The 54,640-nt window shown below is 35.4% G+C and overlaps 3 protein-coding genes and 2 long non-coding RNA genes across 5 annotated transcripts; 3 read left to right on the top strand and 2 right to left on the bottom strand.

The window, feature by feature from the left end:
* Positions 1 to 2,855: 2,855 nt before the first annotated feature.
* On the bottom strand, positions 2,856 to 6,577 carry LOC116002639 (protein YABBY 4-like). The gene is made up of 7 exons (XM_031242807.1): positions 6,147 to 6,577; positions 5,892 to 6,059; positions 5,571 to 5,715; positions 5,407 to 5,455; positions 4,193 to 4,268; positions 3,944 to 4,024; positions 2,856 to 3,125 (listed from the first exon to the last, which is right to left on the bottom strand). The coding sequence occupies exons 1-7, from the start codon at positions 6,255 to 6,257 to the stop codon at positions 3,060 to 3,062; spliced, it is 696 nt and encodes a 231-aa protein (XP_031098667.1). The 5' UTR covers positions 6,258 to 6,577; the 3' UTR covers positions 2,856 to 3,059.
* A 10,684-nt stretch (positions 6,578 to 17,261) lies between these two features.
* Positions 17,262 to 17,621, top strand: LOC116001677. Its single transcript, XR_004094267.1, has 3 exons — positions 17,262 to 17,323; positions 17,406 to 17,475; positions 17,574 to 17,621. It is a non-coding gene; the product is annotated as an uncharacterized LOC116001677 (long non-coding RNA).
* A 347-nt stretch (positions 17,622 to 17,968) lies between these two features.
* On the top strand, positions 17,969 to 18,328 carry LOC116001897. Its single transcript, XR_004094324.1, has 3 exons — positions 17,969 to 18,030; positions 18,113 to 18,182; positions 18,281 to 18,328. It is a non-coding gene; the product is annotated as an uncharacterized LOC116001897 (long non-coding RNA).
* Positions 18,329 to 23,685: 5,357 nt separating this feature from the next.
* LOC116001139 lies at positions 23,686 to 24,919 on the top strand. The gene is made up of 3 exons (XM_031241030.1): positions 23,686 to 23,847; positions 23,896 to 24,420; positions 24,470 to 24,919. Exons 1-3 carry the CDS (start codon positions 23,686 to 23,688, stop codon positions 24,917 to 24,919), a joined length of 1,137 nt encoding a protein of 378 aa, XP_031096890.1.
* A 15,860-nt stretch (positions 24,920 to 40,779) lies between these two features.
* Positions 40,780 to 45,252, bottom strand: LOC116001138. The gene is made up of 7 exons (XM_031241029.1): positions 45,158 to 45,252; positions 42,723 to 42,853; positions 42,367 to 42,502; positions 42,033 to 42,159; positions 41,135 to 41,437; positions 40,914 to 41,015; positions 40,780 to 40,836 (listed from the first exon to the last, which is right to left on the bottom strand). The coding sequence occupies exons 1-7, from the start codon at positions 45,250 to 45,252 to the stop codon at positions 40,780 to 40,782; spliced, it is 951 nt and encodes a 316-aa protein (XP_031096889.1).
* Between the last annotated feature and the right edge of the window lie 9,388 nt (positions 45,253 to 54,640).

Raw genomic sequence — 54,640 nt, 5'->3', positions numbered from 1 at the left:
ATATATATATATATATATATATATATATATATATATATATATATATATATATATAGAGTTTATTACCGAAATGGTCCATCGACTATTGCGAAATTACCAATTTGGTCCTCGACATTTTTTCGTGCTCAATTAAGTCCCTCGACTTTGAAACTTTTAACCAATTTGGTCCTCCGTTTATTTTGCCGTTAAAATCGAGACTAAATTGGTAATTTTGCTATAGTCAAGGGACCAAATTGGTAATTAATTTTTCACTAAAATGGTCCCTTGACTATAGCAAAATTACCAATTTGGTCTCCGATTTTAACGGCAAAATAAACGGAGGTCTAAATTGGTTAAAATTTTCAAAGTCAAGGGACTTAATTGGGCACGAAAAATTGTTGAGGACCAAATTGGTAATTTCACAATAGTCGAGGGACCATTTCGGTAATAAACTCTATATATATATATATATATATGACATACAGCCACACACATGCATTATTTTTTTGTTTTTATAGGTCGCCGCCTAAGAACAGTCTAGACGCTGCCTAGACCGCTAGGCACTAGTCTACCGTCCGACTAGCGCATACTGCAACCATGCATTTTAATGACAAGATGTAGATTCGATTCTCTAAGTTCCAGCCCACCATGGCACAAGAACAAAGTGCACATAGACATAGATGTGAATGTATGTATGTACTTGTTCATTTTGTTAGTTTGGAAGAAAGAGAGAAATCGGATGTGGCTTTGGGTGGTAGGAAACAGGATCCTATGACCACATATGCCGACTTTTACAAGTCACGCTTGTCGTCCCAAAATCAACACCACCAAATCAGTAATCCTGTACTCAAATAGAATCCTCACCTTTTCACTCTTTTCCTCATTTTTGGGAATCTTAATTATGCCCTTTATTTTGTGACATTATTTATTTTTTACCTTAATTATAAGGATGAGATCATACATTTAAATCGAAATCTAGTAATTAAAATTGATGAATATATTATAAACGGACTCAGAAGAAATTAAATGATGGAGTGGACCTGATCAACCTCTGAGCCTCGGGGCCAAGCCCAGTGCTCAAACCCAATGGTCGAGGTTGAGCCCAATGCTGGCCCTCAGCCACCTAGGCCAAGCCCAGCGATTGGCCACCGAGGTCAAGTCGGGTGCTCGGACTCGGCCGGTGAGGTGCTGGGCATAGCCAATTTCGGTTATAACCTCCCGGCCTTTTCTCGCAGGGTAGTTAGGAGCAAGTTTGGTATAAATTATTGCTAATTGTCTCGTTAAGACATTATTCATTCTCTTGTAATAGCATTATACAAGTCTTGATAAAAACACTCTTGTCTACTTATAATATCTTTGTCTTTATTTCTTATTATTTTCTTTTAATTATCGGATTGTTAATTCGGAGTATCTGAATTAATTAAATTCATAAAAAATATAGTGTAAGTTATTATCGTAAATATATTTTGGGTTCGATGAATGCTTCCTTTCCCAATAGGATAATTATTTGTGTTGCGGTAAGACTAGATTCCTTAATTTTAGCTAGGGTTTTGGAGTCTCTATAAAAAATTGAATCAAGCTCATAAATTTAATCAAGAAATTCTTTGCCCACCAGGAATAAGGATAGCTAGGGCCAATTTGAAACTTAATTTAGGCTATATGCTATTTGCAGTGGGGCATAGTTGTGTTGAAAAGGGAAATTCAGTTGTGTTGAAAGGGAACTACAATTGCGCGGAACGGATCGGAGGCCATTTAAGTTGTTTGTTTTCATTAATCAAAACGACGTCGTTTTGATGCGCGGTCTATAATCCATTGTGGACCGTGGTCTACAATAAAATTTGCGGCATTATAGAATTAAAATAAGAATCATACTCCTGTCAAACAATCATTATTTTATGGATCATGATCCAAGTGAGTAACTGAGTGGACAACACATAAAAAATATATTATTTGTGTACAAAAAGTACATTATTTGAGTACTGAAAGTATATTATTTTGTATATTATCAAATAATATACATTCAGCACATAAATAATGTACTTTTATTATATTAAAAATATACTTTGTATTCATGGAAAGTACATTATTAATTTGAGTACTAAAAGTACATTATTTATTACATTTAATACACAAATAATGTACTTTTACTATATTGCAAATGTACCTTGTATTCATGAAAAGTACATTATATTTGAGTACTGAAAGTACATTATTTTGTATACTATCAAATAATGTACATTCATTATACAAATAATGTGTTTTTAGAATATTAAAAGTGTACATTGTATTCATTGTAAAGAAAAATTTGCCCTTATCAAAACCATCATAGTCTAACCCATTGTACAGGTTTTTCCTAGTGCGATTTATCTCTCCTATTTGGTTTGTGGATTATTACATAGGAGTAGGATTTACCAAATGGTGCCTATTAGGTAATGGCTACAAATTTTTTTGGTCACGCACCCACCCCACCCTCCTCCACAAAAAAAAGAGGAGAGAGAGAGAGATAGAAAAGAATCACGCTACTCTCTAATTCCGTACAAAAATCACTATCTAATAGTCAGTACTTGATGTAGTGTCATTGATTAAAAAAAAGTAAAATATTTATTTTTGAGTACTATTGACGCTGTTACATATAGTATATGTCCATGCAAATAACTCAATCAATTAATTGGAATAATATTTTAAAATATATACTGGTTTAGGAAAGGATAAATTAATGGAAAATAAAATAATTGGAGCTAAACCTACTTAGGGTTTCAAGATAACTAATTTCGAATTAATTGGAGTGCAATGTGATTATTGAATAGTCGAGTCTTCAAAGAAACTTAAAAAAAAAAAAAGAAAAGAGAAGCAAATGCAAGCCAAGAAGAACATGATATAGGAAGAACTAATTAATATCCACATATGAAGTTCTTCATTGATAGTAATTAAAGGGTATCTTAACCCTATTTAATTAAGCCTACAGATTACATTAAGAAACTAAACATACACTTGGCTACCTAGTTAGAGAGAGAGAGAGAGAGAGAGAGAGATTGTGGATAGCATTCTGGTTGATGTCTATTCTAGTAAGGGGAGATACCTTAAGGGCTGATACCAACATCAGCTGAAGCAAACAATCCATCTTTTATCAGCACATCTTCCCCATCCTAACACCCAAAAATATTTAATTAATAAATAAAACAAAAAATATATGTATAAACAAGTCATTTATTTAATCATAGAATTCAAGAAAAATGGTTTTTACTATACACTATAAACTTTTCTTATTAAAAACTTTCTCAGTTTTAAGATTTTCTAGGAATAGTACAACTCTTTACACCAAGTATTTATAGTTATGATTTTAAGCCAATAATATTAAGTCATGTATAATAAAAGTAAAACCACACTTTTAAATCTCCCGTAATTCTTTCAATTTTTATAAATATACCCCTTTAATTGTTAAACGCCTTGCAAATTTAGTTACATACACCTCAATTTGTATATATATAGGGTTTTATGATGAGAAAATAAAAAATAGATTTGAAGTTACATATATACCATCATAAAACCTAAATATATACAAACAAAGTTTGATATATCTCAATTAGTCAATATACTAAATTTACAATTCGTTTAACAATTTAAAAATTAAATTTGCAAAATTTAAAAAAAGAAGATGGAATTAAACTAAATTTATAAACGATAAAATGTGTTTTTTTTTTCGGACCACGAGGTGTCTTGAACAGACCTTACTGTAAACCATACTCAAACTAATCCAAGGTGCAAGTAAATTAGTTTCTCTAGAAAAAAGGTTTGATCTCGCGACCCCTCTTAAAGAGAGAATGAACAACCACGGACACCAATTTACTTGCAATTGCCTCTTGGTAATTTATTGTCAAGAAAGGAGGTTTGATCTCCCGTTCCCTCTTAAGAAAAATGTGATTTTATAAATAAAATTACCAGAAATTGGACTACAGTAATCTACCTGTGGTCGCACATTAGACTTCTTGACAGTAGCCTGATGATCAGGCATGATCCCCAATTGGATGTGCGGAAAATGGGCCCACTGAAAGAACAAGAACAAGCTAGAATTTAGCAAGAAACACAAATACAATGTAACCCTAGGCTATACGTACAGTATATATAATATATATGAAGATAATACACACACATATATATATATGTATATAAATTAGAAAATAAAATGTAAGTAACTTAGCAGTAAATAACAGACATTTTTAGCAGCAGCACTGAAGGCCTCTCTATGAGTGATGTCAGGATTTCCAGCTTTAATGCGTTGTATTTCTTCCCTGTACATTCAACGTAGCATCAAACCGCACACCCAATCACCATTTACAAAAGTATATCATCAGTCATGTCATCCACAACCTTTTTGAATCAACGGCTCGTATGTAATCCCAGTGGAACAAATAAATTATTTAATTTTGCTACTTTTAAAATTAAAAATTCATATTCCAATCAGCTCATAAATTGAACAACAATATATATAATTACCAAAAAATAAAAAAGTTCATTCTTTTAGAATTTATCAGTACGTATATCAACTTTAAATTAAGAGTTAATACCACAAATAGTAATCCGGCTATTGAAGTAGTACTCGTTTTACTTCTAGACTTATAATTCGACCAAAACACATACATTAACTTTCATTTTTGACCACAAATAGTAATTAAGATTTTATGTTAGATGAGTATTAAATCTAAAGGTATTACCGTGAAATCAAAGCCTATGACTCCAAGAGAACAGTTTATGCCCTAATTATATTACTTCAAAATTGATAAGGTGGAAAGGTGAGTTGTCCGCGGGTATAGTTACAGTTTCTCCGATCGCCCATTGGAACAGATTTCTTGGATAATTGCCGATAGGAAACATTATCCTTGATGCTCCGATCCTCTCACCACTAACATCGATGTAGAATGCATGTCGAATGTTTGAAAATTGGACTACAAGAGAATTCTTAATCACTGGAAGCGCCCAATAGGTAATCAATAGTAATCGAACATGCAATTATAAACTGTACTACTACTAAGTACTAACAATCAAACTGGTTTCTAGCTCTAATCTTTAAGATAAATGTGGTTATTGAGCTACAGAACTGGGTAGCTGGTAATCCCTAATTGGCAAGCAAGTTGACACAAAAAAGATAATGGGACATTTTGATTTTAGTTAAACAAATATATTAATAACTCTTAGATTTAACACCCATTTAACTGATGACTATCTGTGGTAAAAATGAAAGTAAAGGTATGTGGTTTTATCGAATTGAAAGTTAAGCACTAAAAGAAATACTATACATCCTAATAGTCAGATGACTATTTGTGGTATTAACTCTTAAATTCATCAAATCCATGTAAGAACTAAATATGATTTGAGATTGGTTAATGAATATCAAGAGTCTTAGCTTCTACCAGATAGTGGGTTACTTACTTGATGAATCGATTGTATGCCGAGGGAACTCTTTGTCTCTTTTCGGGAGCTGAAACCATTAGAATTATCCATAATAAAGTATGTACGTATGATTTGGGTTTAATCTTAAATTGTAATGGTAGATGAAAAAAGGAATGAAATTAAATTAATTAGCATATATATACGTCTGTTAATGAGAGGTGGTGGGCGTGGAAGCTCATCAAATCCTTCAGCTCGAGGAGGCAACACAAACTCAGCTGATGAAGCTGCTGCAGCTTGATGATGAACATTCATCATCAAGAAATTGGGGTTGGAGTTGGAAATTTCATCCTGCAATTAATTAATTAATAATATAATGTTAGTTTCCACTCTCACAAAAAAAAAAGATAAAACACAGTACAGATCTGATCTATCAGGAAATTAAATGGTACAAGTGGTAACCTAGCTAATTGCAACAACTAACGACAAAAACAAATTACAAAAAAAAACGTTTTATATTATATTACCAGAATGGTGTTATGGGAAGGAGAGAAGAAAGAGTGAGCAAAGTGAAGGTTGTGATGATTAGGCGGTGAGGGGAGAATCAAACCCCGCATGTTGACAGGCAAGAGATTGGTGCAATGGCCGCATCGGACGGTGACTGTCTTGAACAAACTCGTGCATGGAACACTAACCTAAAACCATACGATTAAGGAGTGAATGAAGGAAATTAGATTATAGAATATAACGATGGTGGTCATATATATACACTACGTATGTACCGCAAGGACAGTGTCGCAGATGTTGCAATGAACATAACAGAGCTGGTCGGAGGAGGGAGGGAGATGAGAACGGTGGTCCAATGAAGAAGACGATGAGGAAGAGAATGACATTATAATAATAATAATAATGTTTGGTTCTTTTGAAATTCAATGTTGTGTATGATTGATTGATTGATTGATGGATTGGGTTGACAGAGAGAGAAATTAATTAAGCAGCAGAACATACATATATTATACATACACCCCAGGCCACCTTGGATCTCTGATCTGATCTGATCTGATGATTTTAGGTGGCCGGTGTGGGATTGGGGGTGAAATAAAGGTACTGAAAACAGTGCCTAAGAGAGAAGAATTGAAAGGAGAGATCGCCGCAGCAGAGGTCAGCTAGCTAGCTAGGCACCAAAACCCTTTTCTTTTTCTTCTCTATCTCATTCATGGCCATGTTCAAGGTGTCGGTCATGCGTGGATGGGTCATAATGCATGTCTATATATGATGATTGCATATATACAACATAAATATTAATACCAAAAACTAGCTTATTCCTGAGCTAGCATGACCATCACAACATTTTTGGGATTTTCTATAGCATAGATTAATACTGCTATTTTTATTTTTTTAATTTTTTCCAAAGGTATCCCTCCAGAGCCCGACAGTCTGAAGACTAATTCTCCGTCCTAACGGTTAGCACACTAAGTGGTAGGGATTAATACTACTTTTGATAATGGTCCTGTTTGGTAAATAATCAGCCTATCAGCTAATTTTGGCATATTTGATCACTATTAGTTGTTTGGTTAATAAGCTTTTTGTAACTCTAAAATATTAAAATTCAAAAGGCTACCCAAAGCAGTCTTTTCAATTAGCTTTTTGAGAAAAAAAAATTATATTAAAAAGCTATCAGCTAACAGCTAATCTATAATACAACTTTTTACAATCAGCTAATAGTATTAACAAATTATACATTCTAACCCAAACAGTCAACCCAATCAGCCAACCGCCATTTACCAAACAGGGTCAATATCTTATACAGCTTAATTGTATGTATTCAATACTCTTATAAAAAATTTCAAGATTTTTATTTAATTATGATCAGTCCAAGCTTATTTAATTTGTGCATGTAGCCATGTATATACACACACTAAATGTTTAATTTTTATAATTGAGTTGGTAAGCAAAATGTTAATGCAGCTTTAATATTTGAAAAGCATGTATGTGTCATGTTAAGGGCTATTTGGTTAGACTTTTTTGAATAAGAGAAAACTATAAAAGCGTAATTTGAACTAAATTCGAACAGATGGCCGCCATAGACACCAAAATGTTATTGTAATGAAATCATTCAACAATGAGTTATCACAATCTACTTTTCATCCAAATTTGTTAAAATATTGTTGTTTTAGTGCATGAATTGTTACCGATTGAAACATGAATGGTTATCGATTGTTAGATCAAACACTTATCCCTACATTAAAAATACGTTATAGATAGTAGTGAAAACAGAACTTTAATTTCTTATACTTGCATAACAAATAAAATTGCACTTTTATCGCCAAAAATCATAATTACGATTTTATCGTCAGATGATAGACTCAATTCTCCAAGTAACTATTCAATAAAATAATATGCAAATAGTACATTAAATATTCCACTTTTTTTTAAAAAAAAAAAAAAACTAATTAACTTTGAATTATAGTTTGTTAGTAGTGTTAAAATCAAACACTTACTACTACGCCAAAAGTTATAGATAGTAACAAAGACGCAACGTTAGCACTTAGAAGTACATTAATTTTTTTTGCTAATACCAGGCCATTTGTTAGAATCAAACGCTTACCACTATGCCAAAAGTTATGAGTTATAACTAGTAGTGAATATACATGGGTATCAGTCAACGCTACGTTTCGATGGTAAGATGTTTGACTTCCTCTCTGAGCTACAACCCAACGTTTATCATTGATTTATTAATTAATATAATTAACAAGAGTTTGTGTCAAAGAACTTGTGCTCAAGCGGCATAACTGTATTGTAGATCTTCCAAATGAGAGGTCACATGTTTCAACATCAGTGTGTACATGCATTGACTCTTTGTGTAGAGTTAGTAGTACAAAGTAAAATTACTCGCACTTTTAACACATGTTACTTACACCAAAGTTTGCCTTATTTACAAAAATGTCACAACGCCTTTTCTTTAAAATTACATATGATTACAAAAATGTCACGTCTTTTCTACAAAAATGTCACAACATCTTTTCTTTAAAATTACATATGATTACAAAAATGTTACAACGTTTTTTCTTTAAAATTACATATGATTACAAAAATGTCACAACGTTTTTTCTTTAAAATTACATATGATCCGTTAGATTTGGACACGTGGACGGCTACGATTGATTCTCAGTTCTCACCTGGGCATATATATATATATATATATATATATATATATATATATATAGTTCAGATCAAATGAGGACCCCGTCCTTAGGTGAGGACGTGGGGATTAATTTTGCGCTTGTTTGTTTTTTAGATGACCCAGATTTGATTTTTTTAAGATGACATGGATTGATTTTTTATTTATTTATTTATTTTGTTAAAATGGGGATAGTAGTGTCTTTTTCTATTTTTTTTAAAGTGTGAACGAATGGGTAATTCTTGGCCAAATTGGTTTTCTATTTTCTTGGATCATCACCGTTGTGATTTGGAGTCGGAATTTCTTCATCATCGATCCAGTATTCGTCCATGAAAAGCGATCTAATTTTTTTTCTCACTCGTTCTTGAGTATAATATTGCCTATATTTGGATGTTGGTGTATATGTACACATGTCTGGGTAGTACGATTTTGCATTCTGGTGTACTGGTTGCACAACCTAGTGTTGTGAGTTATGCATCGTAGGCTGATGAGATGTGCATTAATTCACTTAGTGCGGTGCATTGTAGGACATTGGGGTGTGTATTGTAGAATTTTTTTTACGGTGTTTGAATGCACAATCAGAGAGTTATCAATGCACATCATTCGATATAAGAATGCACGATATTCTGTATAGGAATGTACAACTTCGAAAAGTTTTTGAAGGCATGAGTTTTAATTTTTTCCAATATATAAAAATTCTAAAACTTTGTTTATAAAAATCGATTTTTATAAAACTAGACGCTTATATGAAGTTTAATTATTACTCGCTATAAAGTTTTTCATTGTTCTCCCATACACTTGTAATTTTATGGAATTACAATTCCTCAAATTTGACGAATTGCAAATTCCATTCTTTCCCTAAGAATTGTAATTCCATAATAAATTAGAAGAAAGTTTGGAGTATGAGTTCCAAATTGTCCTCCCTAATAATCGTACATCTTTTCTTATGAATTGCAATTATACAGGCACTTTGTTTTTTTATACTACGTATTCTCTTTCAATTCTTATATATACCAAATATTATAATTAGAATTATCAATATTTTTATTATTGACAAGCAAAGAACATAATTTGAATTCCTCTTTAATTTCACTTTATTCATTTTCCACAGAATTACAACTATCCTTTCTCCTTTAGTTCTATCCTTGCAACTAAACAGTCTAAGGGAATAGAGTAGATGAAACATGGTTATATATGGAAAGTAGTGTCGAAAATGTTTCTATAAACTACTTATCAATTCTTATATTAGGGAACTACGGTGTGGGTACTTTTGTACCGTGTATAATTGTGCAAGGTAGGACTAATTATATTGAGTATTATGAAGACAAGTGTTGGAGTAAAATGCATGATTATACATGGAATAAAATGTACATGTATTGATTGATATCTTTCTTTTTTCTTTTTTTTTTTTCTTCAATAGAAATGACCAATAATTTTTTGACGTATGGACAATTGTACATGAATGCGCGTGCATGTTTGAAATGATATTTGCATGTTAAAAGGGAATTATAGTAAATGTCTACTTGATGTTTCATGGTTTCATTTTTTAATGTTTAGTCTTTTCATTGTATAGCCAAATACCTTGTGGTTAAGCGGTATGATGTGATTCTGTTAAATGGAGATTATAAGTTTGAGCGTTAGTGGGAATCATATATATAGACAGATACTACATGTTACAGTGTCTATACACTAGTACATAATAGACTATAAATTTAGGACCAGCTGCGTCCGAAGTTGAAACTCCGAACGCGCGAAGTGGCGCGGTGGCATTTTTGTAATTAAATTGTCCTCATATTAATTTATTATTTTTTTTAAATGGCCAGCTGCGTCCGAAGTGGAAACTTCAGACGCAACTGATTCGACTATATCAAGCAGCTGCGTCCGAAGTGGGAACTTCGGACGCAGCTACTTGAAGCGTGACACGTAGCTGCGTCCGAAGTTCGAACTTCGGACGTAGCTACCATTTATTTATTTATTTTTTTATAAAATATAAAATTAGATCTGGATCTGGCCTTATTCTTCACAGACCGTTCGAACACATTGCTGACACCACCACACCCTTCTTCTTCACAGCCACCGCCTCCGGTCGACACAGCCACCGCCGGCGCCGCTGCTCTCCACAACCACCGCCGCCGCTCAAAGCACCGTCGCCACTGCCGTCCAAAGCCTCCGCGCCGCTGCACTTCGCCGACCAACGCAACCCCGCACTCCCTCGCTGCCGGACGCTGCCCCTCGCCGCCGGACTCTTCCTCTCGCCGCCGCACTCCCTCGCCGCCTCCCTCGGTACGCACGTTATTTTTTTAAATTTATTTTATTTATTTGTTTTATACATAATAAATATTTATTATTCTTAAATTTAATTTTGATTAATTATTATGTATTATTGTATATGTTTGGTATTAATATTGTGATATAGTTGAATTAATAAAATTGTGTATTATTTATATCCATATACTTGCTATTATGTGTTTGAATGTTCAATAATATATTTTAAATTATTTAGTTAGTTTTAATTAGCATTTTAACAAAGTATATAAGTAAATAGTTAATTTTAATTAGTATTTTAAATTTTAAATTATTTAGTTAATTTTAGTTGGTAGTATTTTAAATTTTACAATAAAGTGGCGAATAAATAATAAGAAGCTAAGTAATTATAAAAAATTCAAGTAAATCAAATAATTATCAATAAAGTATATAATCAAAATTAACAAAGTTTCCAATAAATAAGAAATAATTATCACATTCAAGTATATAAGTAATACTCAATAAAGTATATAACCAAAATTAACAAAGTGTCCAATAAATTTTTAATTAGTTTTTGGCAGTATTTTAAATTTTACAATAAAGTGTCCAATAAATAATTAGAAGCTAAGTAATTATAAAAAAATCAAGTAAATCAAATAATTATCAATAAAGTATATAACCAAAATTAACAAAGTGTCCAATAAATAAGAAATAATTATCACATTCAAGTATATTAGTAAATACTCAATAAAGTATATAACCATGTTTAGCAAAGTGTCCAATAAATTTTTAATTAGTTTTTGGTAGTATTTTAAATTTTCAATTATTGAACTTGAGCCTTTAAGTTGTAGCTCAAATAAACTAATTCATTTATCATATTATAAATGTTTGTGTGACAATAGGAGATATGGATCGGAGTTGGATGTATAAGAAACGTAATACATTTGAATATGTCAATGGGGTTCTAGACTTTGTACAAATTGCCGAGGAATATGCAAGTAAAATTGGTGAAAAATATATAGTGTGTCCTTGTTGTGATTGTAGAAGTCTAAAAAAGTTTCGTAGGATTGACGAAATTAAGAGTCATTTGATACGTCGTGGTTTTAAAGAAGGATATGACCCGTGGATATGGCATGGTGAGAATGTACCTTTTAGTACAGATGATGTCGAATTAGATGTAGAGAAAGATAAACGTAAAGAAGATACTGTTAGAACTGATGAAGACAATGACCGGCTAGATGAATTGATGCGTGATATGCAAGGGGATTTGAATGAACTGCCTCAAGAGTTTGAAACTTTTTTTGAAAATTCTGGAAAACCTTTGAGCATGTTTACTAACAGAAAACTGTTTTCTGTTTTCTGTTTTTCAATTTTTCAGTTTTCATTCTCTGTTTTCTGTTTAGAAAACTTGTTTACTAACACTTATTTTTTCAAATTTTTTTTTAAAGATTAATGTTATAAAATTAACAATAAGTTTAATTTCAAGTGGTTTTTAGACCTTATATTTAAAATATTTTAAAATATATTTGGTTTAAATAGAATAAATATAATTTTTAATTTTAAGGCCAATATGTAAAAATTTTACATTTGATATCCAAACCAAATTTATATATGTATATAACATAAATAAAAATATATCTGAACCAATAACCTATTAAGTTCACATAAAATTTAGTTTAGATAATATTAATATTTTTGAACTAATATTTAAAATATGTTTGGATATATTCATTTGAATGACATATATATAATATATAATTTTTATTTTGAATTCTAATATTATATATGTGAAATTTCAATATCCGATATCTGGACCAAACTTGTATCTGATATAACATAATTAAAAATATCCGAACCAATAAACAATTGAGTTCAAACAAAATATAAAACATGGTATAGATTTCAATTTTTAATTTTAATAATGTGAATGATGTATAATTTTAAGCATAAACAAATAAGTTATGTTTAAATAAGTAATGCAAGTGGAAAAAATAGAACACGATGATAAGTAAAAGAAGATGATAATGAATGTAATCATAGTAATGAATAAATATGTAAGTAGATAATCGTGAGAATGCGATTATAGTGACATATAGTCTAATAGATAAAAGCTGATTCTGTTTTCCATTTAGAAAACAACTTTTAATAGTGTTTCAGTTTTCCAGAAAATTGGAAAATTATTTCCTGTTTTCAAAATGAAAAACTGTGTTAGTAAACGTGTTTTCTGTTTTCTGTTTTCCAGTTTTCTAAATTTTCAGAAAACTGGAGAAAATTTCCAGTTAGTAAACGTGCTCTTTGTTTTCTAGATGTAGTAAATTTACAAAGTTATCATCAATGCTTAAATTGTATAACTTAAAAGCAAAGAATAGGTGGAGTGATAAGAGTTTCACGGAGTTATTGAAACTTTTAAAGGACATGCTTCCTGATGATAACGAACTTCCTTGTTCAACTTATGAGGCAAAGAAAATGTTATGTCCGTTGAGTATGGACATTGAAAGGATCCATGCATGTCCAAACGATTGTATTTTGTATTGGAAACAATACAAAGACTTGCATGTGTGTCCGAAGTGTGGAGCATCGCGTTATAAACAGAAAGGATACGATGATGCATGTGAGAAGAAGAAAGGTGCTCCTGCGAAGGTGTTGTGGTATCTACCGGTGATTCCAAGGTTCAAGCGTTTGTTTGCAAATCCAAATGATGCAAACAATTTGCAATGGCATGCTGTTGGTAGAAAAAAAGATGGAAAGTTGAGACATCCCGCCAATTCTCCTCAATGGAAGAACATTAATATGAAGTTTCCTGAATTCGGTTCCGAAAACCGAAATCTTACGCTTGGACTATGCACAGATTGAATGAATCCTCATGGTAACATGAGCAGTCGCCATAGCACTTGGCCGGTTCTTTTAACAGTTTACAATCTTCCTCCTTGGTTATGCATGAAGCGTAAATACATCATGTTATCTTTGTTAATATCTGGGCCTAAACAACCAGGAAACGACATAGATGTGTACTTGACACCGCTTATTGAAGATTTAAAGATATTGTGGAATGAAGGTGTGGCGGTGTTTGATGCTCATAGCCAAACCAACTTCACCTTGCGAGCCATGCTGGTCTGCATAATCAATGACTTCCCAGCATATGGTAACTTGTCAGGATACACTACTAAAGGGGCTAAGGCATGCCCTATTTGTGATGATGAAACAGATGATCTTTGGCTAAACAATAGTAAGAAAAATGTGTTCATGAGTCATCGAACCTTTCTACCCATTGACCATCCTTATAGAAAGAAGAAAAAAGTTTTCAATGGAAAATCTGAGACTAAAGTGGCTCGCTCACCATTATCAGGGAATGCCGTTTATGAAAGAGTCAAAAACATTGATATTGTGTTTGGAAAAACTTCAAAAACAAGTCAGAAGGGTATTTGGAAAAAGAGGTCTATATTCTGGGATTTACCATATTGGAGCACTTATCTGTTAGACATTGTCTTGATGTAATGCATGTAGAGAAAAATATTTGTGATAGCATTATCGGGACATTGTTGAATATTCCTGGTAAGACGAAAGATGGTATAAAAGCTTGAAAAGATATGGTTGAAATGGGGATAAGGGATCAGTTAGCACCACAACACTCGGGAAAGAGGGCATACTTACCTCCAGCTTGTTATACTTTGTTTAAAAAGGAGAAAACAAGTTTTTGTAGCTGTCTGAATGGTATTAAGGTTCCTTCCGGCTATTCATCTAATATTAAAAAACTTGTTTCAATGAAGGACCTTAAATTGGTTAGTATGAAATCTTATGATTGCCATGTGTTAATGCAACATATGTTACCTGTTGCTAATAGAGGCATATTACCAAACCATGTTAGACAAACAATTACCAAGCTTTGTTACTTTTTTAATGCCATTAGTAGTAAAGTTGTTGATCCAGATGTGTTAGATTCGTTGCAAGCTAATGTGATAGTAACTTTATGCCAATTTGAAATGTATTTCCCCCATCATTTTTTGATGTTAAGGTGCATTTAACAGTTCACTTGGTGTGGGAAATTAAAATGTGTGGTCCTATATTTTTAAGGTATATGTATCCATTTGAGAGATACATGGGAATTTTGAAAGGATAAGTGAGAAATCGATACCGGCCAGAAGGGAGTATAATTGAAGCTTATGGCGCTGAAGAAGTCATTGATTTTTGTACTGATTATGTGTCTAATGTTGAGTCGATTGGTGTTTCTAAATCACGCCATGAAGGAAGACTCACAGGAAAAGGTACCATTGGGTATAAAGCTATTCTACCAAATGCAAAAATGCGAAATCAGGCTCATCATCTCGTACTACAGCACCTTTCTGAGGTTCATCCATACTTGGATCAACACATGTCTATTCTGAGGAAACAAAATCCTTCTAAGGGTGAAAGATGGATAACAAATAAACACAATAACACTTTTATCAGCTGGTTCAAAGATACAGTGTTCCAAGATTTATCTCAAGTGTCCATTAATATCAGTGAAACCATTCTATGGTTAGCATGGGGCCCTGGTGTTCTTGTGGACTCTTATGAAGGATATGATATTAATGGATATACGTTTTACACAAAATGTCGAGATGAAAAAAGTGTGGTGCAAAACAGTGGAGTGACATTAGTAGCACTATCAAGAGACTATTCTAGTGCTAATGATACTAACCCGGTAGATGCTGCTTTGCCATACTATGGAGTGATTGAAGAAATTTGGGAACTTGATTATCAGGTGTTTAAGATTCCTCTATTCCGATGTTCTTGGGTTGATAACAGACTGGGTGTCCGAGTAGATGATATGAGTTTTACCTTAGTTGATCTTGGTCGACTGGGATATCGTGATGAACTGTTTATACTTGCATCTCAAGCTAAACAAGTCTTCTATGTTTCTGATCCAATTGATAGTAAGTGGTCAATTGTCTTGCAAGGGAAAAGAAGTATTGTTGGTGTTGGTGATGTTGAGGATGAAGAAGAATATGACCACTTTGATGAAATCCCACCATTTTCTATTGGTATTCAATCTGTGGCTTTAGGTGAAGATAACATTGATACCAGTTACATGCGTACTGATCATGGAGAAGGATTGTGGGTTGACCATCCTATAGTATAATTTCTAAAATGTATGTTAATCTTATTGGTTTTATATTTATAGATGTTTTTATAACAATATAATTTCTAATAATTTTGTTATCTTATGAATGTGCAGGTATATAAATATCCATGGCCGACCCTACAGAGCCCACAGAGCCCACACAGCCCACAAAGCCTGTTAGAACAAGAGGACCTACTGTTGGTGCGAAAATGAGAAAGAAAAAGCCAGTTGATGGGCTTTTAGAGATTGAGTTTGATAAAAACGGTAGGCCTACTGGCCCAAATGCAAAGGATTTCTCAAACTACCTGGGCAGTGTAGTTCGTCATCATGTGGATATTAATATATATCACAGATTGGCCTCACGTCCCCCATAGAGTCAAAGAACAAATTTGGCATGAACTTAAGGTAATAAGCATTAACTTTATTTAATTGATATATCGATAATTACTTTTATATATATATATATATATATATATGAAAAATCTAATTGCTTGTTTTTTTGTTGTCTCTAAATTCACAGAAAGATTTTAATCTCCCAGATGAAGAGCTAAAGAAAAATATTATGAGGATTGCGGGGTTGCGTTGGAAAGATTTCAAGACAAGGTTGGTGCGGGACTTCATCAACAGCAAGCATCATAAGTATAACTCTCCCATTGAGTTATATGCTTTCTTGGATGAAGAAAAATGGAACATATTTCTAGAAAATCATCAAACTGAGGAGTTCCATGTAAACTTAATAATCATGTTTTATTAGTTTTAATGCTTTATTACTATTAACATGCTATTATTTAAAACCAAATTGTATTTTAGGCCATAAGTCAGAAGTATAGGGAGTTGCAAGCTCGAAATGAGCATCCCCACTACTTAGGGTCCAGAGGTTATATTGGAAAGCAGTCTGAGTGGATGCTGTTTGACCCATTGTCTTCACAATCTTCTTGCGCTTCTATTACATCGAAAATAGGAGCAAATGATCGTAGCTTGGATTGGGTTCGAGCGAGGTCTAAAAAATCCGAAGATGGAAGTTATTACATTCCCAACGAAAAAACAATTGAAGTGTTTGGTAAAATTGTAAGTAATACAAATACTTTAAATATAAATAAATAAATAAATAAATAAATAAATAAATAAATAAATATATATATATATATATTATTAATGAGAATGCTAACAATCTTCTTGTGTTGCAATAGATCGAGAAGGGTGAAGAGATGTCTCAAGGATCATTCCAACCAGCCCGTCAAAATGATATATTATCAGCAGCTCTGGCACCAATGAGCACGGTGGCTATTTGTGAATTGCGTTAACATATTTTTTTTTAAATAATGTAGAAGTCATTGGTTACTTTTGGTCATTTGCTTGAAATCATATGTGGTCTATGTATTAGACCCACTGCCATGTAACCGCGATCTAGAGATTAAGGCCCCATTGAGTGTGTAAGTAACTCCTAATAATATTTATTTATTATTATTAACTATTATTATTCTTTTGAATTCACCTTATGAGAGTATATTATAGGGCATTTCGGTCGGCAACAAATTTGAAAGGACAAAGAGCTAAAAATTTGTTAAAATGGAGGGAAATTAAGGTATATATCAAAATTGTTTTATATATTTTATAAGGTTATTAGTAATGTTTTATTGTTTAACTTTCTAATATATATACATCAAAATTTATAATTTGTAGTGTCCTACACAACCCGGTAGTGTGGAGTGCGGATATTATGTCTTGCGATATATATATGTTTGAGATATGCACTCAATACTATGAGTATGAAGATTTAGCATCGGTAAGTAAAATTTAATAAACTAAAGAATTTTAAATTATATTTTATTAATGTTAAAACTAATAATTTGATAATTTCTAAATTTTTGTAGGCATTTGCGGGTCAAAGTCCTACACGGAGAATCAAATCAATGAAATTGGTGAAATTTGGGCCATCAAGAGTAAGAAAACTAAATTTATATTCTTTGTTATTTATATAAATTAATTGACTTATTTGTGAATTGCGTTAACATTTTGTTTTTAAATAATGTAGAAGTCATTGGTTGCTTTTGGTCATTTGCTTGAAATCATATGTGGTCTATGTATTAGACCCACTGCCATGTAACCGCGATCTAGAGATTAAGGCCCCATTGAGTGTGTAAGTAACTCCTAATAATATTTATTTATTATTATTAACTATTATTATTCTTTTGAATTCACCTTATGAGAGTATATTATAGGGCATTTCGGTCGGCAACAAATTTGAAAGGACAAAGAGCTAAAAATTTGTTAAAATGGAGGGAAATTAAGGTATATATCAAAATTGTTTTATATATTTTATAAGGTTATTAGTAATGTTTTATTTTTTAACTTTCTAATATATATACATCAAAATTTATAATTTGTAGTGTCCTACACAACCCGGTAGTGTGGAGTGCGGATATTATGTCTTGCGATATATATATGTTTGAGATATGCACTCAATACTATGAGTATGAAGATTTAGCATCGGTAAGTAAAATTTAATAAAACTAAAGAATTTTAAATTATATTTTATTAATGTTAAAACTAATAATTTGATAATTTCTAAATTTTTGTAGGCATTTGCAGGGTCAAAGTCCTACACGGAGAATCAAATCAATGAAATTGGTGAAATTTGGGCTAAATACTTTTGTGAAGAATGCTTATGACATTTGTGTAGGTAAAGTGTTGTAATGATGTAATGACTTATGTTTTATAATATTGTAATTATGTATGTGTTAAGTATTTGGTATGTGTTAAAATTATGTGTTTACTATTAACATTATATGTTTACTTATTATGTTTTATTTGGTATGCGTTAAGTATTTTGGTAACTTAGTTTTACTTTGAATTGGTGAGAAATATTTAGATTTGGAGTAGCTAGTGTTGAAGTTGATTTATTTATTGTTGAAGTTTTGAAAACTTTGAAGTAGCTTTGAAGTGTTGAAGTGTTGGATAACTGTGGTCTGATGTTTGGTGTATGGTTTTGATGTATGTGGTGTGGTTTGATGTTGAACTTGTTGGATAGAGAGATGTTGAAATTGGTATGTTTTGATGTGTATGTGATGAGAACTGGACAGGAATTATATTGTAAATGCTACAGAAAATTGTTGGGGGTGCACAACAAATAAATAGCATATTAAAAAAATTTAAAAAAAAAATGTCAGCTGTGTCCGGAACTGCCTAGTTCCGGACGCAGCTGATATTTAATAAAAAAAAAAACAAAAATCAGCTGCGTTCGGAACTGGGCAGTTCTGGACGCAGCTGGTATATAATAAAAAAATAAAAAAATATAGCTACGTCCGGAACTGGGCAGTTCCGAACGCAGCTAATAGCTATCTGCGTCCGGGGCAACTCTAGACGCAGATAGTCGATGACAACTGCGTCTCCGGAATATGCGTCCGGAGTACTCTGGACGCAGATAGTCCATAACTCCGGACGCAGATGCCTGTTTCTGTACTAGTGATAGTACTAAAAAAATAGTCATTTCTTTATATAATGCATTTCACATTTCTTTGTGTTAAATTTAACCGTAATTACTAAGTATTTAAATACTTTGAATTATTATTGCATGGTATATTCTTTCTATATATGTTGTCATGGTGATATTATCAGACTTTGGTTATGGAGTTGAGAGATAGAGAGAAGATGAGAAAGATTGGTTCATTATCATTGAAGGTGGAAAACTAATCCAAAGCAACATTGCAGAAGGTATATATCACAAGGAAGAAGACGCGTCAAAAGCCGTTACAACAAACTTAATCAAGCATAAAGACACTATAGCCCTTGGCAGCTGCCTTCCACTTGCCCCTGCTTCGCTGCATGCTCTAATACCCCCCGTAAGCTGGAGCGTGCATGTCATGGATGCCCGGCTTAGACACAAACTGTCGGAATGGAATAGAAGGTAAAGGTTTTGTGAAACCATCAGCAATCTGATTTTCGGAGGAGACGGATAACAGCTTGATTACACCCTCGTTCAATTTTTCCCGAACCACATGACAATCTATGTTGATGTGCTTTGTACGTTCATGAAACACGTGATTTTCAGTAATCACCACAGCCGATTTGCTGTCACAATACATATTGGCCTGTCTGTCTAGAGCAATCTACAAATCCCAAAGAAGGTAGTTGAGCCACTGCACCTCACAAACAGTGGCTGCTAAAGCTCTATATTCGGCTTCCAACGAGGACCTTGAGACCGTGGCCTACTTCTTAGCCCTCCAAGAAACAAGAGCATCACCAAGGAATACGCAATATCCCGTGATAGATCTACGGGTTGTAGGGCAAGCAGCCTAGTCAGAATATGAGAAAACCTTTAGCTGTAAATAAGGTTTAGTAGGGTAGAATAAGCATTGCCCCGGTGAGTTCTTGATATACACTCAAATCGGAGTGTTGTAAGGAGATCAAGGCTCCTAGGTCCTCTAACCTAGGCCTTCCAAGGATCATAAAATGGGAGCAGGCGATATTGACTACCATGGACTCCATTTCCATCTTTCTACTATTTAGGTGGGTGCCCAACTCGACTTGTAGCTTCACTGAGCCTTCTAGATCAATAGAATTGCCTGTGAACCCGGAAAATGGGGATTTGACCAGTTTGAGAACATCTCGTGACAGTCCCAGCTTGTTGAAGGCTTCCAAGTATAATGTGTTGACACTACTTCGAATGTCAATTACCACACCTTCGATCGATTGTGTCATTTATATCCATAGCAATCACAAGTACATCTCGTTATTGGCCGACTCCCACTAGCAAGTTTTCATTAGTAAAAGAGATTGGCTCTTGGCGCACATTCTTTGAACTACATTCCCTTCCATAAATTGTTCCTACCTATAACTTTCAGCCCATGCTTTTCGAGAACTGGATGAATCTCCGCCCTCCGGCCCTCCAACAATCATGTTGATAATAGGCTTATGCTTCCAATTAGCCTCTTCCACCTCGGTGGTGGGTCATTTTGCTTTATCATGACTCCCTTCACCTGGTCGGGCTACATCTCCACGTTGCCACAGTCGAATAGGTGTTCGACTGGTGTAATCGACTGTATTTACCTATTCCACTTCCTTGTGTTACTAAATTTAGCTAGTTTCCCAGCTGTAGCACGGGCGGTGGTGGTAGAGCCTTTACTTCTTGAATTACTGGAGGCACGAGTAGTTGAAAGGCAGGAGAGACACCCAACCTTTCATGGTTCCGACCTACGTCGGATCAACCCAGTCGAGTTTTTTCAAACCTACCGATCCTCGTCTCTTCTACTCATGGCTTTTTAGGTCCAGATGACCCCTCTTGTAGTCGTTTCTACTTGACTACATCTTCTATATCCGTGTGCCTATTATCTCTTCGGATGTCCTGGGCGTATGAAGTTGACCAGTCGGTGTGAAAGTTAGTGTAAAGCTTTCTTATCCTTAACGATTCTATAAACAAGATCAGAAGAGTATTGTCGTCCAGATCATCTACTGACTTGGCTTCCTTTTGCCATTTTGCTAAGAAAGACCTGAAAGGCTCATTCTGATCTTACCTGATGCTTGAAAAGTAGAGAAAGTTCTTTTTGGGGATGATGTTAGCCGCATAGTTCATCGGGAAAAGCTCAGCCAGTTTCTTGAAGTTGCTGACCGACCGAGCTGGCAGAGTCAGGAATCACATCTAAGCGGACCTAGTGAGTGTAGTGAGGAATGCTCTACACATTAGGGGCTCTTTAGCACTGCCTACTCTCATTCTGGCTTGGAAGCTTATCAATTGTTCCTTAGGGTATCCTATTCCATTGTAAGTTAAGTGTTTGGGGATCTTGAACTTTGTTGGAGCCTTGTACACTAGTATTTCAGGCATAAAAGGCGAGGCAGTCAGCAAGGCACACGTAGTAGTTGTCTCCCCCTTTCCCTCTAGTTTCTCTTGTAAGTCTTTGACCTTTTTTGCTAAGACAACGACTCATCCTAAACTCGGCCCTGCCCCGCTGGGGATTCATTAGTATTCTCCAAATTGCCTGTTCAAAATCTATTCCCACAATCGAAGCGACACAACCTTTTATATCGATCCCCACAGGTGGCATCGATGTTGATTTTATTAACCACCGGAGTAACCAAACTACGGTCCAACACAACCGAAAAAATAAAAGACTTGGTTGTTAGAAAAAATAGAGTTTATTGGCTGGTTTTTTGTGTACAAAGTTTAACTTTTTCCAAGGTATAATGTCCCTATTTATATAAGGGATAAGAGGCTACAAATTTGGTAACTCTAATCTACCATATATACATTTGATTCGCCCATGATCTCTCTAATTGTCTAAGGTGCTCCACTGATTTGCCCGAGTCGGCCTTGGAGTCATCCCTTTATTCCTCTACAATACGGAGTGCGCCTCCACCCTCCGTTCGGTCTATTCCTCTATCCCTGCACGAGTCTGCCCCTTTTTGGTCTTCTACCCGAGTGGGACCTTTGCCCACTCGACCATCTTATAGACTGCTCACAAATATCACATAACTCTTGCTTGATATGCAATAATCCTGCCTACCGCCCATGGATTCCGCGCTGCCCCTGCAGGTTGTCTCCCCTTCCCGATTGGCTACCAGGCCGACAAGGCTTCTCGGACGGCTACTAGGCTACTTAGACATCTCAGTAGGCTATTGGGCTGCTTAGACCTCTTATTCAGCTTCTGGGTTGCTTAGACCTCTCGGTTGGCTTCTAGGCTGCTTAGACCTCTCGATCGGCTTGTTAGTGTCTTTGTTCTGCCCTTCTTTAGAGTAATTGCCATCCTCTTCTCACCAATTGGCCAATTGACGCCCTCGTTTTACTCGTCGGCACTCATCTGACTGGTTGTACCTCATGTGCACTTAATCCGACCACTGACTCGTCTCACCGTACTTATTTGACTGGTGGGGTGTACCCTTATCCCATCAATAATGTTTATAAAATTTTTATAAAATAAAATAAAACACAGTAATAAAAATTAAAGGAATTGTAGTAAATTGTTTTGTTTCTAAATGTTTAATTCCTTAAATAAAATTTTAAAGTGCATTAATGAAAATGGGTTATGGTTGAGTGGTTAAAGTTTCAAGTTAGATAAACTAGTTATTTAAAAAAATAATAATAGATTTTGAGAATGGTGTAAAGTTATACTTTATGTATTATAAATTCTAAAACTTGTGCATATGTTATTTTCATATAATTTAAGGAAACATGACATATTTTTTACCAGAATTATACGTATATAACAATTTTTACTTCATCAATTGTACCATCACCATTTTTCATCTTTCAGTTGTCTAAAAAAAGTGGCAATAAGTATAATTGAGAGACAAAAAGTGTTATGTGACTTATTTCTCAATGACTCCATTTAAAAAGGAAGTATAACGCATTATATATATTTGGATAGGAAACATTTTTTTATTACAAGACTATTTGTTTGGGCTATGGTATGCTAATGAGGGTGGTTTTTGATCTAATTGGTTATTCTAATGCAAATTTTGTAGGTTACAAAATAGGCAAGAAAATCTCTTTTGGAACATGCTAGTTCCTATGGGGAAAGCTGGTGTCTTGATTCAGCAAGAATAAAAAATCCATAGCAACCTCAACAACAGAAGCTAAATAAATTGTAGCCCAAAGTTGTTACTTGTTGGATCCCAATGGCCAATGTTTTTTATCTAATGTGGAACAAGTTGATTTGATTGGGTATTCTAGACCCCAAGGACAGGGCCAAGGCTTTGGGAATTATGGGCAACAATGGAGGAATTAGTATGGTTCTTCATGGAACAATCAAGGTAATCAAGTGTGAAATCCCCCCCAGGTTTTCAAAGAAATCAAGGGATTATGGGAGGAAACCAAGGGAATAAATGGAGAGGCAATCTGAATCAGAACCAAGGGCAGTACCAGCCAGGAAATCAAGGCTTTGGGGGAAATCAAAATCAAGGATCCTCTAATTCTTCTCAAGATGTGGACATGGCCAATATCATGAACCAATTGTTGACTCAAGTGAGTAAGTTACAAACTGAAGTGGAGAGTCTGAAATCTCAACGTTAGAGAGAAGGCACTCAAGGTTCAAATCAAGCCTCAACTTCTAGTGGCAGACTTCTAGCTAGTACAGAGAATCCAAGAAATCAAGTGAATGTCATTACCACTAATAGTAGAAAAGCTTTGAAGGATCTACCTTTCCCGTCTAATGACCCAGTGCCTGAGAGGAATGATGAGAGAGATGATGGCCAAGAGGAAGTTGAAGTGGAGATTGAAAGTGACAAAGAAGAGGAGCCTTTGATTCAGAGAGATAAATCAAAAGGAAAGGCTCCTATGCTAGAAGAGAGTGCCCCAGGCAAGAAGAGAGTGAACAAGGGTAAGGAGATAGATGACTCAGTGATTCCTTGCAACTTATTGCTATTTCCACAGAGATTGTGGAAATCAAAAGAGTCCGAGAGAGAGAATAAATTTCATAAGATGCTTGACAAGTTGGAGATCTCTATACCCTTTGTTGAAGCTGTGACTCAGATTCCTTCATACAAACAATTCTTGAAGAACATATTGAGTAACAAGAAGAAACCAGAGAAAAGTGTTGTAATGGACCTAAGTGAGGGGGTTTTTAACTTGTGCTGTGCTTCAGCAGAAATTGCCCCCTAAGTTGAAGGATCCCGGAAGTTTTGCCATTCCTTGTATAATTGGTGGGTTTTTAGTGGGTGGTGCTTTGTGTGATCTAGGGGCAAGTGTTAGCCTTATGCCCTATTCTCTTTGTAAGAGGCTCAACCTTGGTGAGCCCAAGCCTACTACCATGACTATACAGATGGCAAACCGTTCCATTAAGTGCCCAGTGGGAGTTCTTGAAGATATCCCGGTGATGATTGATCAATACTTTATATCGGGAAATTTTGTTGTTTTTGATATAGAGGAGGATGCCAATGTTCCCATAATCCTTGGCAGGCCTTTTCTAGTTACTGCTGGGGCAATCATTGATGTGAAGAGAGGAAAACTTGTGATGGAAGTGGCTGAGAAAAAGATTGAGTTTGACATATTCAAGATAGCCAACCACCAACCCTCCTATGTTGATGGTGTCACATGATAGATGATATGGTGGAAAGTAGTGATGAGGCTCGGAAGAATGCTCCAAGAGGTGTGAGAATTTTCTTTGGCCATGATGGTTTCTATAGAAGATAGATGAAGGAGTTTTCTAAGTTTAAAAGGCCACAAGACCGGTTGGATCCCAACCACACTTGATGCTACTAAGGTTGAGTCGAGCTAGCAACGTTAAACTTAGCGCTTCATGGGAGGCGCCACATGTTATCCTTTACTTTTTTGCATTTTATTTTATTCCATTTATTTTTTGAGTCTTTACTTACTTTAGTTAGATTTTAGAGTTAGGATGTGTCCCTAAGTGTTTTGATTTTCAAGAGGTTTGTTTGGGGAATAATTGAGTGAGAATTGTTCTAATTTGCTTTGGAGAGTGTGGGGGATGGTTGGAAATTCTGTGTTTATGATGTGGTTTAGTGTTGGACTGATTTGGGGTTACCTTGGATTGATTTGCAAGTGGAAACAAGCCTTCTCATGAAAATAGTGAAAGTGGCAGAACAAGGTGTCGCCCTCACGGCCAGGCTCACGGTCGTGAGGGAGGCCGTGAATTTTTCTCCGATTTACAGTGCATTTTTGGGTTTTGAGGGCTTAGGTACACGGTCAAGCTCACGGCCATGTACCTGGCCCTGAGTTTTCGATGGAATTACAGTGAAGTTTGAAGATTTGAGAGCCCTGGTACATGGCCAGGCTCACGACCGTGTACAAGGCCATGTATGGCGTGTATATAAATTAACAACTTCCTTTTTTCCCCAAACTTTAACCCTAGCCTCCCAATCCCCAAAACCTTTCTCTCCCATTTCTTCCCCATTTCCTTGTGTGCACCATTGTTGTCTTCTTCAAGGTTCTCTCCGTAAAATCAAGCATTCAAGGTTTGGGTTTCTCAATTTTTGAATATCTCTTTTTATTTTTCTTAGATTTGTGCTTCATTGTTCATATTATTCTTTGAATCTTGAACTAATGTGCGAGATAGGATTGCTTAAGCATATTTTTGCCTTATTCTTGTTCTATTCATATATATATATGCTTGAAGATGGCTTCAATGGTGATTCTTACATGCTTTGTGGGTGAATCTTGAATACCCAAGTTGTTTTTCATGTTCTTCATCATATATTGTTGTTTTTAGAGTGGGTTTTGTTAGTTTTAACCTTAGGAAATAGACGAGGGGGTTTGTGTATGGATTGTTGAGCAATTTTATGAAATGTTTGGGCCCAAATTGCGACCAAGCGCAAAAGATACAGGGAACTGTAGGCTCACGGCCGTGAGCTTGCCCTTGAGATTTCTCCCTATTTACCGTGCGTTCTGATGTTTAAAGATTGGGGGCTCACAACCTAGTACACAGCCGTGAGGCTCCTGTTCCCATTTCCCATTTTTGTTTTGTTTTGTGTTTTGTTTCTCTTCCTTGTCCTCTTCTCTTATTCTTTACTTCTACTCCTCTTTGGTTTGAAATTGTGGGCATAATTTCCTAACCACTCACCCCACCCATGTGTTCTTGCTTTGAGTTGTGTTTTTCAGATGTCGAGGTTAAAATCTGTTGCCAAAAAACCTGCCCCTCCTGTTAAATCCCGCCAAGGGTCGGGGAATTCGAAGTTTACCGCCAACAATGTCCAAGAGCGGTTTGACTAGTTTGTGACTTAAAAGAGCTTCAGGCCTTTCATAATCAACATGGAGGTGGAGCGGCATTTTGGTATTTATGATGAAGTGGGCGCAATGCTTGAACTCCTGGAGTGGAAGTATCTATTGATGGATTTTAGGGAGGATATTCATGCAGACCTGCTACTGGAGGTAAAGGCTACTCTTCAAGTCCCATCAAGTTTTTAGCTCGCCTCCACAAAGTGCATCTCTTTTTCAATGGGGCGTACCCTTTTCTAGTACAGTGTGAATGATCTTAGTGAGTTGATGGGGTTTGATGAGGTGCAAGACCTGACCGAGGAGCAAATGGGTCTGAGATTTATGGTTGTTCCAGATGAGCAAGCCTTTTGGAGGGAAACCACAAGTGGGGGGACACGGTTCAGGAGCTCTGTCAGAAAGTCTACTTTGTTCCTCAAGCAGGAACATAAGTTCATACATTACATCCTGTCCCACTCCATTTGTGGGCGATATGAGCTGAGTGGCACAATTTCTCACGCCGATCTTTTGTTCCTGTATGGGATGGTGAAGCGCCAACGCATCCACATGGGGGTTGTGGTAGGGAACCTCTTCCCAAATAGACACCTGATGAATGGACGAGCTATCTTCCTGGGCCCGTATGTCACTCGTATCATCAAGAAGTCCTAGTTGTTCCAGATCACAGAGAAGAAACATGGCAATATGCAATTAATCACAAAGGAAATGGTCAGAAGGATTTTCCCATCTAAGAAATCGGAGAAGAAAGCAAGGTTGACAGAGGGGTACGATGATGTGAAGTTGGAGGAAAAAAATGAAGGAATGAGCCCACTGAAGTCGTGGTGGGCGAGGGATCATCTAGTGGAGGTAGCTTTCAGCAGCATAACCTACTCTCTAATTTTCCTATCACGAAGGTAGTCACAAGTATGATAGTTTTTGTGACAAAGAGGATCATAATTTGGTTTCTGCTATCATGTGAAGTCTCATGCTCGTGACTTAGCACGTGATAGTAGAACAGTACTCTCTTATTCTTTTCTCACGAGACCAATCATGAACATGATAGCTTGCGTGGGAGGAGTAATCTGAGAACATTTTCTACATTCTCGCATGGTGTCACATACGTGATGCACTGCATGAAAGGGGTAAAAACAAAACTTACATTTTCCTTGATCGTCACAAGTAATCCCGATCTTGACAAGCAACCATTTAATCATTGTTCCTCCTTCATAATGATTCACAACGAACAAAAGATTATGAAACTAATTCAAACTTAAACAAACAACAAAAAAATAACTAAATTTAAAGTAACACTTAGGGCTTCATCCCAAGAAGTTTTATGTTTAACGTTGCTAGCTCGACACAACCCTTAACCTTCAAGTCTTTGTAGTTTTGAGGATTTAAACCTCCTTTTTTTTTCACTTTCCCTTTTCATGTGCTTCCTCAACTTCAGGTACTAAGGGGTTCTTTCTATTTCAAACCTAGTATGTTCTTCCTAAATGTTTTGCATTCATTTACTTGGAGGCAAATGCATTCGCTCTCTTCAACTTTATTTTCAATAACCTAACCCGACAAGGGCTCTTTCTAAATCACCTCAACTAGACACATGTCCATTCCATTCACTTCATTTTTCTCTTCCATTTCCTTTCCCCCACTTTGATCATTTGATCATTCCTATATGTCATTCATCATCATCACCATATTACATGGACTCAAGTAGTTAGAAGTAAAACAAGGATCCATGCCAACAATCAAAGAGTCATCACCAATTGACTCGTAATCTCTCAACTTGTTCATAGCAATGCCAACTCTATCACTTTCATCAACACACAAATTCCCTTTAAATATCATATGTGAAGGACAAGAATTGATAGGTTCATGGAAAATATCAAGAAAGTAGCAATTGTTATCATTTGCCATTGGTTGCTTTGCAATTTTAGATATGTTAAAGGAAGCTTCATCATTCCCAAATCGAATGACTAACTTCATTATTACTCGTGCAGTGGCCAAGAATATCAAGGGAACCTTAATGTCTTGGTCCATATCCAAGACCACAAAGTTTACCAGAAATATGAACTTATCCACCCTCACAAGCACATCATTCGCAATACACTTAAGGTATTTTATTGACCTATCAGCCAATTGGATGCACATCCTATTTGGTGTGAGGGGAGGTAAATTCAATTACACAAAAGGATAAAAAAGTCATAAAGTCGAATATCACCAATGAAACATGAGATGTTGAAACTCTTAAGGTCCTTCAACTTCTTTGGCATTTCGTTGTGAACAACGATGGAGCACTCTTCATTGAAGATCACTGTGGACACATCCACAAAATTCCTTTTCGTGGTGATCAAATCCTTATGATACTTGGCATACTTTGGCATTTGTGCAAGAATGATGATGCGTGTTTGCGCGGTGTGCAAACAAGAACTCAAAAGTTTGTGTGTTTGGGGTTACCCCCGACTTGTATTGTCTCTCACGGAGGCAAAGTGGAAGCCTTGCTTAGCTTTTATTGAAGAGAATGCATTGTGCTCATTAGAGTATCCCATCACGAACGCACATTAAAAATAATCGTTGTTGAGGTTTTATCAAATAAGTGCAAACAAGCAAATGAATCAAATCAATTAAAAGAAACTAGGGAACGAATTGTGTTCGATCATGATGCTTCCTTGTGTGACAATTGGATGGGAGGATTGGCTTGTTAGGTTGGTTATTCTCGGGTGATTAGCTTAGTACTTTTCCCCATTTGGTCTACTAAGAACTCTCTAGCATTGGAGTGCTTTCAAGTAACCAAGAGGCCTAGAGGCATTTTCACAAACACATTGCCTACATCACCTAACTACTAATCCTATTCAAGATCTATATAGGAAATCACATTTGAGAGGAGCTTGCAATAAGACTAGCAACATCTTGCCTAGTTTATTGCCTTAGATCATTCAAGAGTTGGCCAATATTCAAAGAATACAAACAATTCAACAATCATGAACAAGAATAATCAATCCAACTCAAACAATTCAATCTCCTCAATAAGAACTATAGATCCACACTTAACATCATAATCTTGCACAATTTAGTCCCTATTAGAGATTTACCTACTCACAATTGCAATTGAAATCAACAAGATCTAAAATCATAGAATGAACGGAAATAGAAATCTATAATTGAAACAATATCTAAAGATAGAAATGTAGATTACCTAATTGAGATCAAAGTAGAATCCAAAAGCAACCTTGAAAGTAGATTGTGTTCACAAATTGAAATCAAATATGAACTTCTACTAGCTAGGATTTGCTCTCTCTTCTCTCTACAATGTTCTAGTTGATAAAATGTAATCTAAAAACTAAAACTAATCTCCTCCAAAATTTCCTAACCTAAGCCTTAAATAGCTTCCCCAAAATTGCCCTTGACATTTAATTTTTCGGAATGTCTCGTCCACGCATGGACAGAGGCGTGGATCGTCTCTCGACTTTTCCCACGCCTTTTCCACGCGTGGAGCAGTCTGTCCACTCCTTTGGTCTTTTCTCCTTTGCTTCATTTCACTTGCCACGTTTACATGCTTTGCATTTATATCTCTGAAACCTACAAAATCATTCGAAGTGTGCTAAGAATAACATTTGCACTAGATTTACACATTAGAGCTTAGAAATGACGTAAATAGTTCACAAAAGGACATCATTCCTAAATTACCCCAACTTAGACCCTTAATCTAGTTATCTTTGGCGCTTATCAAAGAACATCTACAAAAGGAATATTAACATGCAATTGGTTATCATTTTCAAGAATTTAAAATATTTTCCTTCATCTTTAGGATTTTTCAATTTACTAGGAATGGGAATATTAGAAGAATAAGTATTGTATAGATTTCCTTCCTTCTTTCTTTGCTATTTTCCTTTGGTAATGAAGGTTTCACCACTTCTTCCTCTTCATACACCTCTCATTTTTCTTCATGCGCCACTTCTTCTTCTTGAGGCTTAGAAACCTATCCACCATTGGATTGGATTTCTAACTTCTCCTTCTCGGGGACTTTGACTTCTTCCAATTGCTTGCCACTCCTTAAGGTGATAACTTTCACCTTCTCCTTTAGATTGTTCTTGGCTGTGCTTGGGAGGGTACCTAGAGTTCTTTTGGTCAAAGTATTTTGCATTTAGCCCAACTAAATCTCAAAACTCCTCATAGTAGCATTATTGTATTTCAACATTGCTTTCGTGCCTTGAAGTGGGTATCGCTATCAATCATCCACTCTATCAAAAAGTTTTTCCATAGTAGGCTTAGGAGGCTCTAGGTTTCGACTAGGTTGAACTCCTTGGGGTCTCCATTGATTGTTGGAATTTCCATCTCTATATTTCCTTGTTGACTAGAGAACTTGAGGTATCTATAGGCAAAGGATTTATCCCTTGAGCATTTCAATTTGGTTGGGTATCCCAATTTCCTTTAGTGTTGGTAAAGTGCTAATTAGAACCTCTACCATATCCTAGGTAGCTTCCTTGGTTGGGATAGTAGGAATTCCCATATTGATTACTTTGTGGCCTATGAAACCCTTGATAATTTGCTCCCAAAGTATCCACTTATCCTACCACTTGTTTTAGATAACCACCATTGTGCTCCATGAAAGGTAGCCACTTCTCCTCCCCATGAGGTCTTCCACAATTGTTACAATACAAAGACAAGGACATATATGGTGACGATGTGGAGGCTTTGTTAGATTTTTTCAACACTAGCTCCTCTATCTTGGAAGAGAGCTTTTGAAACATGGCTTCTATCTGAGCATCCATAGCTTTTGCACACTCACTTGATGCATACCGGGTTGTACTTGTCTAGAAGATTCCCTTGTGTAACACCAATAGGAAGTATTTTTGGGAATATTCTCTACTTGAGCTTCAACCTTCGTGAAATCTAAATTAAGGAACCCTCCATTTGAAGAGGAATCAAGCAACATCTTTAACTCATCCCCCAACCTCCATAGAAAGAATTAACCATTTCCCATTGAGTTGTCACGTGGTTTGGGATTTGACGGAGAACCACCTTAAATTTCTTTCATGCTTCCCTCAATGACTCCATTAGAGCTTGATGAAAGTCTTGAAGTTTCTTCTTGAGCTTGATAGCTCTAGTGAGGGGGGAAGTACTCTTGAAGACATTTTTGCTTCAATTGATCATAAGTATGAAAATGATGATGGGGTAATGAATCAAGCCACTTGAAAGCTTGTCCCGATAATGATGATGGGAACAATCTAAGTTTTCTAACATACTCCGACACACCATTGGTTTTGAAAATATCACAAAAATGCACAATGCGTGCTAGATGAGCCATGGGTTCCTCGATCGATAATCCACGAAATTGATTGGATGATAGTAGTTGATTATCATTGGCATCATGTCAAAATTATTTGCCTCAATCTCCGAAGGCTGAATGCTATTGTAGACATCATATGTTGGAGTCATGTAATCCGTGGTCATCCTTCCTCTCGGTGGTTGCTTTTCATAGTAGTGGTGGCCACCATGCCCTTGATGACAATATTGCATCTAGCTTGTAATTGTGCCTAACTGCCATATTCTCCTCTTATTCATAGTGGAAAGCTGGTGGAGCTTGAAAATTTGTTGGTTGGTTTCTTTGTAGATAGTTTGGAGGTTGATAAATTGGAGGTGGTGGTTGATATTGATGTGGTGTGTTTTGAGATAGTTGTTAAGGTGGTGGTTCATATGGTGGGGTGTAATGGTGAAAAGGTGTTCCACGTGGTGAGATGTGTGGTAGTTGTTGGTCATTTGGTTGTAAGTTGGTGTTTGATGGTCTAAAGACATCAATCGTGATGGTTGGTTTTCTGATGTCCTTGGTCGATGGTATGGAAGCGGATCCCATTGCTTAGGATGATGTCTCCTTCGTAGTCTTTTTTTTTTCCTTATCAATCGGTTGTAATCATGTGAAACAAGTCATTGATTTCCTTTGCTCCTAAGTTACACGCAAGATAAGAAAAAGAAACCAAGTTAGAGAATAGAAATCACAATTGCAAAAGTAAAGAATTGAAAGAAAAATGGATAAGGCTATCTTATAAGAAAGTTCCCTTATGTTGAGAGTGCAAACAAAAGCAAAACACCGCTACCAATCCTCGATAACGGTGCCATTTGATGAAGAGTTTTTGGGTGAAGGTGAGTAATTGTCGTTCTCTTGAATATTGGCGATATATGTAAGTTTTTGTTCTCTCAATCACAAAGTACTAAATCTTTAATTCTTATGAAAATCTAACCCTAGTAAAGATCATTTTGGACAAGATAAGTAATAGACTAATACAAGCAACACTTCAAGGAATAACAAATGAAATAAAAGGCGGAGGAGAAGGAATTCAGACTAGGCTAAGGTAATTAACGTAACGTGACCAAATTGGGAACAAGAATGAGAGTCAATCGACACGACAACATATGTCATTAAACGGGAGGAAACCTTTCTCAATGTCATTCCATACTCTTAGGACACAAGGACAGTCTCATAATCGACTCATGCGTGTCTAAGTCTCTAAGAGACATTTTATCAAACATCTTGTTCTTGACATCCCATACTCTCATTTTCTCAAAGGTAAAGTATGGTTAATTAACACCTCGGGTCTAGATTGGTTAATCACATCCCGGCCAATTAGAATCCAATCACGTTAATTAACATCATCAATTCAAGTCTCATCACTCCTATTCAACCAATTCAATGCCACATTGACATACATATGAACCTAATCTTCATCCCTATCGATATCCTTCCTAAGGAGACTATTCACACATGATCATAATGAAAACAAGTTTAGATTCAAGAGAAAATAAAGTAATGAATTAAAGCAACAATGTAAACAAGTAAAAAGAACATCAAAGCAACAAAGTAACAGATAATTGAAGAAACAAAAGTGCATATTTTTCCCTTAAAAATTCATGCATGCATATTTTCAAGTATGTTTCTATGTATATGTATGTATGTATGTATATACACATCCCCATATACAGATAAGAAGATATAGTGTAGATGCAATGATGCATATATAAATTAAGAAGGAAAAGGGCATGTGTGGTGGGCATTCCCGATGTATGTATGAGAGGGCAGGAGTAGCAGGCGGCAGATGTGGGGGAGAGGAGCTGGAGAGGGACGTTTCCATGCCCTCTTTTAAAGCTTTCCTCCATTCATCTGTTCTTTTCATACTTATTACTCCTACTACTATACACACGTATAAAATATATATTATTCATTATTTAAACAATAAATATAAATATAAATATAAAAAGGTACTCAGATACATCAAAAACCCTAAAAAGCTTTCTTCTCAAAGCTGCAGTCTTGTGTCCACAGGTCAATTTGATGCACTCCTATCAAATGACCAAAACATTCCAAAACGTTACCTTAATAGAGACCTCCGCTTCCTTCTCCGCCTCCTAAGGGTTCCAAAATATTTATACACATGTTTTTTTTTTTTTTTTTAAATATTATTATGTTTTTTTTTTTAATATTATTCATCTATTGTGCAGATGTATTGTTCTCTTTTATTTATTTTCAATTTAGAGTTAATGTCATATGGGGTCCTCTGAGTATAGTGAATAAGTCACATTTAATCTTAAACTTTCAAATTGATAACTCGTGGTCTTTCGACTTTCAAATTGTTACCATCTGCATGCCATCCAAGTAACCATTCATGGTTCTTCAACTTTTAAAATTTAACCAACCCTGGTCTTCCTAGAAGGACTACGGCTTGTTAAAATTTGATAGTTGAAGTGCCATGAATGGTTAACTTGAACCACAGATGGTAACGATTTAAAAGTCGAAGAATCATGGGTGGTCAATTTGAAAGTTAAATATTAAATTTGGTAAAATCATAATGCTCGGAGGACCCCAAATGGTAATTGATTTTTCAATTTATGTAAGCGAATGTTTGAGTTATAAAATCATATATTTTGCAAAGTTGTATTATAAATTTTGCTAGAAGTATAGAGGGTAAAACAGAACTTACAAAACATGCAGCATTATGATTTATGACCTCTACTTTTGTCTGTGATGATAGATTTTTAAAGATAATGAATAATGTACTTAAACTTGGATTTCTCTACAAGAAAAATGTTATTTAATTTCATCTTCTAAATTGAGTAATATGATAAGCATATTTTATACCATGATTTAAATAAGATTTTATAGATTAATTTTATTATTTATATTTTATATTTAATTATATTTAGTATATTTTAGCTATATTAGGATTAGAGTACTTAGTTAATTAAATTTAAGTATAATTAAGCTTATTATTATATCTTTAATAATTTAGTTAGGTGGGTCCAACATGGTAATTAACATAATCCTATTCAAATTGAATTTGCTCTTTGCCAGTTTGCCGTATGTGAGTATATTTTTATTCTGTTTTCTTTTTACAGGTTACAGACGCGCAACAACGAAATAAAAGGCGCAAGCGGAGCTTCGGACGGCGACTTCGAATGGTTCTCATTCGCGGAAGATCAAAAATCAAACAAACTTTTGAATTTGAAGTTGAAATTGGGAGAGAAATCAGCCTTTGATTTGGTAAGAGCAATAATTTTAGGGAAAATTGTTGGTTCAGAACCCTATAAAAGGAGAGCTATTCTGATGTATTTTAGCAGATTGTTCCTTTCATATTCTTAGAATTTTAGAATAGCTTTTCTCCATGTCTGGCTAGATTTTATTTATTTTGATTCAAGGAATTGAAATTTCAGTTGTGAATTTAGGGAGGTTCGATTTCAATTAATTTGTTGAATTCATGTACTTCCTGTTCTTTTAAAGTTAATTTTCCAGGAAGACTGATAATGAATTAAATTGACAACTTAGTTTATTATTATTGTTTTCCTATTGCTATCTATGAGTTTATGATCCGTAATTGGCATAAACAATTAGACCGAGTAGTCTGTATTAATTATATTATTATGATCAATACATAAAGAACAGGAAGACTAAGTTGCAGGTTGTAGCTATCTCAATCTGTGATTTAGGCTTAGCTACTTTTCATTTAAGTGTAATGATGTTATTGAGTGAATATAGAACGCTATCGTCCCCAGTTTATTCAATAACAATTGTTGGTTTGAATGCTTAGTTTGAACCAATTAATTCAGGGAGATCAAAGGCTAGTTATGGCTATCTTGATTAGTCTTTGGCTAAGTACTTGAATTAACAATTTATTTGTAAGAGCCAATGATCTAAGTCACATCTTTAATATTTCTTTTTCCTTGAATCAAATATCATCATACCTGAACTTGTTTACAATTATAGTTTACTTTATTTACTTATTTCAAATTATTTCTTCCACTCTAAGTTCTTTTAATTTAAGAAACGATCCTCATTAGTTCTCTTGGGATTCGACCTGGTCTTGCCACTACTACAAATTAGTGGAGTGAGCCAGTATTAATTTTGTAGGGCTTCGACAACCCTGCCATAATAGTAGACTAGATTCACTTTCTCTTGTTTAATAGCATCCAAGGCTGCAAATCACACAAAAGAGATAAAGCGTATTAAAAGTATTATGCAACAGGCTCGCCCAAAAAAGTGGTGGCTCTCTTGTATAATAGCTCGCAAATCACACATGAGATGTAAATTGCATTAAGAAGACTCTGTGTGATGAGCTTGACCAAGAATGTATTAGAAAGAATCGAACTTGAGACCCTCATGTACAATAATTATACTACACCTATTTAATAAACATAACAAAATTTTTAGCGAGCGAAAGCTAAGAGTAAGTATGAGGAGTGAAAAATAGCATGTTTCAATTCCCTCCATTTCATAATGTGCGTGGCATTACATCTATATTTATTTTCTAATTGAAAATCAATTAATCCGATCACAAGGTAATCATATAAATAGATATTATTTTTTAAAAAATAAAGAATAATGAAATATTAAAAACAAAAGTCTAACACAATAATGGTATACATGTTACGGAGTGACTATTTGAAAGTAATTAATTTTAAGAAAGAAACATTATATTGTTGATTCTTTCTACAGTGTTTTATTATAAATTTACCTGGTCAAGGATTAAACAGTAAAAAGAGAATTTAGTAATCATATAAAACTGCAGGCCAGGAAGACATTGCATTAAATTCTAACTGAATATATATATTATATATATATATATATATATATATATATATATATATATATATATATATATATATATATATATATATATATATGTTGTATGCTAGGGTTAGGATGTTAATTACCCATTTAAGCTACAATCTCCTCCTCTAATTATTTTTATATTTATAAATTTGTCCAGTCTCCTCTAATTATATATGAGTGGAGGACAAACTTTTTGTTTTCTTTAATTAAAAAAATTCAAAAACATAAGAATTTTCTAATATACAATAATAATAATAATAATAATAATAATAATAATAATAATAATAATAATAATATCTTACTTTCAAAGAAAATTTTCTTAGTTAGGGTTAGGCGGAGGTATAGAGAGGGCAGCCCAAAATTATGCTATTTAAATGTTGAGTATAAGAAAATAGAGTTGTTTATTTTGTCAGAATCAAATGCATACTACTAGCCAAAAGTTATAGTAGCTTTTCAAGCCTCTGCTAAACAATCAATCCCCTCACAACACCTATCAGCCTCAAATGTTCTTAGGATTAAGTCTGCTTACCACTATACCAAAAGTTATACTATCTCCGTCCCAAAATGGTTGTCTAGTTCGTTTAACGAGGCTTGACTGAAGTAATTTTTAATCCAATTTTTCATAATATTAAGTTTAGCATTAATATATAAAATTTATATATTTAGAAACTACATTAAAAATACTATTGAACACAAAAAATTAAATTTAAAAATTAAAAAAAATTACTAAAGAAAATAAGCAAAGAAGAAAGAGTTGGTTTGACCAATGAATAGTAAATAGGACAGGTAAAATGGGACAGATGGAGTAACTAATAACAAAGATACAACTTATTTCCTTATACTTGAGTTGCAATCATTTCAATGTTTCGATGCTAAGATGTTGGACTTGTCTCTCCAAGTCTTTGCCCAATACCTTCACTACGAGCTATAACTTTTGACATACAGGTAAATGCTTGATCCCAGCATTTAGCTTGAAGTTATTATATCTCTCCCGTCTATGTATTTTCTTCTTTTTTATTTAAGTAAACATCATATGAATTATTTTATTTAAATAATGAACTTTTAATTTGGTGGCTACGCTTACTATGATGTTATGTTTCAATGTTATGAAGTTGGGCATGACCTTACATATCTCTACCCTACAAAACTCCAATTAAATATATAACCAAAAGTTGCTTATTGTAACTCAGAAACAATTAATAATATTTACACTAAATTTTAATAACTTTACTATTAATTAATCTATGATTTATTCATAATGAGATTACACATGCACACACAACATATCAAGCTATACAAAATTTGATATGTGCAACACTTCTTGCATATCTTATTCCACAAAGTTTAAATTTGTAAATCAGGCGGTCTACCACACAACAACTACATCATAATCATTATAATTTAAATAATTTTATTAAATGTGTTGAATATAAATTTTTATTTTTTTAAATGTAGCACAGAACTAAATGCTTACTTTTAATGATTTGACCTCTCCTTCGTCCTTCCGCCAATTTCTTACAGAGAAATCAGATGCTAATTTAAGTCAGTGAAAACATATTTAGCAGTGTGTAGGCAGCTCTTACTGACTTTACCACCTTTGTCCTTTCCCAAAATTCCATTTCTGTACTCTTCGCTTTTATTTGCCCATTCCTCTACTACTTACACTATCAATCTATCATCCATCCTTTTCCTCTACCCTCCCACTTTTTTTTTTTTTTTTTTATTTTGTTGCAACCTTTAATATCACTGTCATATATGCCTAATATATATCCTAAAAGTTAAAAAAAAATGCAGTGTCATTTTCGTAATTATCATCAATTTCACTTTGTAAATTTGAACACTTAAATATACAATATGTAACAATTAAATATGCAAATGTGGATAAATTTTTAAAAATATCAATAAAAAAGGTAAAATTTAAATCTAGCTAATCCGTAAATGCTAGACGTTAAGCAATAAAAAGTGAAGCACCAAATCAAATAAAACCTAAAAATTAGTCATAAACTCTAAAGTCGAAACCCTAAATGCAATGCACTTTCGAATTTCTACAGGTGCAATCTTTTAATACTAAATATGCAAAATGTTTAATACTAATTTTGCAAGTCGGAAATTTCTCCGAAGTACAGATTTTAATGCTCATGTTTGCATAGTAAAGTTGGTGATAATTACAAAAATGTCACCGAGTTTTTTTAAATCTGATCCAATTTTTTCAGATGTAAGGATAAGATTGCTTTTTAGTTTTCTCATAAAGATTTGTTCTCATATGATCCAATACACACACATATATATGTATGTATTGCTATTGTTAACTATAGAACACATCTCAATTGATCTATTAACCCAAAATAATTTTATAAACTTTATTTTGTTAACCGCTATAGTGTGTAGAGTTTGAATTTTACCACAAACCAAAAAAGAGCAATGAAAGCACCTTAGGTTGTATTTTGGATTCAAACTTATTTAATTATTGCCAAATTAAATAGTTTCCAATAAAATAGGTCAATTATGCCATTTAGTTTATTTTCAAAATCGCAGAATAACGTTATTATTTTATTCATTTTTTATTTCATTCCTTCATAATCACAATTTTCTTAAAATTGATTCGCTACCTCCCGATAGTATTACTAGAATTTCCTTAAAATTGATACGCTACCTCCCAATTCAATGATGTTAGGAATGTTGTAGCGTCACTATTTTTTAGCACTCAACACCACTAAAGTGTAGAATTTCTTTAAAATTGATAAGCTACCTCCTGATGATGCTAGGAGTGTTGTAGCATCACTATTTTTGAGCACTCAAACCCACAAAATTTTAGGTTAAGTGCACATTAGTCAAGTCTTTTCAAAATCATTTAAATTTTATTTGCACCCTCGACCAACCCCCCCCCACCCCCGCATTCCCCTTGTTTACGCGCGAGAGAGATTATCTAAGCTATACAATTCAAAGTTTCAACCACTCTTAAAAAATAAATTGTACAGATCAATACTCACTACAAAAAAACGCCTGAATAGCGACGGACGAATTCCGTCGCTAAATGAGGAAATTCCGTCGCTAAAGCGTTTAGCGATGGATTTCATCCGTCACAAAAACCTTCCTCGCTAGAATTTTGCGACACAATTTTTTTCCGTTGCTAAAATTTGCGACGGATATTCCCCTCGCTAAACGAAAAGAATCCGTCGCTAAAGTTCGTCCAGCGACCAATTCGTCGATGACATTTGTGAGGGACTAGCGACGACAATTTCCGTCGGTAAACCTCGCGACGGAAATTCCGTCGCTATACTAACTCTTTGTCCGTCGCTAATTTCGTTCTACGACGATATTTGGTCAAAATTTGTTAGGGATTAACGACGAATTCTTCCGTCGCTATTATTAGTGTCAGAACTTTCCGTCGCTATTTTCCGTCGTTATATGTAGCAACGAATACTATGGTCGCTAATTTATTTGAATTGAATTTCATTTGGCTTGAACTTAATGACGGAATTATCCGTCGCTAAAATTTTAAAAAAAAAATAAAATTACCCACAATTAATATCATGTACCTGCATTAAATCTATTATATTAAAAAACATAATATGAGCTTGCCAAATATATTAAGCAAACATAATATTAAGAAACTTCCAAAACAACATCAACATCCAAAAACATAATCTGAGTTTGCCAAAATACTAAGAAACAGTGTCAAACAACATCAACAACATCCAAAAACATAATTGAACTTGCCAAATATATTAAGAAAACATAATCTAATCATCTCCCAAGTCTTCGTCATTTGAATTAACAGAATGTCCTTCAGTAGTTGGAGGTTGTGGCGTAGAAGTGTTGGGTATGATGCCGTTGCGGCGCAACTCATCCATCAAACTTGCAATCTGAGCTTGCATTTGAACTTCCACTTGAGTCTACATTTGAATTCTTTCAGCTTGTAATGTAGCCTGCATTTGTGTTCTTTCAGCTTGTAATTTAGCCTCCATCTCAACCCGCATGGTATCTAACATCTCCTTCATTGTATCTTGATGAAATTGTGAAGTAGCAGATGAACTACAACTATTATCATTGATAAATGAGGATGCCTTGGTTCCTAAGCCATAAATACGCTGTTTTTTTATCCCACCAACAACATCCACATCCAGCTGTGACATGTTTATAACTGGTGGCTAAGTTGACCCTTCCACCTCTTGCGTTGCAGCATCATGTCGTGCTTGTATTTCTTCCTACAATTACAAATTTATACAAAATAAAAGAAGTATACAAAGACATAATAATTTGATCTATTTTACATTATACTTACAACAATTTTCTTTGACCTTTCATCAACAAATGCATCATTCTTCTTTTTGTGCATATGCTCAAAGCACTCAAATAAATTAGGCTCCTTTTGAAGTTCATCTCGCTATTAAACAAACAAAAACAATAAATTGATGCTTAATTTGTAAACAATATATATATATATATATATATATATATATATATATATATATATAAAATAAATTTTTAAGTTAAGTGTATTACCAATTTGTGATAGTGCTCAATAGCAGATCTAGATCCTCCGGTATGTCGGGAACATCCAGTACCGGGTCTTGCCACCTCACTCATCCTATTCTTCCGATGTTGCTCATATTTAGCTTTAACGTCAGGCCTATCCCAATATGCCTCCCAAATGCGCCATGTATCTTCATGTATACAAGCTGGCTTCCAAGTTGAAGTTCGGTTTGACTTAAATTTTGAGACCATATCTGTATACCGTATGCCTGCTTGTGCTAAAAAAGCTTTATGAACATGTCGGTCAATAGACGCATCCCACTTGTAAAATTTCTGTAACATTACAAATTCATTAAATATAAGATTACAACATAAGAAGTGATCTAATGACTACATGTCATATCGTATTACAGTATAACCAGTCATATTTAACAAATAAGAACCCACAAGTAAGAATCCACATGTGAAAGATTTACAAATATTATTAATAGTTTTTGAAAATCTGAATAAATGACTACAAACTAAAACAAAAATTAGTGAGGCCAACTAGAGTAAGATAAGAAATATAAACAACAGAAAGAACCACAGCAGAAAGTTTCCCTTAACTCCATTCACAACTAAATTTATCCTCAATTCCTCTTTCAAGTGTAACTCTTTCCTCCAAAATTTGGTCTATAAACTAACAAAAAGATCACAATTTATATATATATATATATACACATTTGATAACACATGCAAGCATTGAAAGAAATGCAAAGGCCAAACAAAGNACATTTGATAACACATGCAAGCACTGAAAGAAATGCAAAGGCCAAACAAAGATTCACCTCAAACAAAGAAATGCAAAGGCAAAGTTATTGACAGAAATTTAATAACAGTCTAACTTCAAGAATTAACCACAATTTTCAAAATCATATCGTGAATTTACCTTAAATTCCTCAAAGTATAATTCATTGTACTCATTAGGTATATTCTTCCAAGTATACCCTTCAGGATAGATCCTTTGCATGAATATGTTTTTCATTGTAGTTGAACATTTATGAGATGGTATCAACCTGTACATATATAAGAAATGAATAAAGATAAACTAATATACACATAAATGTAAACATAATAAAACATTTCTACATTAATATACACATAAATGTAAACATAATAAAACATTTCTACATTTTTACCTCCCATCCTCTAAACATAATAAAACATTTCTACATTTTTACCTCCCATCCTCTACATGAACAAAAACATTTCTACATTTTTACCTCCCATCCTCTACATGAACAATAGGCAAATTAGGACCAATAGATGATCCTTCAACTGATGAGGATGTGGGTGGAATAGTAGAGTCTGATGGTGATGAAATTGGCAAGTCAGTTGGTGAACCAGTAGAAACAGGTGCTACAATAGGTGGAGACACCACAGTAGGAGGAGGTGCCACAGGAGAAGGTAGTGCAGACGAGGATGGGCTAGAACTCGAAGGTGTAACCGATATACCTCGTCCGCGTCCTCTTATGCGTCCGTTGTACTACCACCTCGTGTCATCTAAAATAAAATATAATAAAGTTAAATAACATATATAAATATAACATACCATTTACTATTTAAGCTAAGCACTAACTATCAGTACCATTATCACTATCTCCTATTACTGAACCTCTACTTGAGTCATTTGTTTCTTCCTCTAACTCAAGTTCATCTTCATCGTCACCATGTTTGCCATCAAGTTCTATCACCCAACGGTCAGTGCAGCTGCACCACTATGTATACAGATATACACCACTCAATGTTAGAAAATGCACCACACAGATATGCACCGTTAGGTACGCATCACCAAAATATACACCACTAGGTATGCAAATATACATAACACAGTGTTAGGAAATGCACCATTAGGGGCAGGTGAATTATGATGCATTATTTTGGGGGTGTGGTGTATTTTTGGTGTTTTTGTGTTTTATTGTGGTGCATTTTCTAACATTGACTGGTATATATTTGTGTACATAGTGGTGTATTCCGCACCGACAGCGCGGGAAGACGCGATCACATTTGAATAGAATACATACATACATACATATATATATATATACATACATATATATATATATACATACATACATACATACATATATATATATACATACATACATATATATAGAATACATACATACATACATATATATATATATACATACATATATATATATACATACATACATACATACATATATATATATACATACATACATATATATATATATATATATATATATATATATATATATATATATATATATATATATATATATGAGTAATGCGATCCACCCCTCCTAATCTTCTTTTTGACATGACACTTTCCATTTGAATATATAATAATGAACAAATGTGAAATATGTTTCTCGTGATAAGTTTGAACTAATTTGATATATCTATCTAGGATGATCAATGGCTAAAAAACTAATGGGTCAATTTTATATATATTAGTATAAGGAAATCAATCTAAGAATTCCATACATCTACTTGTGAATCCTCAAGAATAAAATCAATGAGCCTGAAAGGTTTACCACGCACTAATGAGTTTGTCTTGTGAAGAGTGTTTTTACTCCTGTAATGCACAAAATTTTTGGGTGGGAGAAATATTAGCAATTTATTTTCTAAAAGTGTCTTGACTTTTTTTTTATAATAGAGGATTTTATTTGTAAAGAACTAAACTCCTTTATTTTGTCATAGCTCGTTGGGCTTTGAGGTTCATTACGTTTCAATTCCATAAAGACCCATGAAATACTAATAAACGTGTTGACAACATGCAATATATTATATACATATATCGACACACATGCTCACACACATACAGTAAACAGAAATCAAAGATATTTTAATTTTTAGTAGCTATGAATTAATAATGGATACATCTAGTACTTCCAGGACCACAACGTAACATTGTGAGCATTTAAATAAATAAATATACACACATAATTATAAAATGATAATTTAGTAGGTCTATCGATCGTGTCCAATAACGCCGGCCATGTATATGTCCATGACCTAGCTAAATGTCGCATTCATATATATATATATATATATATATATATATATATATAAATTCACCCAATCTGGTAAGCATTCAATAGGTCATCTATGCCTGTATATGCTTAGCCAATGGAAAAATTCCATCTCTTCTTAAAGCCTGCAAACAGCTATTTGTTGTTGCAATACTAATTGGCATATAGCAGATGCATATATGGTAAACTCACTTTCTTTGTGTCTATACAAATCTATGTTTCACAATTACTATATATTGACTTTTGTGTTAATTATTATTGTGTGCACATGGATATGATGGTACGCTATTAATTTTACTTTGTGGAGGAAAGCCATAATGTAAGTGTTCTACAATGAGGTATGAGAGAAGTCAGAAATAAAAATAGAAAAATGAGCCAAGGACCTTGTAGTCCAGTGGCATCAAACCCTTCTTTTTATACGGGAGATGGTGGGTTCGAGCCTCAGTGGAGGCAATATTAACTCTTAAAAACTGTGGTTCATTTTTGTTTGAATGGATCAAAACACGTCATATAAGTGTAGAGTAGAAAATGGAGTAAAAAGTGAAAATATGTGTAGTATTACTTTTAAAAATATATGTTCTAATTTTTTTTAAAGGATATATGTTCTATCTTAACTAAAATGTTAAATAATTTAATGAGTTAATACCAATTAGGATCCTCTGAGTACTGTGGTACCCCCACGTTTAGTCCTAAACTTTCAATTTAATCACTCATGATCCTTAAACTTTCAAGTTACCAACCTACATGTCTTCAACATTCAAATTTTAACCAGTCATGTTCCTAACTTTGCCCTTAAACTAATGAAAAGATAATGACTGGATAATTGAATTTGAAAGTTGAAAGACCACAGGTGATTAAATTAAAAGTTTAAGACTAAATGCAATAGTGTCACTATACTCAGAGGACCCCAGCTAGTATTAACTCTTAATTTAAAAGTAAGATTGTACATATTATTTTATAACAGGAGATGTTGCCAGGGTAATTGGATAAATACCCAACCCGAAACCACAAGTAAGCAGGCGGACGCATGTAAGTCAAACAGTCACCAGCACATTTAAGAGGGGAATTACTCCATCGGTTCCCCGCCATTACTCCAACGGCTCCCAACATTATTACCAGGCACATTATGAGTCTGTTACACTCAGAAAAAGAGTCGTTGAATATAGTATAAAATAGTAGACCCTGTTGTAATAAGGGGGGCACGCAAAACATTTTGTACTAAAATTATAATCAGATAAACGATTCATTTTCCTAAACATATTCCGGTAGCATTATTACCGTTATTGGTGCTTTCATTGAGAGTCTGGGTTAAACTCTCAAGCAAGCTTACACACGTCTTTCTCTCTCATATACGGGCTTGAAGCGATGGCATGATCTAGATTAAGTGGTTCCCATGGTTCAAATGGTCTGACCATCAATAGCAATGGTAATATTAACATGGACGCTTGGCAAACAAACTCAGGTGACTTCCGTAACCAGCTCAACAACAATCGTGGTGGAGGACAACAAGAGCCCAAGGCATAGGCACCGCCTATAGATCCCCAAGTGACAGCCCGAGTCATTCAGCAGGCAACGGTAACTCTAACCCAATTGGTAGCAGGGATTCAAGGTCAAGTTCCCCAAGCATTCGCGCAGGAGGTTGAAGTGATAAGAAAGAGGACCCAACGTCTATGCCGCGGTGCAACCCGTGCTACTAGCGATCGCCCTAAAACTCAACCTCGCTCCAGGGAAAGAGAGATGAAGGGTCGAGGTGAAGGAGTTCAGGTAAGCTGCTCTATCAGACGTCGAGCAGTCGTTTCTATGCCCACCTTAGGACCGTGGAGAGAGAGGTTACTATCCAACAGAGGTGATGGCCACAGCCAAGGGCCAAGGGGTCATCCACCATGGGACCACACCAGGATGAGTGATCACAACAGTTAGAAGGGGTGGGTGATTCTAGAGGGTCGATTCCACGTCGGTTCACTACGCACAAGCGAACCCCGAGCGTGCAAGAGGAAGTGGGTAAATACCGACCCGGAACAACAAGTAAGCAGGCGGACGCATGGAAGTTAAACGGTCACTAGCACATTGAACAAGAGAACTACTCCAGCAACTCCCCACCATTACTCCAACGGCCCGCACCATTGTTACCCGGCACATTATGAGTCTGTTACACTTAGCAGAAGAGCCTTTTTATAGTATAAAATAGTAGACCATGTTGTAATAAGGGGGACACACAAAATATTCTGTACTAAAACTATAGTGAGATAAACGATTCATTTTTCTAAACATATTCCGATAGCATTATTACCGTCAAATATGTAGTCCAAAAAAAGTTTAAATTAATATTATACATTTATTATATTATAACACTCCATGTATCGAATCTCAATTACAAATTTAAAATGATAATAAGATTCTTCATTTATTATTTGGTATATTTATATATGTTCGACAATTGGAAAAGTAAGTATGGCTTGGTTGATTTTTGAGAGCACAAAAACAAGTTGAAAAAATTATGCTGGTTTTTTCAGTCTCATAATTAATTATGAACTATATTGATTGATTAAAAAAAAATCTTGTAATTTGAGTAAATAATTACTGAATTAATTAAAGCACCAAAAAGCATTTGCTCAAGTTGGATGGGTCTAAGTCACTAATTAAACATGAGTTTAGTTTGATTAATTTTATCTCACGAAATATTAATATAGTATATAATTCAAAAAACATTAGAATTTTCGAGTCAGTAAATGTAATAGTCAGAACTTATTTCAAAAAAAAAAATAGTCAGAAACTGATTTATCAAAATATTTTTATTGATAAGTAACTTTTTTTTATCAAAACAATAATATTATACTAATAATATAATATTAGAAACCTGGAGGGTGTGGTTGAGTGGAAGTAACTCATACATCCTTAACCAAAGGTCAATGGTTCGATCGACACCCAATAGAGGTGCCTACAATCCAGCGAAACCTATAAGGCTATAACTTCCCAAAGACCCCTAGAAATACTACTTTCCGTTGGAAATTTCACATTTGAGTAGCTATTTTGTGGTAAAAATATATATATAGTCCACTTTTAATTTGAATCGGATTAAAGTGAATTTAACCGAAATTTCACATTTGAGTTGCTATTTTGTGGTAAAAATATATATATAGTCCACTTTTAATTTGAATCGGATTAAAGTGAATTCAAATTCTTCATAATGAGATGAAAAAATTGATATATTTTATGCTCAAAATGAATAACAAGTGAATGATAAATTTATTCTAGAAATACACATATTTAAGAGAAGTCACTGCGCCTATGCGATCCTAAAGAGACAGAGCTTCAGATTGACGAAGAGAATGGGGATGATACCATGATCGACACCCCGTTCATTCTTTCCGGTAAGCTTGTCATTGAGAAACCCATGATGTTCAACTTCTTGAGGGATACTATGGCTTCCATATGGAGACCCGGTAGGGGCATGATGGCAAGAGAAGTGACACACAACTTGTTCATCTTCTACTTTTTTCATGAGATTGACCTTCACCGTGTTCTTGAGGATGGGCCATCGTCATTTGAACAAAACTTGCTGCTCCTTCAACGCATTGAACCTAACGAATCACCCTATGATGCATGTCTCAAGTATGCTGACTTCTTGTTGCAGGTGATGTAGTGTGTAGTGGTGATATGAAAATGGGTTATGAATGTTGTTCCACCGAGGATTGGGGTGTATGGCACGTAGAAAGCCGTTACCTAGACTCTAGGCACTAAGGTCTTGGAATCCATAAGGATCCAAGCAAACCATAATTGACTTTTGGATTAAAACTAAAGTATTTTTTGTGTTTTGGATATTAAAGGGAAAACAAGATTAATTCTAGGATTAAATTTAATCGGAAGAGATTGGTTAGACTAGGTGTATTACTCTATTGATGCTTTTAACACTTAGATTGGGGGATGAACAATAACCCTAGGTTCTTGAGGCAAGCAGTAAAGAATCCAAGTTCCCACAAGGATTAGAACAAAGGTTGCCCCATTTCCATGGTGTATCAACCTAAATTCTTTAAGAACAAAAGCTTTGTAAGTCCCAATCTACCCCTATATCCATAGAAGGGAAATTGGGTTTGAAATTGGGAAGGCTCAAATCTTCCATCCAATTCCCATTGAGATGGAAGACTTTCTAAAGACAAACAACAATCATTGCGCATTAATCATTGAAAGATAGAACAAATAACCCAACTCAAACTCAAGAACTCTAAATGGGTGTTCATCCCCATTATGCAATAATCACATAAATAGCTTCAATAAGAGTAATAAACACCAAATCTAACCCATACAAGGGACTACTCAATCATTTCTAGAGTAGACATAGCAATATCAAGCAAAGAAGGCATTAAATAACAATAAATGTAAAGGAGGGAAGAGATGAAGAAATAGACCACTTTTGTATTAAATGGAAGAGAAATGATGTTGAGATCCACGTCAAATCCTTGTATTCAATGCTCTCAAGAGTTTCTAAGAGTAAATCTGAGCTAATCTACGCTAATAAGTGCTAAGGAAATGAGGAAAAATCGTTCTAAGCTAGCTAGGGTTCCGACTCCTCCACAAAATGCAGAAAAATAGCTTTTATGCTATGCAGGGACTGCGACATCCAACCTAGCATCCGGCAGTATGCTAGGCCGGATGGTTGGACGAAATCTGCGGCGGGGCATGCGGCCGCACATCCCGCCGTATGCTAGGCCGCATGTGTTCAATTTTTAGCTTTCCTCCCGCTTCGCGTTCCGCAGCTCCGATCCTCTTTGAGTGAAATCTAGGCCTCCAAAGTTCTTCCATTATGCTCAAAGAAGCCTCATATTGACTCGGAGTGACCTATTTTATCTAGAAACACCAACCACACAAACAAATCATAGATTCCACTCAAACTAATGCACTTTGTTATCAAAAATGGTTAAAGTATGGGGTAAAAAGGGGTTAAGAATCAAAGTTATCATCAGGCCTATAATTTACCCATGAATCTCTAGAACATGAGAATGGCGGAGGCTATTGGTGCGTTCGTCGGGGAGTTCATTAAGGAACAGACAGTGAACATGAACGGCCTCTGGAAACCTTTTATGAGGGTTAGAGTTCGCCTAGATGTCACAATGCCCCTTCACAGGAAAATGAAAGTCAAACCTACCAAGGGAGTGGCATTTTACATTGATTTCCAAAATTAGTTCGAAGGGATAATTGAGGAGATTATCCGACCCTACGGACCGGAGCTCAGAGCCACTGATTGGCGGAGCGATGTTGTGAGTTCTAGTGTGAGTGGATGTGAAGGGTGTTAAAACGAAGAGTCAAGACTCCCCGAGTGTCGTGTCTCTCAAGGATGGCAAATGGGAACCGAATACGTGTTGGCATTTATGAGATCGAAAGAAAAGAGTTGCAAGAATCGTAGGGAGAGGTTTTGTTCATGGTTGGTTTGAAGGTAAAATGAGATAGAAAATACAAAAGGTAAAAGAAGGGGATGCATGCCGATGCTAAGCCAAAGGATTGATTATCGTAGGTAGCTTGGAATTGCGTTTCGGGATTGAACTAGGGAGTCACAGTATTAGTATCGAGTGGCGTCACACTCAGACTCTCAATCCTCATTCGGTTGAGGCATTTTATCGAACACCTTGCCTACCACTCCTCTTGGATCTCGTCCTTTTGGACTAAGAGCGGAGATATAGATGAGTTGGGCTCGTGAGAAGCCGCTATCGCGCACTCTCTCACTTCCACTCGGTTCACTAACTATCCCGGCCGGAAATAGAAGCAAAGTTTGAACAACATCATCCATACAAACATCAATCATACTCCCACAATACTCAAGATCATAAGATAAAATCTAAGCATCAACCAATAGGTTAACAAGGGCACACACACCCAAACTACACTACTCTAGCATATAAAACATTACTAACAACAAAATAAACAAGGCAGGAATATAAAAGATCAAGCTTTATAATAAAAGAAGTATGTTACCTAAAGGAAGCTTTAAATCTACATCATCTTCTTCATATCCTAATCTACTCTAATCTAAGGAGGAGTATTTGTCTTCCTCCCCAAAGGGGAAGAATTTGGAAAAGAAAACTAAGATCTAAAATTATTGGGTGCCTCCTCTTCCTCCTAGGTCTTGGGATAATGAGCCTTATATAGTGGGAGCAAAATAGGGGCAAGATAGTCAATTTCTGCAGCAGAATTTTAGGGCTGCCCGCGATCACTTCACACGCGTGGTGGAGGGCGTGGGGAGCTACTGGAAATATTCCACGCCCCTCCACACGCATGTGAGGCTGCGTGGGAGGCTCCTGCTTCATGGTTTCTTCATTTCCTGCTCAGTTTTGGCCTTAAGTCTTCTGGGCTGTAAAATAACTTAAAAACATCTTCCATGCTCACGTTAGAATGTTGACCAAAAGTGGCTGCTGCCTGAACCACCGAGGAGGAGGACTAAAGAGGAAAACCATGACACATCTTTCACACACACCAGTTAAGAACACATGCAAGGGGATATATCCGCCAAAGTGGAGGGCTCTACGCATTACCAAGTAGGTTGTAAGGGTCAGCTAATGACAAACCATACTGCAAGGGCAATTAAAGAGGAGCACGCAGAAGAAGGTAATTTAATGCAGCTTACCGCTACTTTGAATTCAAGCATTCCTTATACCAATATTGGGTCGATCCTTGCTGACTTAAGGAAAAGGAAAATGGATCGTTCTAGCGAGGAACGAGCCCATGAGGACCAGTTCTTGGGAAATATTGGCTCTTGGGTCAAAAAACTTGCTATAGGCGGGTTCTGGTTCCCAAACCGGCCTAGATCAATGAGTTTCTTATCTTGGAACTGTCGGGGATTGGGCAACCCCGCAACAGTTCAAGTGTTAGTGCACCTCGTCCACAAGAGGAAGCCCGTTTTAATTTATCTCAAGGAAACCTTAGAAAACAGAAATAAGCTGTAAAGTATTAGGAGTATATTGGGTTGGCATGGGTGCTTCACAATTGATCCAGTGGGCCGTGGGGGTGGATTAGCCCTCTTATGGAAAGAAGAATTGATGACCTCTGTTACTAGTTTTTCCCAAAACCACATTGATACCGAACTCCAACTCCAATGTAGCGATATAAAGTAGCACTTTACTTGCTTTTACGGCATGCCTGAGAGGTCAAGAAGAATTTAATCGTGGAATCTCCTCACTTATCTTGCGGCGAGAAGCGAGCTCCCATGGTTGCTTATGTGAGGTTTTAATGACCTAATACATCAACATGAGAAGAAAGGTACGCACCCCCATCTTGACTGGTTACTTAGAGGCTTCAGTCATGCGGTCGAGAGCAATGGCCTCCGCGAACTACCCTTTCGTGGTTACCAGTTCACTTGGAAGAGGGGAAGGGGGACTTCTATCTGGGTTGAGGAAAAGCTAGATAAAATTTTGGTTTTTGATCCCTGGTTCAAGAAATTTGATAGGGCTCGTGCTTTTTCTAAAGTGGTTCCCTCGAGTAACTATATTTCTCTTATCGTCTTGCCCTTACCCACTGTTAGAGGACACAAGATAAGGAGATTCCACTTCGAGAATATATGGATTAAGGAGAGCAGCTACAAAGAATTGATTTGGGCTATGTGGAACTGTGGAAGGAATGGGGGATGATCTTTTAGCCAGACTGGACAGATGCAATAAGGCTTTATGGAGATGGGGGAAAGATCTCACCAAGGATCTTAATTAAAAAATTGAAGGATATAGGAAAGTAAGGAAACAGATGGATATCTTGAAAGGGAAATATGATCAGCATAGTATTTTGGCTTTCCGAGAAACACAACAAAAATTTTTTGCCACCTTGAAACAAAAGAGAAATTACTGGAGGCAAAGAGCAAAAGTTTCTTGGTACATGGAAGGGGATGCAAATACAAAGTTTTTTCATAATGTTGTGAGAGGGAAAAGACGGAATAATAGCATCTAGAAATCCAAGATGATAGTAGACAATAGAGGTATAAGGGCCTGGATTTGCATAGCCTCATCTCTTCATATTTCCAGAATCTCTTTGCTTGTGTGTAGCTTAGGGGAGACAGAGTCAGTTACCAATTTATAAGTGCTAAGATATCCTCTGGCTAGAACTAAGCTCTACTTCGTCGTGTGGGTTTTGATGAGGTTAAACAAGCGGACTTTAGCATGCAGCAGGATAAATCTTCGGGGCCTGACGGTTATAATCCGGTTCGAGAATATTGGGACATTCTTGGGAACGATCTGGTGCAGCTTTGTAATACTATCACGGCAACTAGTACTCTACTGGAAGGAATCAACCGTACCTACATAACCATCATTCCAAAGTGATTGCAAACCGCCTTAAGTTGCTCATGGATTCCCTAGTGTCTGAGAATCAATGTGTTTTTGTTCTTCGTAGGTTGATAACAGATAGCATCATGTTGGCATTTGAGACTCAGCATTTTCTGAAGATGAAGACTCAAGGGAAAGAAGGATTTGCAGCAGTCAAGGTGGATATCTCAAAAGCATATGATAGAGTTGAATGGTCTTTTCTCAACGCCTTACTGCTCAAAATGGGGTTTACTGACACTTGGGACAATTTGGTTATGCAATGTGTTTCTACTGTCTGTTACACTGTGCTTCAGGAAGGCGAGGAAATTGGCCCTATAATTCATAACAGGGGGCTCCGACAAGGGGATCCATTCTCCCCATATCATTTCATCTTGTTAGATGAAGGTTTAAGCGCTATGATCAGTAATATGGAGACCCGGGGAGTGATACATGGCATAGCGATTACTAAGGCAGCCCAAAGATATCTCAGCTATTATTCGCGGATGATAGTTTCTTTTTCATCAAAGCGAGCCAGCAGGAGGCTACTGCTCTTAAGGAGATTTTGGACAACTATGGCAGGGTTTTAGGCCAAATTATCAATTATGAGAAATCTACAGCAACCTTCCGTGCTAATGTGGACAATGATTTAAAAACTTTGCTAAAAAATATCTTGCAAGTCACCACGGAAGATGCTGAAGGAAATTATCTTGGGCTCCCCTCAATTATTGGTAGGAACAAAAGAAACATCCTCAATTTCATTAAGGATCGCATTATTAAGAAAATGAAAGGATGGACCAACAGGTTCCTTTCTAGAGTTGGCAGGGAGGTGTTACTCAAGAACGTCATTCAAGCAATCCCATTGCATGCCATGAGCCTTTTTCTTCTTCCCAATGAGCTTATTAAGGAAATTGAAAGGGCTATGAACTCATTCTGGTAGAGGGGCATTCGTGATGGTAGTCGTGGTATTAACTGGAAGAAGTGGGAACATCTTACCCACCTAAAGGACTGGGGCGGGCTTAATTTTAGGAATCTTAGGGACTTAAACTTGGCTATGACTTTTAAATAGACGTGGATATTGTTACAGAATCCATCTTCTCTTGTAGTAAGAGTGTTCAAAGCCAAGTACTTTCCAAATTGCTCTCTGTTGGATGCTAAGAAAGGTGGCAGCCCATCTTTTATATGGAGTAGCATCATGGAAACACAGGACATCATCCATGATCACTGTAGGTGGAGAATTGGGGACAGCTCCTTGGTTCAAATATAGAGTGATAAAAGGCTGCCAAGCCAAATTGATCCTAAGGTTCATACTCCTCCTTTTCCCCTACTTCAAGATGCACCAATGTCTGCTTTATTCATGGAGGGTAATTCTAGTTGGGATGCTAGCATTATTCGTGAAATTTTTAATGAACGAGATGCAAATCTGATTTTAAGCATCCCCCTACCTCTAACTAGGAGAAATGATAGGCTAATTTAGAATGATGACCAGAGAGGAGTCTTCACTGTCAAGGGGTGCTACAAGGCAATCTCTACTTAGTTTGATCCCCCACCATAAAAAGAAATAGGCTTGCTTGTGGAAGCTAAACTTACCCAGGAAGATTAGAGTTTTTCTTTGGCAACCTTACTCAGGTGTTCTTCCTACTGCGGATTATTTGCGAATTGCGAGCCAGACGTGTCAACTGCCAACCGGAGTACCCTTTGTGTCATTCTGCTAAGGAATCCACTACTCACCTTTTCATCGCTTGTGCGTTTGCGATGGAGTGCTGGAATATCAGTGGTTTACCAGTCAATACCAACCCCTTCACTTCATTTGCACAGTGGGCCGATCATCAGCTTGGCTCTTTAGATAAGGATCAGTGTTATTTGTTGTTTTTTATATGCTGGAAAATTTGGTTGGCAAGAAATAACAATCTTTGGAACCACAAATGTACATCGAGCAAGAGCCTTGAGGAGAGAGCCAAGTTCTTCTTAGCAGACTGGCCAACCACCTTTGAGAGTTTATCTAGCCTTTCCAATGTCAGAACTCCTCCAGTCCAGAATTGGATAAGCCACCGTCGGGGTATCTTAAGCTCAACACGGACGCTGCTGTGGACAAAAATAGAAAACAGATGGATTTAGGTTAGGTGTTGAGGGATGAGCATGGTGTTTTCTTGGCAGCCTCCAGTATACCGGGTAGGAGAGTATCTTCACTGATGGAGGCG

Source organism: Ipomoea triloba, chromosome 13, assembly GCF_003576645.1.
Source record: "Ipomoea triloba cultivar NCNSP0323 chromosome 13, ASM357664v1".
Lineage (NCBI taxonomy): Eukaryota > Viridiplantae > Streptophyta > Magnoliopsida > Solanales > Convolvulaceae > Ipomoea > Ipomoea triloba.
This window is presented reverse-complemented; position numbering and strand designations above follow the sequence as displayed.

What these genes read in the sequence shown, in the direction of transcription:
- LOC116002639 (XM_031242807.1), bottom strand. Translation starts at nt 6,257, where the DNA reads ATGTCATTCTCTTCCTCATCGTCTTCTTCATTGGACCACCGTTCTCAT. An exon ending in CTTCCCATAACACCATTCTG is followed by an intron (nt 5,716 to 5,891) that starts GTAATATAATAT and finishes AATTAATTGCAG; the next exon opens with GATGAAATTTCCAACTCCAA. An exon ending in AGTCTAATGTGCGACCACAG is followed by an intron (nt 3,126 to 3,943) that starts GTAGATTACTGT and finishes TTTGGGTGTTAG; the next exon opens with GATGGGGAAGATGTGCTGAT.
- LOC116001139 (XM_031241030.1), top strand. Translation starts at nt 23,686, where the DNA reads ATGGGAGGAAACCAAGGGAATAAATGGAGAGGCAATCTGAATCAGAAC. An exon ending in TGAACCAATTGTTGACTCAA is followed by an intron (nt 23,848 to 23,895) that starts GTGAGTAAGTTA and finishes TCTCAACGTTAG; the next exon opens with AGAGAAGGCACTCAAGGTTC. An exon ending in AGAAACCAGAGAAAAGTGTT is followed by an intron (nt 24,421 to 24,469) that starts GTAATGGACCTA and finishes GTGCTTCAGCAG; the next exon opens with AAATTGCCCCCTAAGTTGAA.
- LOC116001138 (XM_031241029.1), bottom strand. Translation starts at nt 45,252, where the DNA reads ATGGCGGGGAACCGATGGAGTAATTCCCCTCTTAAATGTGCTGGTGAC. An exon ending in TACTTGTGGTTTCGGGTTGG is followed by an intron (nt 42,854 to 45,157) that starts GTATTTATCCAA and finishes ATAGTGGTGCAG; the next exon opens with CTGCACTGACCGTTGGGTGA. An exon ending in GTTCATGTAGAGGATGGGAG is followed by an intron (nt 42,160 to 42,366) that starts GTAAAAATGTAG and finishes ATATATGTACAG; the next exon opens with GTTGATACCATCTCATAAAT.